The 72,089-nt window shown below is 41.3% G+C and overlaps 2 protein-coding genes across 2 annotated transcripts; both read left to right on the top strand.

Moving 5' to 3' along the window:
* Positions 1-18,134: 18,134 nt before the first annotated feature.
* On the top strand, positions 18,135-28,049 carry LOC308319477 (uncharacterized protein; the record flags this gene model as incomplete). The annotated part of the gene is made up of 3 exons (XM_080769583.1): positions 18,135-18,389; positions 23,021-23,161; positions 26,347-28,049. The coding sequence occupies exons 1-3, from the start codon at positions 18,176-18,178 to the stop codon at positions 28,047-28,049; spliced, it is 2,058 nt and encodes a 685-aa protein (XP_080625709.1). The 5' UTR covers positions 18,135-18,175.
* Positions 28,050-54,320: 26,271 nt separating this feature from the next.
* LOC308320309 (uncharacterized protein) lies at positions 54,321-71,698 on the top strand (the record flags this gene model as incomplete). Its single annotated transcript, XM_080770622.1, has 5 exons — positions 54,321-54,451; positions 62,699-62,833; positions 63,577-63,654; positions 66,933-67,353; positions 71,671-71,698. Exons 1-5 carry the CDS (start codon positions 54,376-54,378, stop codon positions 71,696-71,698), a joined length of 738 nt encoding a protein of 245 aa, XP_080626748.1. The 5' UTR covers positions 54,321-54,375.
* Positions 71,699-72,089: the final 391 nt, after the last annotated feature.

Here is a 72,089-nt window from a genome sequence, read left to right as displayed (position 1 = left end):
CTTCTTTTATAGCAAACATAACTCCCCCACCTATATCATATTATCTGTCATTCCTGATTGTTTTGTAATTGGTGTTCATTGTTTTTAATTTAAAAGTAATGTTATTATTTTTCTTTAAGTGTGTTTCAGTAAAAGCTATTAGATCCAACATTTCGAGTTGGGAATCTGAGTTTATATCTTGTAAATGTGTTAGATAACCTCTGATGTTCAACAATCCAATTTTTAATGAATGTTTTAATGGTAATTGAGTTATCTTCCGTATATTTGGATTTTCTAGAGGTGATTGTCGTAATCGTATCATTTCTCTTTCTACATTCTTATCTACTTTGATCTTTTTAGGACTAAAAGTATATATAGATCTCTTATCCTTTTCACTCGACTGAATGCGACATAGGCTTGTCCCGGGTTAAAACGTGAGCCCTTCATAGGACCAGAGTACATGGTGTGTATATGTATGACTAGCTCTCAGTGATGACGTAAGAGATATGGTCATCTGTGTAGTCTGGTCCCAGCAGACCAGGCACAGATTTACAAATTACAAATCACATTACAACTACATACAGAGTATGTAGTTGTAATTTGATTAGCAGTATACTGTGGTTACTTGGTTCCAAAAAGTGACAGCCAAGTTTTTTTCAACGGTAAGTCTGTGCCTGGTTTGCTGGGCCAAGTAACCACATTACGTCATCGTTGAGAACTGGGACCAGAGTACATGGTGTGTATACATAGTGATGATGTAATGTGGTTGAAAAAAACTTGGCTGTCACTTTGAAGAGACCAAGCGAAATGATTACTTGCGCGCTCTGCTTGCGCAAGTAATAACGGAGTTGTTGCAGAGCTGCAGTTTTCAGGGAGTTTGTTCCAGGTGACCTTTAGAGGTATGAATGGGTGACACGCAAGTCGCATGCTTCATAGACCAGCAGTAGTATTTTGAAAATATATTATTTGACACACATGAAGCCAGTGTTAAGGTTTAAGACCTGATATGCTCAACGTTCTTTGTATTACTAAATACTTGATTAGCAGCGTTCCGAATGAGCTGCAGTCACCTGATATAATTTAGGGACATCTGTAAAACACTGTTACAGTAGTCAAGACTACTATTGGACATTTTTCTAGATTCCGGTTGGATATAAATGATATAATCTGACTTTGACAGTGCTAATGTGGCTGGTTAAAGTTCTGAGGCCATGACTACAACAATGTTTGAAGCTGAGCGCTGACTGTTAATCCATTGTCCTTGACTTCAAAACAAGTACTTCAGTTTTGTCTTTGTTTGTCTGAGGTTCAATCTTGGTATATCCAATTTGGTATATTCAATGCATGTTCTCAGTGTTTCTATTGGACATGGCATAGTAGATCTGTGTGTGTCGAGAAAAAGGAACTTACTTATAGAACAATAGAGCAAAATATCTTATCTGCCCTCCTAAATGGGAATATATTAGTCTTTTGTCAAACGCTCTGGGCCACTTTAATGACATGATTATAAAAAACAATGCCGGTGGTGTTTACAAGTCATCGTACAAAATGTTCTGTGGGTCTTGAAGGATAAGTTAAAAAAAATGCTCAAAAACGATGGCGAGGGCTGCAATTATAGGCCATGTAGGAAACCCTGCAGTATCTCTGAGGACTGACTCTCTAGGAGTCCCTGTTGAAGACCCCGGTTAAAAAAATGAAAAGACAAACCTACACGCTTTCTCTCTAAATGGTAAATGGTGCATTTAAGTAGCGCCTTTATCCAGGCGCTTTACATAGATTGAGTCTTGCTCAAGGACACTTAGGGCTGTATTTTGCGTGTCTTAAGTACCAGGTCTTATTCCCTAACTTGAGTAAACTAAAGACCTGGAGGCGTGGTCAATGCTCTTTGGCCACTCAGAATAGCCAAATGGCATTGACCACGCCTCCAGGTCTTTAGTTTACTCAAGTTAGGGAATAAGACCTTGTACTTAAGACACGCAAAATACAGCCCTTAGACTCAAGCCTCGGAAACCCAGACGTTTTACTTAGACTCCAACCTTGCGGTTGCCAGTAGCCTATCAGTATTCCATTGATTGACTAAAACAAATGAAAACTATTCAAGGGACTATAGCCTATGACTAAATCTAAAATCTGCCAAAAACAACACTGTGTAGGAGTAGGCTATATGCACTCTACATGTCACACTAAAAGGATCACATCACCCAAATTGGTTGGTCGATCCATTCAGCAATAGGGTTGCACACGCTAACCCATTATCACCTGTTACAATGGGACAGACATGCTCCTAAACATTCCACAACATTCATGACCCATGTCTTCTAACAGGTATTAGCATCAGCTGGCCCTGGCCATTGTTGCTCCCAGCACCTGTGCCTGTTCATATTCCACTAGATGTACTAGTAGTTACAGGCTAAGTACAATGGACAGTATGCACACATTAAGACATACTCATGTCATGTTCAATATAGCAAGTTCAAGTAAAATACGTGTAGACTGTACAATTATACTCATGTTCCTTGTAGTAATAGTTTGGTATGAAGGATGTAAAATGAAGCAGTTGCCACTGTATTGTTCACAGTACAAGATGTCCACACTCAAAAGAGGTGAAACACATGTGTTCTGGTGAGCTTTCTGTAATGAACACACAAAGGATCTGTAGCTGTCAAACCTTTATTTGAAAAAGAACAAATTACGGTCAGAGTAAATATTTTCTGTTACAATGGCTATAAAAAAACAGATCTTAACACATACACCAGTCCACATACACTAGTCCAAACAATATGTCAACACACAGAGACAAGTTTCAATTGTGCCAATAGTTCATGAATATGACAAATGTGGGCAAACACTGCTTCTCATATTAGTATCAGTATCAGCATTATACAAGTTGAAAATCGATTTATTTATTTTTTATAGTCCATCATGTTTAATGTATTTAGCTAAACTGCTGATAATTGACATTAAGTGTCAACATAATGCCTATTTGAAGAAAACAATTATTTAACAGCTTTTTCCTCTTCATGACACGTCTTCATATGTGTTTTTAGATTGGAATTCTGACTAAAGCCCTTTTCACAAACTGTACAAGTAAATGGTTTTTCCCCTGTATGAGTCCTCATGTGTATTTTTAATTGGCCATTACGAATACAGCCCTTGCCACAAACGGTACACGTAAAGGGCTTTTCCCCTGTATGAGTCAGCATGTGTCTATTTAGATCAGTCTTTAAATTACAGCCCTTGCCACAAACTGTACACGTAAAGGGCTTTTCCCCTGTATGAATCCTCATGTGTATTTTTAATTGGCCATTACGAATACAGCCCTTGCCACAAACGGTACACGTAAAGGGCTTTTCCCCTGTATGAATCCTCATGTGTATTTTTAATCGGCTATTATGAGTACAGCCCTTGCCACAAACTGTACATGTAATGGGCTTTTCCCCAGTATGAGTCATCATGTGTATTTTTAGATCTGCCTTTCGAATGAAGCCCTTGCCACAAACTGTACACGTAAAGGGCTTTTCCCCTGTATGAGTCATCATGTGTAATTTTAGACTATCCTTTTGATTAAAGCCTCTGTCACACACAGTACAAACAAATGGCTTTTCCCCTGAATGAATCATTGTGTGCTTGTTTAGATGTCCCTTATGATTAAACATTTTGCCACAGTCTGCACAGCTAAAATATTTCTTAATATTTCTCAGGTTTAAACCTGACTGGTCATCCCTGGTCTCATCCCACTCATCACTGTCTTCAGTGATGTCAGATTCAGAACAGCCTGAAGATAGGAGCTGGTCATCACTAGTTGGTTGTGATGTTCCACAGTCCTCTACACCAGCTTGTGTTTCCATGTGTTTAGATGAGGTGCTGGCTACAGGTTCTGCTGGTATGTTTTCATCATCTTCATGTTTCACTGACAGTAATGTCTCTGTTGATCCAACATCCTCCTCTGATCTTTGAAGTAATCCATCATGTTCCTCTTTAATCTGTAGAGACTCTGGTTCCTCTTTGACCAGACTGGAGGTTCTCTCCTCCTGTTCATCTTTAATCTGTGGAGACTCTGGTTCCTCTTTGATCAGACCGGAGGTTCTCTCCTCCTGTTCATCGTTAATCTGTGGAGACTCTGGTTCCTCTTTGACCAGACTGGAGGTTCTCTCCTGCTGCTGTTCATTAAATACCTCCTCTTTACACACAAGGAGGTGTATGGACTCTAGACAGAAGATACAGAATAGAAGAACATTATTACATGAAACTTCTGCTGTTAGTTCCGTGTCTGTTCTTATGTTGTTTTGATTCCAGTGTGAAGTGTCACAAAATTATTGTTTCTTACCTCAATAACACTTTTTTTAAAACAAGCACTGTGTTACACAAATATAATTTATCATTAGCTACAACCTAGCTATTGCTATCAGATATATCCACAGATGATGAACATGAATGGATCGATGCTTGCAAAGTTTCAACCAGTTCTTCTTCTAACTGTGTTCAAACATTAACAGATAGATTAAACATAGTAAAGGTTTTACCAACCGGCTCTGTGTAGTTTGACAATTGGTTGTAAAACCATATCCAGTAGTCTGCGTTGGCAGTCAGTTTCTTGCTTGATGTGGAAAGCTTCATCCTCGTACTCTGTTAGAATTCTTCCAACGACCCCAAATATCTCTTCAGCAGCAGCAGATAGTCTCTGGTTGACCATGGACTTCAATGTTTGTAGTAAAGCCATAACTCAAAACGTGAAACTATTATAGCCTAAGTATAAAGTAGAACCAAAACAAAATGCTTCAGCTAGTGCAGAGAGAAGTTCAGCTCTTAACAACTAGCAGAGATTAATGTGACACCAAGCAGGCCAAGCTCTTGTTAAATACTAACAGTGGGCCAATCAGAGTGAGTGGGGAGGGACACACCAAGAACAAAACTGGCCAATCACTGCTCACAACAACAAGGCAATGCAATGTGTTTTCTAAAAAACATTAAGAAAATTAAACATTATAAAAGTGCAATCAGATTCAGTAAAATATAAAGTTACAGCTGCGTTGTGTAACTTCCCTATTCCACCCTGGATAAATACATTGTCATTGTAGAATAATAATTCTAAATGAAAGGCAGAAGCTGCAGTTTTCAGGGAGTTTGTTCCAGATATAACTGAATACTATGACTATGACTTTGATGGTGATATTGTGACTGTTAAAGTTCTGAGTCCATTAACTGACTCAATGGCCCATCATGTTTGTCCACTTCTGATTTCCCAAACCTTTTCAACTTGACATCAAAAGATACAGCATGGAAATATACTTAGGAAGATGCACAATTTTTAATACACCTATTTAAAAGGTTACAATTGTGACATGCTTTGAGCGTATGGGTGGGCCTTATTGATGAATTATTTTGTATAGGATAAATTCATCTTCGCCCTATTTTAATGTATTGTAGATGATGAAAATAGCCGATCTAGAAGCTGAGAACATATTGTAAATTTTCCACCTGTCATCAAAATGGGAAGAAAGTAGCTGTAGTAGTTTTGACATATTCTGCACATGTAGTTTCAACATGTTCTGTAAACGTAACTGGAAACTAAGCATGTCTTGCGTTTAAAGGGCCATTTCACCCCTTTTGCAACCATATCTTATTTTAATGGTGTTTGGGAAACAATACACACTTTGTGTGTAATACGTGTTTTTAGATATTTTAGTATTTCAAAGTGCCAATGATGTCATGGACACTGGTCCCTTCCTGAACTACATGTCTCAGAAAGAGACAGAAATGTCTAAAAACACAAATTACCACAATTACGCCCTTAAATCATGCATGTGTGAAATGTCTATTTGACCATGAGAGAATGACTTCATACAATGACTATTGCTGTGTGCAGTGGGTGCTGTGAATTTAGGATTAGGAGTGCTTAACCTTGTAAAGTCCAAATGTAGGGGTGACAAATAGCTCAAATTGCTTTTGTCACCTTTCAGATGTTGTCACAGGGATGCTAAGTACTTTCCAGTCTAAATAATTTAAATGCAAATGATTGATTCCCAATCCTATACATGTTCCACTCCATTCACACTATACTACTGTAGTGTAATTTGTAGACCACACACAAAACATACTTGTATTTATCCAATTAATTATGTTCTATGGTCACAATTATTGGTTGCTGTTTAAGACATAAAAGCACAGTATTTGGGGTAAAGGATGAGAGGGTCTCTTAAAGGCTGGTCTATGCTATGGTCAAGTAATGTGAGAACTCAATAACAGAAAGCTAGGATCATAACAGGATAATTCATGCCAGCTGGTTCAGAGTAACTAGTGTGTAGCGCACACACATATGTGCACGCCATACATGGGCAGTTGCGTTGTTCCATATGTGCACGCACGTCAAATGTCAAGAGAGGCCCCTGCAAAAGTGGAACAACAGGGCTGTAATTCTATTGGCTAAAGAGCATAACAAGCCAGATTCATGTGCGATAACAAAGTCGGACATGAGAGGATGAGGGACAATCCTATTGGGTAAAAGCCAAATCTGGGGGTACAACCCATGGAAGATATATACTCCACACAATGGACTTTGGAGGAGTGTGAATTTGGAGAGTAGGCAATGCTGTAGTGGAACCTGAGTGCTCATGTATTCTCCCATGTCCCCATCCCTTGTGCTATAATAAATATACTATGTTAAAACCTTGAACTGCGGTCTTCATCCAATCCGACGGACAGGGTGTCCCATCACATCATTTATCCTACACTACATTAGGAGTATATCCACTAAAAGGATCACATGCAAATTGTTTGGTCGATCCATTCAGCAATAGGGTTACACACCCTAACCCATTATCACCTGTCCGTTAACAATGGGACAGACATGCTCCTAAACATTCCACAACATTCACAACCCATGTCTTTTAACAGGTATTAGCATCAGCCGGCCCTGACCATTGTTGCTCCCAGCACCTGTGCCTGTGTGGGGATGCGCCGCTCACGGACGGACCACCCTGTTCTTATTCTACTAGATGTACTTGTAGTTACAGTCTAAAATCACACCCCTGTGAAGTGAGCAGTGCAATTGCACTGCTCACTTCACAGGGGTGTGATTTTTATTATTATTACAGTATTAGTATTTTTCTTATGAAAGCAGAGAGTCTACTGTTTCATACGGTATATAGTATGTACATGTCGCTATAGGCCTTATTTTGTGAATAATAGTTCTTCAGGCCCATGCCATCTCTAAAGTTCTCTCTGAAAAAGATAATTTTAGAGAAAGCATGGACCTAGAAATCACACCCCAGTGAAGTGAGCAGTGCAATGTTGCACTGCTCACTTCACTTCACTGCTCACTTTACTCGCAGTATTTTCAATACTATAATATATATTCAGTAATGAAGTTTTGGAAAATGTATAGAGAAAGCATGGCAGTTACGTTGGAGAACGATGTTTCCATGAGTAACTGTCTATTTGTGTATATGTATTATTATATATGTACAATTTTGTGAGTGTCTTGTAAGCCTGTGCGGGCTGGGCATCTTATGATGTAGGACACTTTAATAAAAATCTATCTATCTATCTATCTATCTATCTATCTATCTATCTATCTATCTATCTATCTATCTATTCATATTGAACACGACATGTGCACATGCACACTGTGTGTGTGTGTGTGTGTGTGTGTGTGTGTGTGTGTGTGTGTGTGTGTGTGTGTGTGTGTGAGTGAGAGAGACATTTCTAGCAGCGCCATCAAAGCGTTATTCAGTGATATGCTCAGACGAGCGTTCAGGATACCAGTCCTTTCATGGTTCAAACAGAAGCCTTTTTTGAAGCACTCTGGGATTCACAGCAGAAATCATCTGCAGCTTAAATTATACTGATTTAACTGGAATACACTTCTGAATTACACCTATTTAACTGGAATATATACTCTTAGATTACACCTTTTTCAACTGAAATATATACTCTTAAATGACACCTGAAACTGTAATATACTCTTAAATTATAGCTATTTAAGTGTAACATACTCTTCGATCCTGTTTCTGCAGTGGTTTGACTTGAAAGGTTGAGCTGAAAGGTCACCATTCCATTTCCCCCCCCCCCAGAGCAGGCGCCACGCAGGCAGGCTCTAGTGGCTCAGTGGTGTAAATGTCAAAAAAATAGCAGACCTACAAGCTCGTAGCGCGCCACTCGGTGGCGCGCTACGAGCTTGTAGATCTGCTATTTTTCAATAGCTAAAGCATAACATAATGCTATAACACCAAAAGGGGTTCCCGCCCAGAATGGGTTAAAGGCGAATTCCGCCCAAGCCGTTTTCTTACCGTAACGATTATGATAATCCATTGATCACTGGAAAAGTAGCGAAAAAACGAAACAAAAAAAGCCTCCATGCTGAGCGTTACTCAGCGTTTTACCCGCACGGCCGGTCAAACGCTATAGTTCTCTTCCTCAATCGCGCAACAATTATCATTCTTTCTTTCCATCTGTTGTTAAATGGTGCATTTATATAGCGCCTTTATCCAAGGCGCTTTACATAGATTTGTGCATTACATTCACCCATTCATACACCGATGCCACTATTGGTAAACCACACCACAAATTGTATGTATTATAAGGTGTGTATATATATATATATATATATATATATTGTACGTATGTATAATATAATATTATATGCTGCATGTGTGCTGTATATTGTATATAGATATATATTATACCATTATTACTACTGTTAGTGTTGCTACTGTCATTGTTGTTATTTACAGTTATTAGTATATGGATGTGTCTATGTATGTATGTTGTATGTAATATACATATGTATATATGAATGTGTGTAGATGAATGTACATACATAAGGACAGCATGAATGTAATTATGCACTGTGTAAGCAGGCACGGCCTGCTACACGTAAACAAATGGACTCCAGGGGTAGGGCACGACAAGCCTATGGCTTCTCCCTAACCCTTTTTCGGAAAGGACAGGACCTATGGACACTAAAAAAAAAACAAAAAAACAAAACATATATAAAAAATAATAATAATAATGAATATGAAAAATGTTGGAATTTGTGTGCAATGTATGAATGTATGTCCTCCTTCCGAAAATAAACTGAACTGAACTGAACTGAACTGATGCCAGAGTAAACCATGCAAGGCACAGACCAATAGGATGTATAAATACATCATTCTTCCAGCACTGTTGAAGGCCATATCTTGGCCTGTGTGACTTGACTGTGAAGAGAATCTTCTGGTTGATTCTATATTTAAGCTCTTTCAGTCTCTCTGAATGTGAAGAGCCTCTTCTGGTTGATTCTATATTTAAGCTCTTTCAGTCTCTCTTCTGGTTGGTTCTATATTTAAGCTCTTTCAGTCTCTGAATGTGAAAAGACTCTTCTGGTTGGTTCTATATTTAAGCTCTTTCAGTCTCTCGTCACGTTAAGCGTGACTTGGTCTCCTCGTCACCTCGTGTTCCGACAGACTGGCTCCCAATTAAAACACACCTGTGATGAAACGCAGAGCGTTGTTTTATACACTCATCTGAGCGCTGAGCGTCGACTCTACCTCATAATGATGCTCTTGCTTGTAATGATCCTCTTAACCCATTCTGAACGGGAATCCATTTTGGTGTTAGCATCATGTTATGCTTTAGCTATTGAAAAATAGCAGATCTACAAGCTCATAGTGCGCCACCTAGTGAAAAATCGAAGAACGACTGACATTTTTAGAATCTGATCTCAGGTCAGAATGGGTTAATCAGACTAGTGTGTGTCCAGTGGAAACCTCGTATGAATCTGATCTCAGGTCAGAATGGGTTAACACACGCTGTGGAGCTGTAATACACGCGTACGTTCAGCACGCATCACATCTCATAAGCACAGCTCTGCGTTGGAAGCTTGATTTAGTGTGCATTCACTTTCTCTGTACTGATCAATGCTATACTGTTGTACTGCTGTACTGTATAATGTTGGCGGATTTTTGTGATAGAAACAAGCCATGAAAACAAGCACAAAAGAAGCGACTATATATATACTCAATCGTCGCTATACCTCGCGGATTACTTTTACGCTATTTTGTGCTCGGACCAACATAGCTGTCTATAGGAGTGGTTGCACCACTCAAAAGATGGTAGGATGGCTGTTTCTCCTGTCCCTTTCTGTTTTTGTAAAATTCCCCCTTCAGGCGCTTCTCTTTGATCACCTGTTCTTTCCACAGGTTTGGGGTTTGACGCTTATGACGTTTAACAGTGGGACCTTCAAGTGCAGCTCCTGTTTCTTCTCCCCCCTCTTCTGAACCATTAGCCGAGTCTTCATCACTACTACTATCTGTGCGGTCATCTTTCTTGTCTTCATCACTAATACTATCTGTGCAGTCATCTTTCATTTTGAAGTCTGGATCCAGGACAGTGTCATCATCTTCACTTTCTGACCATGAATCAGAAGTTGCTCTGGATGCACTTCCCTTATTCCAAGTTCCTCCAGAACTTGGGAGAGAGAGAGGGGCTCTCTCCCTCTCTTCAGATTCCCTCTCTCTCTCCTCCTCCGTGTCTCTCTCTCACTCGCTCCTAAGTCCCCCTCCTCTCTCTCCTCAGGATCTCTGTTCTTCTCTTCCACTCCCCCCACTCCCTCTTCTTCATGTTGCCCGGTATCCATGTAAAATCCAGACATCCTCAGGTCTATAGTCTTTCTCTAAATAAGTATCAGCAAGTTAATTTCCTGACAATGAAATAGAACATTTAGTTAAATTCAGAGGTGGAAAAAGTACTTGCATCTTACATTACTTAAGTAAATGTACTTAGTTACTTTACACCACTGGTTAAATTCAGAGGGCAGACTCCTGGTTAAATTGCCTTGTGTTACTCTAAAGCTGAAACTAACTTGGTACTACAGATATAAAATATTTGCTGTTATATACTGGGCTAGTTAGGCTAAACAACTACTAGTTAGCTAAATAAGGTTGTTGGCTCTAGAAAGCCAAGAATCTAAGCTTTCAAAGAATACCAAAGGCTTGGTTCTGTGATGAGGCATGTGCTAACAGCATTACAAAACTTAACATTAGCTTACATTAGCTTAGCTAGCTAGCTAGCAATAAGTAATGCAATAAGTAATGTGAGCTAGCAATTTCTGTGCCATTTTCTTTGAAGCTAGGCCTACACTTAATCAAAGCAATATACCGTAAATGTTCTTACCAGAGTAATCAAAGGAAAGAGCTAAAACTGTGCATTGTTGAGCTTGCTGTGTATGGGTCCGCGTCAATATGCCGACGGTCCATTGGTCCGATCGACAACCTACCTCAAACCCTCACCCTAACCCTAACCTCCCCCGGGGCAGACACCTAAACCTAACCACCCACCCTCTCCCGACCCCCAGCGCACCTCGGACCAATGCTCCTTCGGAGCAATGGTCCGTCGGATCATAGGGTGCTTCCCGCTGTGTATGCACTGTTGTTTGCTGTGTATGCAATGTAAAAATGCCCAAGTCACACAAAGTGATTTAGGAGGCAACGTAAAAATGCTCAATTCACACAAGTGACTTAGGCAGATCATCATTTTGAAGAATAGGGAGCTTTGTGATTGGCTGAGGACATAGGCGCTAATCCAGGACGATGCAGCAGCCCCAGGAGAGGACCTGTAGGCAGAAATCTCAATTTCGCCAAAAAATGACGTAGGCATTTGAGGCTAACGATATATAAAAAATTTTTTTCCTGTTTTTATTAACTCTAAAATATATCTCGGCGATAATTCGATATGCATATTGCATAATAAAAGCACTATGTTCATGTTATGTTTACAATAATTTGAAAGTCCGACTCCTGCATGACAGCAGGAGACAGACAAACATACACGAATCACGCACGTACACGATGATTGATCACACAGACACACACACACACACACGCCTCGTCGCCTCCTCCAGTTTTCCTCCCTCCTCTGCACGTATGCACACACGCACAGTCGCACACTACTGGTGTGTAGCTATCAGCGCGCTGCAAGAATCACTCACATTTTATAGTAGCCTACCGTCGGGTCCGTCGCAACTTGTGGACAGTTTGAACATCCTACGTGCATTAAGCCATTAACGTTGGTCCGGTTGGTTTAATTTTGTCCTATGCGATTACGTGAATCAGCATGGCTGCGCCTGCAGTAGGCAATTACCAAAACAAACACATGGTACTTTTGTGTCGCACATGGAAAGCAACTGAAAACGACCATGGATATATTAAAGACAGTTCCCCTGTGCTGCAAAGCACAGCGGAGATAATGTACAACTCCAGGTACGAACCAAAACACTGACTGAAGCTGATCATTAACGACTAACTATCTCCAGACTAGTCCTGCAGTCCCGCAATGAAGGAGAGACAATCTCGCCTCTCACTATAGTCCACTACAATGCCATTCTAGCCTTAAAACCTACATTTATATGTTATTCAACAATTACTTTAGCGCAAAATATAAGCTTGTCTAAACCAAGCCCTGTTTCAAAAATGCTCATGTGACATTATTGTATTTTGTGAATTAACTATAGTCTACAGTTTTTAACCCATTGATTCTCAGCTATTTTAATTTCAAGGACCCCCAAATTAAATTGATAGAAAGTAGCCTAGGCCATTTCATTATGATTTTCATCTCTGGACTGGGACCCCAGTCTCCATCCATCATCAAACGCTTATCCGTAGTCGGGTTGCGGGGGCAACAGCTCCACCAGAGTGTTCCAGACTTCCCTCTCCAGAGCAACATTAGTGACTTCCTCCTGGGGGACCCCAGTCTACATGGCCAAAAGCCAGTGTTAATTTAACTCAAAGTGTAGGCTAGGCCTACAAATGCTCACGTCACATCATGGCTATATACTAAATGCATTAGAAAACAAAAAACATTCAAAAACTAATGTATATCCGCTTTCTGTCATTTATATTTCCATTACAATAAACAGGAAAACATGGCATATTTTGGACATAGTTCGAATAGGAGTAACGAAGCGTGTTTTGGCGGAGTAAATAGTAAGTAAGTAAGTACATTTTATTTATAGAGCACTTTTCAAAACAAAGTTACAAAGTGCTGTACAGTAAAAACAACAATATAAACAATCAAGTTAAAACAGGCACAAAGGAGCAAACACAACACAGAGTAAGAGCAGAAACATAACTTGACAACAGTGATAGTCAAACTAAAAGTAAACGTTCACAAGATAAAATGTAACCTAAATAAATTCGTTTTTAACTTGGACTTGAAACCTTCAACAGACTGCATTTTTAAATGATATGGGTAGGGCGTTCCACAGTACGTGTGGGAGCAACCGCTGCAAAGGACCGGCCCCCCTCGGTTTTTATTCAGGAGGCCTTTATCAGAGGACCTGAGGGGTCTTACATTTGGTTTTGCCACCAATAAGTCTGCAATATAGACTGGGGCTAGGCCATGTAGTGCTTTATAGGTTGTTAAAAGGATTTTAAAATTGATTCTAGATTTGATAGGGAGCAGTGTAGTTCAGCCAGTACCGGTGTTATGTGTGCTCTGCGGTTTGTATTGGTGAGGATTCTAGCGGCTGTATTCTGTACTAATTGTAGTTTATAAATAGAGGAACAGTTGAGGGTAGTGTAGAGTCCATTACAATAGTCGAGACGGGATGAAACAAAAGCATGAATACTTTTTTCCAGATCTTGAGAAGTGAGGATGGGTTTGATTTTTGATATATTCCTGCTTAGGTGATAAAAACATGATTGGGTGACCTTCTTTACGTGGGACTCGAAGTAGTGACTATATTACTATTTCTGCAGAGTAATTCGTCATATTACTCGTTAATGGAAAAAGTAATACTATTACAGTAATATGTAACTAGTAACTCGTTACAGCCCAACACTGCAAATCAAGTGCTGATGGAATTGTTGGTGTTTGTGATATTTTGGCAAACTTGAAAGGTGGTGTTGTAGACATTCAGAGAATGCACTTTTAAAAAGAGACATTAAAATGCACATTGTAAAGAAGAAAATTGTAGCCTACAGTGTCAAAAATATGACAAACTTCTGCCAAATGCTGGCATGTCGTTCAACTTAAATGTCAATAATAAACAACAGGGGCTGGGTGGTATGAACGAAATAAAATATAACAATATTTTATATAAATATTTTGATAATATTGTAGGGGAGAGCCGCCACGGTTGTAACGCTTCACGGTTGTAACATGGACGTTATCTCTTGATTGGTCAAGGCCACCATGATGCCATCGGGTCAGTATGTGTACAGCAACGTACTCTACGTGCCCAGGAAGTTTGAAGTGTTTACCTTTATCCTACGGGGAGTTATTGGCGAAAAACTGACTTTTTTCAAAACGCGTATAATTTTACACCTGGAGTATATGTGTGCTACAATTTTTTTCTTTGGTGTTGGTGAATAAAAATCCACATGGATGTCTTCATGCTTATGTTCTTCATTAGTTAAGTGGGCCATTTGTAACATGTTACAAATGGTCCGCTTTCCATTCAATACCATTATATGTAATATTTACATATTTGACATATTGGCCAATATTATATGTTCTAAATTTGTATTGTATTGTGTAGTGTATTCTAAAATGAGTTTAGGGTTGTATAACATTGTACAACTCAATCAATCAAACGTTCGTTTAATCAATGTATTTCCCCAGATCAGCCAACGCAGGGAAGCTGGAAGTACCCTCACTAAAAACGCCGGGACAACGCTCCACACGTCCCAAGCTCTTCTCCCTTCTGGCTCCAAAACTGTGGAATGCACTTCCCATTGCAGTCAGAACTGCAGCATCACTCCCAATCTTCCGCCGTAGTCTGAAAACCCACCTTTTCAGACTCCATCATGGCCCATAGCACTTACCCCACCCCCTTAGATAGCAATTCTAGTAGTCATAGCACGTCATAGTACATATGTGTAGCATAGTAGTATAGATGTATAGCTTATATGTATAGTTTCATTATAGATATTCCACTGTTACTTTCTTAGCTACGCATGTTTCATGATAAATGTCTTTATGTGATGTATTCCCATGCTTTTGTTCTTGCTTAATGTAAGTCGCTCTGGATTAAGAGCGTCTGCTAAATGCCTAAATTGTAAATTGTAAATTGCATTGAACTGAAAAAAAAGCCCAAACTGGTACACCCGATACTATTTAATATTTCCCATATGTTTGATACATTTTCTTATCACATCCATGGTATGTTTAATGGTGTTTTTTAGCGTTGTTACATTTTATCATGCATGCCGTTACAATTAATCCGATATGCGCAGCAAATGTTACACTGAAACAGCGTCCACGTTCGGTTTAATAACTCCCGACCTGTTTTATCAAAAAAATTACTTGAAGTGGTTAATGGTAGCTGACATGTGTAGGTCCGTTGCCTGAAAATATTACATGTGTAGATAAACGGCTCTCTGAGTAAAAAAATGAAACGTGCAAAATGTTATATCCTTGGCGGCTCTCCCCTACTGTGAAGACAATAAGACAATTTGAGTTTGCCGATAGCAGATCTACAAACTCATGTGTCATTGTGACTCGTTATCTTGTATGCTATATTTGATCAGCTGAACTGGATAATAGAGTGATTAAAACCAGGAAAATACACTCATATCACAATACATTATATCCAAAATCCCAGACATATCTAATCTGATATCACAATATGAACCTTATATTGCCCAGCCATTAAAATATATTGATTTTAAAGAATAAAAAAACGAGCAAACCGAGGAAACTCCCCCTGTCAGGTGAAAAAGAAGCAGCTTGGACTCCTCATGCATAGAAGTAAGCGCCCAGGATTACATTAGATAATTGACACTGGGTGAAAGAAATGGGTTGCAAAATTGTTGGATAAAAAATTGAAGAATTAAGAATTAAAAAACGAGAGAGAAAGAGAGAGAGAGATGGCTGCTGTCCTATGATGTAGTTAAAGTGTATCTCTGTTTTCCTTGTGTCATTGGCCTGTTCCTTCCCGCACTCCATGCAGGCTTGCACTAATCACAGTAGGCTACCATTTGGATGACTTTGGCTCCCTCTTCAGGCCAAATGACGCACTCCCACTCCCAGTAGTACCACTGATGCAGTGGGCTAGTCACATGGTGTCACAACCTATCCTCTGGACTTTGTCAGCACTCCATCATGACGTTGTCGTCATCATCATCCTCATCTGTTAAGTTTTTTTTGCTGTGATTTTGTCCCCCCCTAAAACATGATCATTGTAGGCTACTATGATTATACTAGGAAAACATTTCCATAGTCAAATTCATATTCAATTAATCAAGACATTTAACTTTAAATGTCCGTTGTAAACTTTGTGTGTGCAAAAAAACAATTTGTCTAAACGTGTTGAAGCATCCGTTTCAAGACGCACGAGAAACACAGAGCCCCCCTCCCTGTGCAGGCAAAACAGGACATTAAATGGAGACTATCTGAATAATTGGCTGGTCGCTGGTTGTATTGTTGTAGACGAGAGTCACGAGAGGTTAACCCGTCCCTCATGAACAGTTGACTCGGCCTCATAGATCCATCATGGTCTGGAGCGGTTGCGCAAAGACCCGCCTGCGGCAGCACTGTTTTACGGCCAAGCTACACCAGGCAATTTTGCGCGCGTGCATATGCGTTTACTGCGCGCGTACAGGATAGGACCAATATATGTCAATGATACCAGCTACGTGCGTATGCCCCCATGCGTGTGTATCTATATATCCTCCCGGAAGGTCTCGCACAAATCTGCCGCGCGCCACAGATCTGGTGTAGCCGGGGCATTTCGCACGCATACTTTGTGCACGCAGTGCGCTTACGTCAAACGCACACATGACCGGTGTAGCTTGGCCGTAATGCAATGTACTGTATCTGTGTGTGTTTAATATAAGTTTTTATGTTGTTGAATTACTCATGACAAAGGTGTAAAAGTCAACAGTATGTATATCCATAAAATAAGCAAGCATCACGCTAGCAGACAATTACTCTAGTTCTCTTTCAATCATTTTATTAATAGTATTGTTATTATTCAATTTTCACAATCTGATACACAGATACGCAGGCTACTTTCTGCTTGCTTATGTTATAGATATAGGCCTACATACTGCTGACATTTACAACTTTGTCAACAAATATACTACATGCAATGATGCACAAATAAATTGCATTAAACAGTGCTGCCGGGTGGGTCTTTGCGCAACCGCTCTGGCATTGGACAAATAAAGGAATAGCAGCGCCCTCTTTTCCCTTGAAATTGGACGTGAGTCAACAGTCTGTCTTGAGAGGCTGCCTCAAAAAGTTCAGAGACTGTTGCTTTATTTTATTGTTTGTTATTTATGTATACAATATATAGGACTACTGTCCGTTTTGAGATGCTGCAGCCATGTGTGTGCATTTCAGATTGTTGATGTTGAATCCCAAATGTGGAATATGCAGCATAAAAAGTCTGATGAGAGACTGTTGACTATTTTTGTTTTATATCCTGCAATTATTCAGTTTGGCTGATTGGAGACTTCTTATTCCAATGAATTGTTCAGTTGTAAAAGGAGCTGGCTAAACAGATTGTGTTCTTTTTGTGGGTGGAAGGGGCCCGTTTGAAAAGTAATAGTCCCATTTTCAACAGCCAATTATTCTGTCCATGTTCATCTGTACTGAGGCTAGGCTATGTTCTGAGTGGTCTCCAGCTCTTTAACTTGTAGTTGATTGTGACCTTTTATATATGCAGTCTGGTACAATGAGTTGTGTCTGAAGCTAATTCCTTGAATCCACTATCAGCCACTATCTGGTCACCTCCTAAAAGAGATCATTGGCTCTCAGACTGGGTGTCGGGTTCCCCAGAGGGTCCACAATTTTTTTGAGGGGTCCCCAGATTAGTTCAATGTGCAACATTGTTTTCACACTCAACGTTAAACAAAACAACATAGTATAAGTGTATAGGGCTACAAGGTATCTGTCTGCACAGTTGAACAGTTACAATTGAATTACTTTAAATACCTTTTTAATTCTAAATTGGCCAAATATGCGTAAGAAAGAGGCAATCACAAGCTCACAACGTCTCTGATCTCTTTCAGTGACACTTACACATATCCTCCACCAGGGGGCGAAATGCATTAAAGACACAGTGCCTGGGTCCATTATTGCGCATGCGTTAAACAAACTCATTGATCCGGAAATCCGTGTCTTTCTTTTCCTCAACAAAAAAGGTTAGTTTGTGCATCGTGGTGTGAACAAAGCGTGGTGAAAACGATCTCCTAAAGAGGTCAAAACGAGTCAAATGGAGTCTGTACGGCTGAAGATAAACGAACACATGACGTCGGTGGGAGAGGACATATTGTGTGTTTTAGAAAAACAACAAAGTGTTGATGTTTGTCGAGTGAAGCCTGATGTCAGAGTGTTTGTTTTGGAGCGCCTCAGTATGGTCGCAGAGGTAATCTGCAGCCTCTTTCAGAGAGATATGGAGACTCTACACATCAAACTACACACTGCAGGTACAGTATGTGTTTACACACACACACGCACACAACATCAAACTACACATTGCAGGTATGTGTTACACACACATCAAACTACACGCACACACACACACACACACACACACACACACACACACCCTATCTCTCTCTCTGCAGGGGTCTGTTACACACAACACTAGATGTATTTTAATCAAATTTGACATTTTCATATCTATGAGCATGTTGGTGCTCTTTCCCTGGTCCGTAAAGCTTTTCTGAAATTTGGATGTCACTTTACGTAGGGTCCCTGTGCGTTACTGCGTTTTTGTATTGAAATGATAGAACGCGTACATCAATATCGTCGTTAACGTCGTGTTCTTTTCTTTTGAGTTATTCTGAATGTGTCAACTATAAGTACCTATACATACCGCTGCAAATTCTCTTGTGTCGCGGAAGCCGTTAAGTATTTTTAACCGATTTGTTTGGCCGATTTGGTTGCTTTGATTCTTCTTGTTTATTTACCATTTATTGTACCGCCTCCCGATGTGCGGTTGGCTTGTGCATGGCTACGTTCCTGCCTCTGATCTGCTCTGTCATAGCTATAGCCACTAGCTAGCCAGATAGGCGGTACAATGAGGTGTCAATAAACAAGGAAGGAAGAGAAGAATCAAAGTGACCAAATCGGTCAAACAAAGTGAAAAAAATACTTAACGGCTTCCGCGCCACAGGAGATATTCGCAGCGGTATTTATAGGTACTTAGTTCACAAATTCAGAAGCCCTCAAACGAACAAAAGCTGTCAAAGAGTGCAGAAGGACGTATCCGAAGGTATTTACGTTTATTTATGTGTGCGTACCCGGTGGCAGGGTGGAGGTGGAATAGGACCCCATGGTCTGGGTCTCAAACATGTCAGAAACTTCAGTACCATTGGGTTCTGCTTGTAGGGCTACCCTGAAACATGACTGCCATGATGATTATCATGACAGTCTAGCCCCACAAGTCAGAACCCAATGGTAGTGAAGTTTCTGACATTTTTTTGACTCCATACCATGGGGTCCTATTCCATCGCTAACCTGCTACCTGGGGCCTGTTTCATGAAACTTGGATTAACTAATCCAGGATTTAGGCCAAAGCCAGGCTTTTTAAATCCTGATCTTTACAGCCTGGTTTATTCCGTTCCACTAAAGCCAAGCGAGGCTCAGAATTGGCGGATTTGGCGAGCCGGGATCAGCAAGCCTGGCTTAATAGACAGTCTGGCTTTTTGTCTCTAGACCCATTATGTGGATCACAGATTTACTGATCCTTCTTCTTCATGGGGTATTAAGGCAGTTTGCATCCTTAATAGTTGCATTACAGCCCCCTTCTGTATATCTCATTATCTTTACTAATCTATTCAAGACTTACTGATACGAGGACTTAAGCTTCTAAAATAAATACTGCTGCTGTAATTAAAGAGAGAACATACTCTCAATAGTGGATAGACTGAATGATTAACTACCCCAAAAATATAGCTTAAAACAGAATTCTTAATATTGTAAGCATAATGATATTGTCGCATTGTGATATTTGGCCATAACTCCCTCCTCTGAGAGAGCTACCTTTTTGGAAGGGGGTTGTTGTCCAGACAGGGGCCAGACTGGTGAGGGTCATGGGTTCATGTAGCATGCCAAAGTTTGTGCTATTGCCATTGAGAATGCATTGGGCGTTTAAGTTAAATAACTCAGAAACTACAAAACATTTCAAAGTAAAAAGTTCCAGCATATGTCTCCACAGTAAGCTGAATTTTGTGAAAGTGTGAATGGAGTTTCTAGATGAAAGTGATTTTTTTGCCACTATCTGCTTATAAATGTCTCAAATTTGAAAGCACTATATTTCTAAAACTATGAAACATTTCAAAGATTCCTCTTCAGGCACACATGTCCACCGTAGGATGAACCTAAATAGGTTTGAATGTTGTTTCTAGGTGTAAGTATGTAGGACTAGTAGTGGGTGAAACGTTACAATGGTAATATGTTGTAAAACAATGAGTAATGGTAATATTTAGTGGTTTTCACTTTTACATGAAACCGGTTAATCACTGATCCAGGATATATTAAGCCAGGATATGTGTTAGTACACAAACATAAATAAACATAAATATCGTCGTAAACGTCATCTCTGCTGCGTTTGAGTGATTGCGATCACGTTTCAAACGACTCATATAAGAGCTATAGGATACAACGCAAACCGCTGCGAATTGTCGTGTGCCGCGGAAGCCGTTAAGTATTTTTAATCTGTGTTTGACCGATTTGGAAGCTTTGATTCTAGGCCTGTCAAAAAAAATCGATTCGAGTTAGAATCGCGATTCTAATGCCGTCCGATTTTTTTTTTTTTTTTTTTTTTTACAAATGTACCTGTGCATGCAATGCATTATGGCCTGGGTTTCTGCATAGTGCATTTACTACCAGCTAAGCTAAGCCTGCCAATTGTATTTATTTTACACCTGTTTTAATACTAATGTATTGTTCTGGTATTGAGTGAGAAGAGATTTTGTAACTTTTGTACTGGTTCAAATTTGTGCAAGCTAAATCAATGAGACATGTTCTTACTCTTGGATTTAACCTTTGTGTGTTTAAATCATTCAGTTGATAAAACCTTTACAATTATACAAGCTTTTTACTAAATGTACTCTGCTTTCATGCCAGAAGACTCCAGTCTTCTGGCATGAAAGCAGAGTACATTTAGTAAAAAAAATTACTTTAGTAAAATTAGTAAAATTCTATTTAATTGTTTTTAATAAATAAAAAAAACTGCTTTAGAATCGAAAAAAATCTTTTTTGAATCGAGAATCGGAAAAATCGAAAAGATCGTTTTTGAATCGAATCGTCACCCCAAGAATCGGAATCGAATCGAATCGTGGGACACTTAAAGATTCGCAGCCCTATTTGATTCCTTTCTTCCTTGCTTGTTTATTGACATCCCATTGTAGGCGGTACAAAATTCGCAGCGGTTTGCGTTGTATCCTATAGCTCTTATATGCGTCGTTTGAAACGTGATCGCAATCACTCAAACGCCGCAGATAAACACAGAGCTTTATATATTTGAAATCGGAATGTTTATATATATACGTTTTTATTGTAAATGTAGCGATCGCGTAAAACAGGCTGCAGTTGCGCCATGACTCTCGTATGAAATACGAGAGTCATGAACCATGGCTAGTACAAATGCAAAATATAAGATGCTCACCCTGTTGCCCCAAATGTTATAGTGGCCTACGGGGTGCATGTGCAATGTATTCACCCTAGCCGCAATTTGCATCTCTAGATTTTTTTAATAATGGGATAATTCTAGAGTTGCAATACCCTCCATTGACTCCCCACTCACCCAATTTGGTTTGCGATCTGCTTGTCTTAAACAACGTTAAACTCACCAACAACCGTAGACATGTTAAGAGCTACTTTCTGTCAATAAATTCTGTGCAGGTGATTATTTTTCTTAGTGCTGGAGTTTGGAAGCAATGCAGGGTATTGCAACTCGAGATTCATCCCATTATTTAAAAAAACTAGCGTTGCAAATTGCAACCCGTGTAGGAATTAGTATGTTGCGCTCTAGCGGCAGGTGCTTTGACTAGGCCCGGGACTTTAACGTGTTAATTGAGATTAATTAACTACAGAAAACGCATTTAATCGCACCTTTTTTTTCACCGTGGAACGTTTCTCACTGAGCTCGTTTCTAGTACTGAATTGGCTGCGACACGCCTACTCTACAATCTGCTCCATAGAGCGAGGCTAGCAGCAGTACACTACAGGCTACAGCTCCGTCTGAAAATCCAAACCCAAATTAATCGAATGAAGTAGCCGCTTATATCGCTTTTGCTCCATGGATGGGACATTTAGATGTAAAAGCTATCGGATGGACGCGTGTATAGCGGCATGGCTGTGTGCAATGTCCGAGGGGAAGGATCCATATATGACCAACGTTAGCTTCCATGCTAGCTGCTTCAGTTTAACATGTCTCACACTGAGACACTGGAGCTACAGAAGGAGCGTAGTGCTCAGAACCTCATGTCATGTGAAATGTTTCCCCCCTAATAAAGTAGTTTTTATTTGTTTTCTCATGCCCCGCCATGTAAAGCACATTTGAGTATTCATATACACACTGAAGATACTTTATATAGGCACTTGTTTATCTGTTGGGATAAAAAAAAATGTATTGCTTAAAGGGGAATACCACTCATTTTCAACATTTTTCTATGGAGTTGTGTGCACTAGAAATATTTCTGTGTTGCCTAGAACTGGAGGTCTGAAAAAAACTAACATTATGAAGTACATTTTTGTGATGTCACTAGATTCATAATGTTACTGGTTTTTGTCAGACCTCCAGTTCTAGGCAACACAGAATGGGGGGGGCTTTCTTATTATATCCACACAACAACTCTAAGGTACTGTATATTAATGACAGTAAAATGTTGAAAATGAGTGGTATCCTGTAGTCACTATTACACTGGGATACCAAAAAACTTTTGAAAAAAAAGGTTTCTCACTGTTATTTGGTTGAATATTGATATGCGATTAAAATGCAATTAATCAAGATTAATTAATTACAAATCCTCTGATTAATTAGATTGTTTTTTTTTTTAAAGGTTGCTGAATGATAGCCAAAATGTCTTTCTACTGGTGATTTCCACAGAGCACCACCGGGAGATGTCTACAGTATCTAGAGAGATGGCCTCCACAACATCAACGTTGTCCGAGGAACAGCGAGAGACGGACCAGGGACGTGGACTGCTTTATGCAGCGATGCAACCTGTAGTGAAGCTGTACAAGATAGGTATGTACTGTTTTATTTAAATACAAGAATTCTCGTCCCAGAAGATGCTCACCCCGGGTCAAATCATGCAAACTTGGAATGGTCGCCACCAGGTATTCAGACCTACCAACCTGCACACATTTTGTGTACCAACCACGCAATTCTAGGTGTCTATATGCAGGTACGAACTGCGCAATAACAACTATGCAATGTTAGGGGATGCAGTGAAATTAGCCCCAGCGGCTTCCGCCAGAAATATGGCATTTGGCTCGTAGTCAACTCCGGCAGCCTGATTGAATGCAGAGCTCTGCATGAGCTCATCAGCTCAGCTCAGGTGTAAAATCTGTCGTGAAGGGAATATGCACAGCTTAACTGCAAGCCCACACCGCATTGCATCAGCGAAGCTTGTAGGCTTGCATTCGGCTATCTCAGCTATCTCGCTCTTGCTTGCCTGTGTCTGTGCTTCTGTCTCTGTGCTTCTGTGTCAGTGAATACAGAAGCAGTCAGCTCAGAGCCAGAGGAGCTAGGCTAAGCACTGTAGGCAGTTGGCTCCATTCTGCTTCAGTGCTTCTACGGACGGACAACATAAATATTACATATACACCTTCGCTGTTGTCATAATCAAGTGACATTTGGGGGGGAAAGTTTGAAGGGAGAGATTGACTGACTGAGTGACTCCAGCCTTCCTCCGTACTAAATCAATGGTGAGAGAGAGAGAGAGAGCGGTGTCGGTGACATGTGCGCGGCCAAACGTGCACAACAAGACACAGACAACAGCCCCCCCCCTCCAGCTTTCTGTGTGAGTGTGTGTGTGTGTTCACTGTGAGAGGGCATGCCATGCGCTCAAACTGTAATATGTGAAATTAATACATCATGCATGAACTGTATGGTCTAACTCTATATCATCAACAATGAGTAGACTAAATTAATTAATCCACATGCATGGTCTATCAATAGCCTCTCGTATTTCATACGAGAGTCAAGGCACAACTGCAGCCTGTTTTACGTGGTCGCTACATTTACAACCAAAACGTATACATACTGTAAACATTCCGATTTCAAATATAAAGTACTCACAATTTGTCCCACGGGTGTTAGTTAGTTGCTGCACCAGCGATTAGCATTGCTGCATCCCGCGTTGTTTAATAAAAAGCATTTTTATCCGAGCTGTTATTTTGCCATTGGCTTTCAACTACGTGCCCCTATCGGTCGGAAGGAAGGTGGGGCTAATATAGTCCTTATGGCGCCTCAATTCAGAGAAAAGGTCGACGGGGAATCATTTCATTGACGGAACAAGGTGAGCGACGGGGATGCTGCTAGGACGGTGGATAATCTAATTTGGATTTGGATAATATAATTTTGGAATCAATAAATATTTAAAATGTCATCATTGTGCCATTAAAAAAGCAAACATCAAAAGACGTTCTTGGCAGTGAGTGAGCTAGCTGAAATGTTGGTATTGATAAATCAACAGAGTGATGTTATGTAATGGCCATGTTTTCACTCACTGCTACTAATGAAGTAGCTTTTATTTGTTTTCTCATGCCCCCCAAGTAAAGTATATTTGAATATTCATAGACGACCTGCACTTATCTGTTGGTCTTGGTTAAGTATAAAAAATAATGCACTGTTTTATATATCGGAAGTGCATCAAAATAGAAGCTCCGGGGTGCCGGATTTGTCTGAGTGCTTTTACTCTGAAAGCCATGAACCGGAAACACTTTCTTAAAAAAGTTGACTTGACAAAGTGACCTCACAATCTCCGATCATCTTAATATATTTATATACGCTCCAAAAAGCGTTCATATTTTGCGGGAGATACGGATGAGGAGCAGAAATGAAGCGCCAGCATATCGATCCATTTATCACCACGGAGAGCGCCCTGGATGAGGAGATACGAGTCATTCTTTCCGCCGCGCTAACATGGGAGTCAATGACAAGCTAATAGTTGCACAGAGCGTTAGCATACGGAAAGCGAAAAGCGAAATGCCAAAAGAAAAAATAGGAATAATTCTGAATATTCTTATCTCGCCCCGTGTCGTTTGGACGTCACTAGGACGTCCACAGACGTCGAAGGCACCTCTCGGTTCCAATCCTTATGACGTTTCCAGACGATTTATGTACTAAATGTGTTAAGCTTATGTAGTCAATATTCATTGATTCACTGATATAGAGAAATCCATTTGAAAAAAATGTTTCTCATTGTCCCCAGGTCGAATATTGTTATGTGTTGAATGCCCTGCCCCCTTCCCTCAAAACAAACAAATCACTGGCTTCCTTTAAAACCGGTCTGAAAAATCACCTATCAATATCAGCTGGTCAAATGGAGAGAAGATGACTGCCCAACCTCCCTATACCCCCCCTCCGAACGATTTATTTGGTATTTAGATTTATTTAGATTTGTTGGTACACCTGTAAATAACTTTCATGTGTTGTGAGGTATCCTCGATTACTATCATCACTGTATTATGAATGAATGCATTGGGACCCGAATGGAAACAAGACCGCAAGGACTTTTTTCGGTGCCATCCTTTTGGATAAAATTTTCTTTTTTGACTGTACCATGTACTGTTTTTGCATAATGTATTGTCTAATAAAATAATCAATCAATCAATGTGATTAAAATGCGATTAATTGAGATGAATTAATTACAAAGCCTCTAATTAGATTTTTTTCATTGAGTCCTAGCTTTATATATATATATATATATATATATATATATATATATATATATATATATATATATATATATATAGTTTTGCAAATAATAAATCAATACACATCGGTAGGCCCAGTAGCTATTGGCCTACATCATGTCAAAATACCTAGAATAGGAGCCTAAAATAGGTGACATTTTGGTGTGGTAGGCCTGTACACGTTGACTTTGACGTGTACAAAGGTGAGTTGCCATCCACCAACGGATGGCAAGTTCAACATTTAAATAATACCTTCTCCCAAGCTTCTGTGGATGCATTTATTTTGTGCTGAACATGTGCTCATATTTAATTTGCAGGTTAATGAGCTCCCTGATGCAAGTAGCAGTCCCTGTGCATATCCAAAGTTTCAATTCATAATTATGTGTTGGATAATGGTCGACTATATGTGATGCAAAACCCAAAGCAAAGAGAGAGGGGGGGCGACCGTGTCATTCCCCAATCTCTCTCCCCCATTTCCTGTCATCTCTCATTGTACCTTTTTCCCCCTAGACTTCCTGCACCTGCCTGTGTGTAAAGAGGTTTCCTCTGAACGTGAGGAGAAGAGTCCCAGTCTTGTCCAGGAGGAAACTCAACCTCTACACATTAAAGATGAACAAGAGGAGCTACTTCAAAGACCAGAAGAGGTGATGACGTTTCTAGCAGTAAAAAGTGAAGATGATGATGAAAACAGAGAGACAGAGGCTGAAGCCAGCACCTCAACTGGACAGATGAAAACACAAGTTGATGTAGAGGACTGTGGAACAAAACAACCAACCAGAGAAGAGCAGCTCCTCTCTCCACACTGTTCTGAATCTGACGACACTGAAGCCAATGATGGCTGGGAGGAGACCAGGGAAGGTCAGTTGGAAGTAAACACGGTGGATTCACACGAGACTCGAAATGTGGAAGAACAAACATTGTCTTCAAACCACAAGCTGTCCCATGACCTGACATCATCAGCACAAACTCATCATCAACACAAAACGGAGAGCCACACAGACAAGAAAGGTATTAGTTGTACAGAGTATGGCAAAATGTTTAGTCGCAAGGCAGGTCTGAAGATGCACACAGTTGTTCATACAGAGGAGAAGTCCTTTGCTTGCAAAGTGTGTAGTAAAGTCTTTAGTCAAATGATTAATCTGAAATCACACATGAGGACTCATACAGGGGAGAAGCCCTTTAGTTGCAAAGTTTGTGGTAAAGGCTTTAGGCACAGTTGTGTTCTTAAAAGACACATGATGGTTCATACAGGGGAAAAACCATTTAGTTGCAAAGTTTGTGGTAAAGGTTTTTGTCGAAAGCTTACGTTGAAATTGCACATGATGACTCATACAGGGGAGAAGCCCTTTAGTTGCAAAGTTTGTGGTAAAGGTTTTAGCAGTGCTATTACAATACACATGAGGACTCATACTGGGGAAAAGCCCTTTAGTTGCTACATTTGTGCTAAAGGCTTTAGTCGAATGACTCATCTGAAAACACACATGAGGACTCATACAGGGGAGAAGCCATTTTCTTGCAAAGATTGTGGTAAAGGCTTTAGTCACAGTAGTGTTCTTAAAAAACATGTTATGATTCATACAGGGGAAAGGCCCTTTAGTTGCGAAGTTTGTGGTAAAGGCTTTATTCACAGTGGTGATCAAAAAAAACACATGAGGACCCATACAGGGGAAAAGCCCATTAATTGCAAAGGGGAAAAGCAATTTAAATGCAAAGTTTGTAGTAAAGGCTTTAATTACAATGTCGGTCTAAAAAGACACCTGATGATTCATACAGGGGAAAAGCCATTTAATTGCAAAGTTTGTGGTAAAGGCTTTATTGAAGGTGGTGGTCTAAAAAAACACATGAGGACCCATACAGGGGAAAAGCCCTTTAATTGCAAAGTTTGTAGTAAAGACTTTACGGACAATGGCAGTCTAAAAAGACACCTGATGACTCATACAGGGGAAAAGCCTTTTAATTGCAAAGTTTGTGGTAAAGGCTTTATTGAAGGCTGTGGTCTAAGAAATCACATGATGACTCATACGGGGGAAAAGCCATTTAGTTGCAAAGTTTGTGGTAAAGGCTTTATTCAAGGTGGTAATTTAAACGTACACAAGAGGACTCATACAGGGGAAAAGCCCTTAACTTTGCAACTTAGTTGCAAAGTTTGTGGTAAAGTCTTTAGTCAGAGTGGTGGCTTAAAAAAACACATGAGGACTCATGCAGGGGATTAGTCTTTTATTTGTACAGTTTGTGGTAAAGGATGTAGTCTTATGCAAGATGTAAAAAAATAGAACAAATAACATGGTGTCATACAGGGGAAAACACTAACCTTGTACTGTTTATGGTAAAGGCCATAGGTGATTTTAGGGGGGCCATGTCTTTTATTTTGTCAATTATAACTTAATACACATTTATATTTTAATTTAATCCATGCTTTGTAATGAACAACTTTGCAACATTACATGAACTTCTTAAATGCAAGTCCAAGCTAGCCAAGCGCTTCGACAGTGATCTCCAAACCCAACTGGGCATCCTAAAAACCCAACAAAACAAGCTAAGAAACATTGTAACTACCATGACCAAATCTGCAAAAAGAAGGCATCCTAAAAACCCAACAAAACAAGCTAAGAAACATTGTAACTACCATGACCAAATCTGCAATAAGAAACTTGATCAATGATAAAGCAGAGGAAAACAAAAACAATCCTCGGGAGCTCTGGAAGCTACTAAACAACCAACTAGGCTGCGGTCAGAAACTTAAAACCAGGTTTACAAAACATCAAATCAACACGGTCAGAAACTTAAAACCAGGTTTACAAAACATCAAATCAAATGACACCCTCATCACTGACAAGCTTGACGTAGCCAACTACTTAAACATATTCTACAAACATTGCAACAACGCACTCCCCTCCCACTCCACTCCGGGTGCTTTGGTGTAGAGCAGGGGTGCCCATTACGTCGATCGCGGTCGACCAGTCGATCGCAAGCGCTGCGCAGGTAGACCGCTTGGCCCAGACATGAAAAAAAAAAAAAAAAAACAATCCTCGCCTCGGGCAGGCGGCGGCGGCTTGAAAACCCCCCACAATGCAGTGCCTTGTTTTCAAGTGTGGGGAACGCTCTATGGGGGAACGTCGGGTCTGTTCTGTTGTTAAACAAACACATTAAAAGGATATCTATCCATCATTGTTCATATAGCAAGACGCGTGCGGCAAAGAAGCCTAAAACATATCACTTCCATGCAGAGTGGGAAGAAGATTATTTTTTCACGATGTCACATTCCAAGTCCAACTGCGTTTGCCTTACTCGAGCCCATCGCTACATTCATGTGCTTCCCATTCAGAAGCTAATGTTGATTCCATTGCCTCGAAAATAGCAACACTTTTTAACATGAACTCTTCTGCGTTGAATGAGATCATGGCACTGCAGGCTGACATACAGTTAAAGTTGTGTGCCCACGATGGAGAGTTTTGGAGCTTACTCGTGGAGGAAAAGTATCCAAACATCAGGACTTGTGCAGCCTCGCTCACAGCGTTATTTGGCTCCACATATTTATGTGAATCAGCGTTTTCCCACATGAAGATAATTAAGTCCAAATATCGTTCCACATTGACGGACGATCATTTGGAGGCCTGTTTAAGACTAGCTGTCAGCAGTGACTGTCCGGATTACGCAGCGCTGACGGACTCCATTCAGTGCAAGGCTGCAAGCAGTCATCTGATTAAAGGGATAGTTCAGATTTTTTTTAACTTAAATTGTATAGTGGTTGCAACTGTATTACTTGATTGCCAGAGTCCTGTGGTGGGAGTTCTGCTCTGGTTGAGTTGAGTGGTGCATTATTCCTTCATGTGATTGTGTATGCTTTTTATGTGTGATACTTTTAATATTTGTAACATTTTATGAGCAATATGTTATTACAAATTGAAATTGATTGACGTTATTACAAAGAGTAACTTTAACAAAACTCTTCTTTGCAAGGTGGGGTAACTGAAAAGGTAAATAAATAGAATTGATTTTGAAACAGTCCTAATGCCTTAATGTTATTTATTTTTAGTATTTTAAGCAATGGGATAATATTTTTTTGGTTGGTAGATCACCTTGAGCTGGCAATTTTAAAAGTAGACCTCAAGTCAAAAAAGTGTGGGCACCCCTGGTGTAGAGCAAATCAAAGCCTTCTACAAATACTTAGGTGGTTGTAAAGATCATGTTAAACTAGCAATGGTAACAACGGATGAGGTACTTCAACCGCACAAGTCCACTGGCCATGACAATATTCCCTTTGACATATCTATAGCTCCAATCATCACCCACATAATAAACCTCTCCATCAAACAGGGACAGATCCCCCCAAGATTTCAAACTGGCCAAAGTAACCCCCCTGCACAAGAAAGGGAGCCAATTGGACCCCGGCAACTACCGCCCTATTTCTATTCTTAGCTCCATCTCTAAAGTGATGGAAAAAAATGTCTATGAACGGGTTTAAAGTATCTTGCCACAAAAAAAGTGTACCAATTTCAACCCGGTTTCAGAACATCCCACTCCACTGACCCATGCCGCCTCTATTTGAGTGACCACATCAAACACGAGGTGGATGCTGGCAAATACTGTGACATGGTCATGCTGGACCTCTAAAAGGCTTTTGCGTTAGGTTTCTGGTTTAAATTAAGGACTTCAGGTTTAAATTAAGGACTTCAGTGTTCTGTACTATACAATTGTATACAAGTACAGAACAAACTTTGTTGAAGTTTCTGAGCAATTATGTTATAAATATGCTATTATAGTTTATTTTATGCCAGTGTTAATTTAGACTAGATAGTTTAAGTAGCCTAGGCAGGCCTAGTTAAAGGGATTGTTAAAAAGCTTACATCAGAATTTGCTACTAAAAGTAAGACTAAGTTGCTAAAATACTTTTAGTCTTACTAGAATTACTAAAATTACTAGTTTAGGTTTCTGGTTTAGGTTTATTCAAAGTGGGGAACAAAGAACCTTTTTTGCATGGTGGGGAAAATAGAACCTGGGGAACATGGGTACGCTCCCGGGTGGGGTACTACGAACTGTCTAGCAAGACAGACATGTAATGTATTTTTCATTTAGCACCAGAAACGTTTTAAAGAGGAAATAAATACCCCTTAAAACCAAGTATGTTTAAAAAGTAGCCTAAGTACTAAGTAGTCATAAAAAAGAATAAGACTAATCTGCGCCCCCCTCCCCTATGGTGAAAGCTTTGGATTAAAACAAAAAAGGGGGTATTATAAAACACAAGGTATCATGCGGGGGAAAGCCCTTTGCTTGTACGTCGTTAAAAAAAACGATATGTCTAAATAATATTTAAAAAACGCATGCAGGCAGACAAAGCCTTTAGCTGCAGTTTGTGCATGTGAAGATAATGAGGTTTCATACTGGGGAGAAGCTGTTACATTAACAAGAAATATATGTGTTTCAAAAGCATTCTTCGTTGACACATGATATCACACACAGACGCATGTAAGATTATTCACTGTAATCCAGGATGACAATGACAAGTCGGATACTAAAGCAGAGGAATCACATAATCTGAAAATCAACATGACTGAATAAAATAAACGTTTCTCTTTAGAGGATTATATTAAAATAAGTCATATTTCCTTCAAGTTCATATTCGGTTGATATCATCACTTAATTTTAAAAGTTTAAGTTCTCACCTTTTTGTATAGATGTTTTTGCAACAGATCTTTTATTTGTGTTATATTACAGAAATGTTATCGCCTCTAAATTCACGGATCAAAAGGCATCAAGGCTGTGGCAGTTCACCCTGCCCCTGAGAATGAATTTAACAAACGGGGTTGAACTCTGCATAATTCTTTGTTTATGTTGCAGAGAATGACATTTCTTTGACTTTATATATTGTATGGTGCTTGATTGATAATTGATTGTTGACTCCATTGTAGGGAGCAAATACCAGCTGTGGGTGTGTGGGGAACAGGGCAGCATTGGTCGTGTGTAAAGTCGGAAAACGGAGTAGGCCTACTCTGATTTAAGTTTATTATTATAATGTGTGGAAAATGAAGTAAAGAGTAATATGTGACACTTTAAAATGTATATTAAGAATTGTGATGTTTCTGGACATTGATATTGAACTGGTTAAAGTGTGGAATCAATTTAGATTTGGTATGGTCCAGTGGGAGGGGCTTAGCCTATATAAGTAGGGAGACCTGCCACTGCCATGGAGTAAAGGTCGGACTGTGGAGGTGTGAAGACCAAGGCCAATCTGTCCAGTTAAGATTGTAAATGCTAATCCTGGTCACTAAACTGCCTCCCCCTGGCCAGCCGGGGCGCCTGATGGAGGGGAAAGGAACTGGTTGGAATAACGTGTTCCTTCCACGCGCTACGTCCAACCAGGGAAACTCCCCCCTGTCAGGTGTAAAGGAGCAACTTGGACACTCCGGCATGAAGGAAGCATGAGTTCAAATCCGTTGCTCTCCCCTTGTCCCCCATATATGGGGACTAGGTTGGTGGAGGGTGTGTAGAGCCCAAGATCACATCAGATGATTGACACAGGGGTGAAAAATGGGTTACAAAATCGTGGGATAAAACATATATATAAAAAATTATTGTAAATACCTTTTTCCCCTTAATTTTGATCACTGATTGCCTGTGTAAAAAAGGTCAATAAAGAAACTATTTCTCTGCATTATTTATTTTTTTAAATCTTCCAGTTTTTGGCTATTTTGCAACCTGTGCTTTTTGGCAATCACTATCCGCACTAGGTCAGAGTGTGACAACAGAGCAATTTTCGTCTAAAAATAAAAGTTTTTTTTAGTAGTCTAGGCTTAGATTAGACGTTGAAACGACATTTCATTAGATTAGACGTTTCAACATCTAATCTAAGCCTAGACTGCAAAAAACTTTAATTTTTAGACTATTTTTACCCCAGTTTTTAGACCAATTTGTTAGCCATTTTGACTACAAAAATGCTCAGTTGGTAACGAGAGGAATAGCCTTTTTTAATTAAAATGCAGCCTCCAACATAGGCCATACAGCATTTGTAATACGCAAATAAGAGTGCTCTAGATGGATTTAATCATAAATATAAGAATACCAATGTGTTTCTAATTCTCAAAAAGCACAAAATAGACACCAAGTTAAAAACAAAAAAAAATACAATGTAGGTAGCAGTAAAACAAATTGTCAGATAGTCACCATCTTTGAAATATGTGAAATAGAGGTTCAGACAGAGGTAAAGATAAGCATTCCAAAATGTTTCTAATTGTCAAAAAACATGATTTGGACAACGTTTGCATTCATAGCCAGGGCTGCACATAAGCGGTGCGCCAGCGTGCATGCGTCGTCAACATTCAAAATGCGCTGTCAATCAAGCGCCAGGAAGCGCTTCTGTGTACCAACAGCCGGGGCCGCCTAGAATGATTATTTATTATGGCCAGAATACTAGTAAATTCTTTGGCGAGAGCATTTTCCACCGACTGCCACTCAAAGTGGCTACTGGCCAATCACAGCACGTCTTGCACAAGTGCACTGGCCATTGTGGCCAATCACAGCGCGTCTTTACTCAAAAGGGGGAGGATTCCATGCTGCTTTCTGCTGGGAGGAGGTGAGAAAACCTGACACAAATAGTTTCGTCTTCTCCGTTTCAGATAGCAAACTACTGTAGTCCCCGGTGTAAAAGGGCATGCTTTGGATGCTTTGCACTCTTCCCATTTGCCGCTGTGCTTTGTTTGTTTTCCGGGTGCTGGCTCCTCAACGCTGCTGGTGTCCCCCCCCTGATCCCCTGACCCCCCCCCCCCCCCCCTTTTACCCTCCACCCCCACTCAGAGTGGTACGAAATGGACTGGTCACTTGAACACTTGAACACTTGATCTCTCTGCACTTTATTTTTATTCACTATGTTTCAAGGTTCAAGGTTCAAGGTGTTTTATTGTCACATAGATGTACAGGTACAGCATTGTGAAAAACTTTCATTGGGTGATGCTCCACAATACACATAAGTAAAAATTTAAATAACATGCTAAGTATAAAAGTTTTAAAAGTTTTAAAAGGTTTTAAAGGACTCAGGTCAGTATACAAGGCCGTACCCACGGAATGTTCAATGTTCATTTTGGCTTATTGAGCAGTCTCACAGCCTGAGGGATGAAGCTGTTCTTCAGTCTGTTTGTGTTGGCCTTTTTTGTTTGTGTGGGGTCCTTAATGATCCTCAGGGACTTCCTGAGGCATCTCTGGGTAAACAGTTCCTCCATGCTGGGCAGCCGACACCCAGTGATACGCTCGGCTGAGCGCACCACCCTTCTGAGGGCCTTGTGGTCCCCGTCTGTGCAGCTCCCATACCAGCTGGTGAAGCTGCTTGTCAGAAGACTCTCAATCGTCCCTCGGTAGAAGTCCCTTATGATATGGGGGCTCAGGCCGAACTTCTTCAGGCGTCTGAGACCATATAAGCGTTGTTGCGCTTTTGCAACAACCACATTTGTGTGTACCTCCCATTTCAGCTTTTGATGGATGTTCACCCCCAGGTACTTGAATGTTTCCACCCTCTCCACCACAGCGCCGTTGATCGTGACAGGAGGATGTGGGTCCCTCCCCCGCCTGTAGTCCACGATGACCTCCTTGGTCTTGGAGACATTCATCAGGAGATGATTCTCCTCACACCACCGCTCCAAGTTGGTCACTTCCTCCCTGTATGCTGCCTCGTCATCTCCGGTGATCAGCCGCACCACCACCGTGTCATCAGCAAACTTCACGATGGTGTTTGTGGGGTGTGAGGCCACACAGTCATGTGTGTAGAGGGAGTACAGGAGTGGACTGAGGACACAGCCCTGTGGTGCTCCTGTACTGAGAGTCAATGGGGAGGAGGTGCGGTCGCCCACTCTCACCACCTGGGGGCGGCCCGTCAGGAAGTCCAGGATCCAGTCGCACAGAGCTGCCGGGAGACCCAGATCCTGGAGCTTAATGACGAGCCTAGATGGGATTATGGTGTTGAACGCCGAGCTGTAGTCCACGAAGAGCAGTCTTGCATAGGTGTTCTTCCCCTCCAGGTGGGAGAGGGCAGTGTGGAGGACATGCGAAATGGCGTCCTCCGTACTCCTGTTGGCACGGTAGGCGAACTGCAAGGGGTCCAGGGTGGGGGGGAGCATAGGGCATATTTTTGCCTTAACCAGTTGCTCAAGGCATTTACTGGCTATGGGTGTGAGGGCTATGGGGCGCCAGTCATTAAGACTGGTCACTTTCTGCTGTTTGGGGATGGGAATGATGGTGCTGGACTTGAAGCAGGTGGGAACGGTTCTGAGGGAGAGAGACTCATTAAATATCCCTGCAAACACCCCTGCCAGCTGGTGGGCACAGGCTCTCAGGACACGTCCCGGGATGCCGTCTGGACCGGCTGCCTTGCGTGGATTAATCCGACTGAAGGAGCGGCGGACGTCGGCCTCACTGATGGTAAAGGGACAGTCAGAGGGGGGTTGCGGGGGGGTCTGTTCTCCCACAGAGGTGGAGGTGAGGGAGGGAGCAGTCGTGCTGACAGAGGGTTCAAACCTGGCATAGAATGTGTTAAGTTCATCTGGGAGGGTAGGTGTTATTAGTGGGGTTTGGTTTGTTTTCCCCCTGTAATCACTAATAGCCTGGAGTCCACACCATAGGTGCCTCGGGTTGTTAGTGTCGAGCTTGGATTCCATTTTTTTGCTATATTCCCTCTTTGCCAGTTTGATTGTTGCCCTAAGAGAATAATTTGCCCTTTTGTACTCCTCTTGAGAACCAGACCGATGTGCTGTAAGCCGAATATGGAGAGCTGTCCGTACTTCGGCATTCAGCCATGGTTTCTGATTTGGCATGATTTTTATTTTTCTCAAAGGGACAACATCCTCTGTGCACTTTTTTATGTAGCTGGTGACAGTGTCAGTGTAATCGCTCAGATTTCCTGCAGCCTTGAACGCACCCCAGTCTGTGTTGTCAAAACAGTCCTGAAGGATGCCTTCTGATTGGTCTGACCAGCGGTGTACCGTCCTATAGACTGGGGCTTCCCGTTTCAGTCTCTGCCTATAGGCGGGGAGGAGCAGGATGGAGCAGTGGTCGGATTTGCCAAATGCCGGACGGGGGAGGGCTCTGTAACCATTGCGGAAGGGAGAGTAGCAGTGGTCCAGCGTGTTTGCCCCTCGGGTTCCGAAGTGGATGTGCTGCTGGAGTTTGGGCATAATCTTTTTAAGATTTGCCTGGTTGAAATCACCAGCCACGACAAGTGCTGTATCTGGCTGATTTGTCTCCTGCCTGCTGATCGCGTCATGGAGTTCCTCAAGCGCTGTGTTTGTGTTGGCGTGTGGCGGAATGTACACAGCGGCGATGGTGACCGAGGTAAATTCCCTTGGGAGCCAAACAGGACGACACTGCAGCATGATGTACTCGAGGTCGCGGGTACAGGCTTTTCCGATCATTACGATGTTCCCCTGGTCACACCAGGCCCGGTTGACCAAGAGACAGACACCTCCTACATATTATGTTGTTTTTGCACTGCCTTGTCCTGTTTGCACTTGAATGTTGAATGTTGAAACTGCACTCTGCTGCCCACCAAAGCAAATTCCTAACATGTTTACATGTAATGGCAAATAAAGTCTTCTGATTCTGGAGCAGCATGGTTGCTCGTGTGCGATGCCGTCTCTGACAGGCACCGGCCACCGACGGGTACTAAGGTTTTAGTTCCGACATAGTGGAGTGGGAAGAGTTTAAAGCATTGCGGACTGGCACTGCTGCTGCCCAACATGAACACAGTGTCTCGACATACTGTCCCTTATTATCGTAAAGTCGGGTAGTGTAGGCCTACACTGTTTATTTTTGCACCGAGGAGACGTGTGTCTGACTGTCTGACTACGTCGCCTCAGCTAAAAACAAGCCGTGTCGCATGTTAAAAAAAAATGCTGATCTGCAAGCTCACAACGTGTGTGAGCGACACGTTGTGAGCTAGTAGATCGGTTATTTATATACAAAATTATAAAAAAAATCTAAATATTGCTTTGATGCTCATATTATCCTTAGGAAGTATTAAGTTGTTTTTATTAGAATATGCATTCCATAGGGCTGGACCACACATGGACCTAGATTTTAGCAAATTTATATTTTTTAAATAATGGGATGAATCTACAACAAGAGCTATGGCTAAATCTAGAGTTGCAATACCCTCCATTGACTCCCCACTCATCCAATCAATATCGTTTTGCTATAAGTTATTCATCCCTCTTTTATCCATCCGGCGAGACGGGTCACCGCATTTTAGGAGCACCAAGGAACTCCTCCAGGTGCTCCTCTGAGTACTAGACCAAAAAAGTTGTGTGCAGCCCTGTTCATAGCTCATCTGGTTCAAAAGTTCTAGACAAAACCTTTTTCAGGTGGCGGACTGGCAGCCATATTGGATTTGGCCAATATGACCACCGGTAGGGTTGCTGGCTCGGGCACAGATTCAATACACATGAGTATTCTGAACATTTTGAGCACCTCAGAAAATCTGTAGCTCCAACGGTTTAGATTAGAAGATAGAGCCATGTTTGAACTTTTTAAAAGGGTGTGATAATTTTTGTTTTTAATAAAAGTTTAGTCCACTAGTAATCCCTTCGTGTGTGTGTGTGTGTGTGTGTGTCTTGCATCCATACAGTAGCAATCCAGATATTAAAATGATCAGAGCGCCCCGATCAACTCGGGAGGATTCAGACTTCATATGGGATCTTTGAACACACTACACAATTATTAATCGGACGGGTCGGGTAGTAGTAAATTGGGACCTTATATGTATCCACCAGGGGGCGAAATGCATTAAAGCCACAGTGCTTGGGTCCATTATTGCGTCAAACAAACACGCTGATGATCCGGATCCCAAGCCGAAACCAAGAAAGCTCTGAGAAGGAAGGGAAGTGGTCACATGACTGGGCTGCGCCATGACACTTTAATGGGAGCCAAACTGAATACATGGAAGTGCAATGAATACATGGCAGTGAATGGAGCCGGCTGGACCAGCTCGTGAACAAACATTATTTATGAACGATTGCGACCTGTGTCATATAATTGGTTCAGGAATATGAAAGAAGACATAAGTGACATCACACGTTTTTTTCCAGTGGTTGTTTGTTGGAATTATGAGAGAAAAAGAAAAAAGAAAATGGAATTATGAGAGAAAATGAAGAAAAAATAAAAATATCAGCGCATTGTACATGATATTAAGGTGCAAAGAGTAACAACAACGCATTGTCAGGTTCAAACAAGTTGAAATACCAAAACAATGGTTTTTTTAAAGGTTCAAAATATATATCAGTGTGTTGTACATGATATTAAGGTGCAAAGAGTAACAATGCATTTTCAGGGCCAAAACAAAAGGAAAAATGCAGGCTGCTCTGCACTACGGTTGGTCAATAAACTGAATATATCAATCAAAATAATCTTGCTTAACCATTTAAGCCCTGTATTACGAAGATAGCACATCTACAAGCACACAATGCATTGATAAAAAGGAAGGGGGAAAAAAAGAAAAAAAACATTATTTAGCAGATGTCGGTCTAAGGGCAGACTTGCTGTCATATTGCTGGATTTCAGCAGTCTGGCTCATTTTGTGCTTTGCGAGCATATGCAGCTTTAAAGTGGCCAGTCTCTTAATATTCTTTCTGGTGGTGGTGGTGTCCATCCACCTCATGACGACATGAGGTGGTGGAGCCTCAAATGCAGGTGATGCACATCTGAGGATGGGTGCAACAGTTTCCCCTTGCTCTTCACTGTAGTGAGTACTGCCTCTGACTCCACGGGGTGAAGGCTGTGATAGCCGTGCTCGCTAAGAGCACTGCTTGAGAGGCAGTACTCACTACAGGCTTCACATCCAGTCTTCCGTAGTTCTGTGAACACGGCCCATATCCTGACATGTAATAAAGAACCTGTATCAAGGGTAGGGGTTGTTGCTCATCTGAGGCCTGAGCTGGCAAGTCTGGGATGTTAATTTTTTTATTCTTTTCAGAATTTTATTATCTGTAAAAGGTTGAGAACCACTGGAATAGAAAACAAATTGCACAATAGAACACTAGCAGTAGTCGGTGGCCCAGGGAGCAGAGATTTAGAGCAAGTACCTGAGACCACCGTAACGTCTGCTCTGAGACCCACCATGAGGTCAAAAATCCTTCAAATGGATACGTGCGGTTCCGTGACCAAATGTACAAATCGAACAGTTTTGATAAAGGCGTTTCCCCTTCTCTCATTTCAATTATTTTTTTCCCCTTGAACTGGAGTTCCAAGGAGTCGACCATGTCCTTGATCTGCCTGAACTGTCGACGGTTTTCCTCTGTTGATGCCGACATGACAGCCATTTGTGTGTTCTGATCCAATTTCTCCAACAGGGCCGCGAGTTCGCGAGCCTCTGTGAACTGGACCCGCTGGTACTCTTTCAAGGCATTGCTGTCATATTGCTGGATTTCAGCAGTCTGGCTCGTTTTGTGCTTTGCGAGCATATGCAGCTTTAAAGTGGCCAGTCTCTTAATATTCTTTCTGGTGGTGGTGGTGTCCATCCACCTCATGACGACATGAGGTGGTGGAGCCTCAAATGCAGGTGATGCACATCTGAGGATGGGTGCAACAGTTTCCCCTTGCTCTTCACTGTAGTGAGTACTGCCTGACTCCACGGGGTGAAGGCTGTGATAGCCGTGCTCGCTAAGAGCACTGCTTGAGAGGCAGTACTCACTACAGGCTTCACATCCAGTCTTCCGTAGTTCTGTGAACACGGCCCATCCTGACATGTAATAAAGAACCTGTATCAAGGGCAGGGGTTGTTGCTCATCTGAGGCCTGAGCTGGCAAGTCTGGGATGTTTATTTTTTTATTTTTTTCAGAATTTTATTATCTGTAAAAGGTTGAGAACCACTGGAATAGAACACAAATTGCACAATAGAACACTAGCAGTAGTCGGTGGCCCAGGGAGCAGAGATTTAGAGCAAGTACCTGAGACCACCGTAGCGTCTGCTCTGAGACCCACCATGAGGTCAAAAATCCTTCAAATGGATACGTGCGGTTCCGTGACCAAATGTACAAATTGAACAGTTTTGGCAAAGGCGTTTCCCCTTCTCTCATTTCAATTATTTTTTTCCCCTTGAACTGGAGTTCCAAGGAGTCGACCATGTCCTTGATCTGCCTGAACTGTTGACGGTTTTCCTCCGTTGATGCCGACATGACAGCCATTTGTGTGTTCTGATCCAATTTCTCCAACAGGGCCGCGAGTTCGCGAGCCTCTGTGAACTGGACCCGCTGGTACTCTTTCAAGGCATTGCTGTCATATTGCTGGATTTCAGCAGTCTGGCTCGTTTTGTGCTTTGCGAGCATATGCAGCTTTAAAGTGGCCAGTCTCTTAATATTTTTTCTGGTGGTGGTGGTGGTGGTGGTTTTGTCCATCCTCAAATGCAGCCTCAAATGCAGGTGATGCACATCTGAGGATGGGTGCAACAGTTTCCCCTTGCTCTTCACTGTAGTGAGTACTGCCTGACTCCACGGGGTGAAGGCTGTGATAGCCGTGCTCGCTAAGAGCACTGCTTGAGAGGCAGTACTCACTACAGGCTTCACATCCAGTCTTCCGTAGTTCTGTGAACACGGCCCATCATGACATGTAATAAAGAACCTGTATCAAGGGCAGGGGTTGTTGCTCATCTGAGGCCTGAGCTGGCAAGTCTGGGATGTTTATTTTTTATTTTTCTCAGAATTTTATTATCTGTAAAAGGTTGAGAACCACTGGAATAGAACACAAATTGCACAATAGAACACTAGCAGTAGTCGGTGGCCCAGGGAGCAGAGATTTAGAGCAAGTACCTGAGACCACCGTAGCGTCTGCTCTGAGACCCACCATGAGGTCAAAAATCCTTCAAATGGATACGTGCGGTTCCGTGACCAAATGTACAAATCGAACAGTTTTGACAAAGGCGTTTCCCCTTCTCTCATTTCAATTATTTTTTTTCCCCTTGAACTGGAGTTCCAAGGAGTCGACCATGTCCTTGATCTGCCTGAACTGTTGACGGTTTTCCTCTGTTGATGCCGACATGACAGCCATTTGTGTGTTCTGATCCAATTTCTCCAACTGGGCCAAGTGTTCGCGAGCCTCTGTGTACTGTACCTCCAACAGGGCCGCGAGTTCGCGAGCCTCTGTGACCTGGACCCGCTGGTACTCTTTCAAGGCATTGTGCTCCCTCTGCAGCTTCAACTCCTTCATCTTGAGTAGGATTTGGCCTGCAAGTCTGGGATGTTGACTGGCTGCTCAGTTTTGGCCAAGGTGTCCATGTACTCAACCATTGTATTAGTCAGTTATGGGGCCCTAAGGCCTTAATGCCTTCATATTGTAAAACAGATACATGTAGTATTGCAAGTTCCATAACGGCTGCCATTAATTCTGCTTTTGGTTGTTTGTTTCAGGCACTTACGTTGCGTCCCATTTTTTTTGGAGCGAAACACGATGGCATTGAATGTTCCCATGAACTCCTGGAGCCTCTCCAACTTCCACTTTGCCCCGGCAGTGGCGTTAGGGTTAGGTGGATAAAGTGCTGCATGAATCAAAATATGTCATTAGTGTCAAACAGAAGCAGCAAGCACTGCCTGGGCTCAGTGGATTTCTCAAACAGGTGTACTGACCATAAAGGGGACCTCTTGATGTCATCATTTCGAACCAGTCATTCACCATGTCGATAAACCAGGCTGTGCTTATAAGGCCTCATTTGGTAGTTATTGCTGACAGTGCACCAGCATCCGGATAGCACTTGCAGTGCTGTGTGTGTGAATACACCTTAAATGCAGGTAGCACCTGAAGAGAACATCAATGTTAGTATAGAAATGACTGCACATACCCTGATCTACCTGGTCATTGTATGTCAGAGAAAGAGAAGGCACTTGTAGTATGTTATACACTCAAGGCCAGATTTACTGAGTATTTTGTACCTCATTTTAGATACTGTCTGCACTTAAACATTAATCATTACATTTAAGGCCTTTGTTCATGAATATGAAGTATACCAAACCGTAAATGTGTGTTGTTTGTGCAACATACTTTTCTCAAAGCTGTTGCTTGTTGATATGGCTCTTGCAGTCAGACCAGGCACCAGTTTCTCTGAAGTGTCGTCCTGCACAGAGATAACCTTCTCAACCGCATATATGGACACCTGGAAAACATTTCAAGCAGAAGTAGGTAGATTTTGTAATACTTTTCAGTAAGTATATCTTATTTTGGGTGAACATTTATGAATGATGTTGCATTCATTTGCTTTGTGGTATTTGGTAATTGATCTGAGTAGCATCCAATCAGTAAATGTACTCACTGTATCACCAGGCAAACTATTGTTCATGACTGTCAGCTGGCAAGTCATGTTTACAGAGTGCTGTTTTCATGGCTTTTAGCAGGTGGGGGTTGTCAGGACAAAAGAACAGGTAGGCCTATTCTCCCTCAAAATACGGATGGGATATATATGTCCTGTCCATCGATTGACCAATCCGAATTCCAGCCTCCCGCCACATCGCCTGGTTGGATGAGTCCATGTAGAAGGTAAGAACATTCATTGACAAACTCAATAAGCAAGTGTAAGTTCAACAGTGTGCAGTCATGAGTCTGTATGTCTGTTCTGTAAATGTCTTTTGGGAAATACTATACTGTATATTCTATACTGTATGCATTTGTTGTTAATCATTCTGATTTTATTGCACTAATGAAACTATACAAACAAACTTTCATTTTAAGGCACCTTAAGGACAGCAAGGAGCACTGGGAGGAAGATCCTTCAGTTTCAGTGCCATTCAATTCAGAATTTCATGTTGGATTCCTGGTGAGAATGTTATGGCCTCCAGGCGTGCGCTGAGTGTCCGGTAGCATGGCATGGGCAAATTCATCTCTAGAGTGTGTAAAGATATATTAGCGAAGTTTGTACTTTGCAGTCTCTTACTCTCTTCGTTGTTAGAAAGTTGAAAATATGTTATAACAAGTCTATGGCTCATACCTTTCCTTAAATATTCATACCCACTGATCCCGGTGGAAACTCTGACTTTTAAGCATTTCACTATGGTTGCAGATGACAATTTGTTTACCCTGTCTGCAGACTCTGCTGGTTGAAATCTACAGTATAACAGAAAAGGGAATTGAGAGAGACATGAACAGGCAAGCACTGGCAGCGACTATCACCCTTATATCACACCCTGCCAATAACTGCAGCAGTGGCATGGTCCTGTGTGTGTTGTAAGTCTGTTTGTTGACTGTATTGGTATGGTTGTATGGTTTAGAAATTGTAATCCCATCTCCCAATCTTCCCCTATGTTCAGACTAGGGCTGCACGATATGGACAAAAATCCATATCACGATATATATGGCAGATATCTCGATATCGATACGATACGATATAATTCATATCACGATATATATGGCAGATATCTCGATATCGATACGATACGATATGCTTCGATATGCTACGATATCGATACGATACGATATATATGGCAGATATCTCGATATCGATACGATATGACTAAAATAAACAGTGAAAACTATAAGCATTCTTCAAAAAAAACTGCATAATGATACCAAATGGACGTGGAAAAGTGCAGTTTTATTGATCAGAACAGACCAATCACTGTCAAATGATTGATCATATAAAATCAACAATCAACATATAAAAGATATTTTAGCTCTTCTTTTGACAATAGTGTAACTAACACTAACAACAGTGCAAGTGCTTGCATAAATGTATACAAAATGTAAACAAATTATTTTTCAGATTCAGAACATTCGTGCAACAGTCCAACATAACATACAACAGAGAATCAGTAGTACCTCTTTCTCTTATTGTATTGGACAGTATAAGTAAACATTGGACAGTGTAAGTAAACAATATTTCCCTTTTCACATTCAGAATAGAGGTAGGTGGCGCGTCTTGGTACTGTATGTGTGCATAAAAATAAATTAAACAAAAATAAAAAGGAGGCAGGCACAGGCAGTGATCCCCAATGTGCATAGTCAGTCTGTGCACCATCTTGTACGATTCATTATCAGTCTCAAGTCCCATCCCCCTGTTTCACCATCTCTGGCCACCCTGTGCATTCATATTTATGTGCACGACTTCTAGAGATTCTTTGCAAGGAACACCAGCTTATTAACCATTTCTGGCTTCAGACAGGATCTCTCACAACTAACAATATTACCCCCTGTGCTGAAGACTCTCTCTGAGGGAGAGCTGGTGGCTGGCACACACAAATATTTTCTTGCCATGTTGCTGAGCCGGGGAAAGTTCACCTTGTATTTACTCCACCACAAAAGCGGGTCCTCTTCAGTGTCAATTGGCGTGATCAGTAGGTAGCTGTTCAGCTCAGCTTCTATGGCAGCAGTGGGATCAACTGGTGCTGTGGCAGTGGCACTGGCAGTGGAGGTTTTGAAGAAGCTTGCCAACGTCTTCTTCTTTTTGGTGGGTGGGAGTGGATTTGGAACTTCTTCTACTCTGACTCTGATGGCCCCAGGACTCTAAAATAAAATAGACAAAAAGAAGAAAGCAATTTCATTAGTTCATGTTGAAATATTATAAAATAACACCATATAATGATAATCATTACTGTATGAAGACCACCATGTTCAGCTCAGTGTACAATTATAAATATGTACTTAAATATAAGATAATACAATAGAATTAACAGTTTTCTATTTCATACATTTCATTCTAATAATTATATTTACCTTGAGTTCCAGCGTCTTGATCTCTTCCACCAGTCTGGCTTTGATGATGGGAATGCTGTCTTCAGTGATGTACTGGGTCTTGTATCTTGGGTCTAAGAAGGATGCCACATCCAATAGCTCTTGTGTGACTTTATCGTCATACTTGCTATTCAAGTACTCTAAAATTTTATTTTTCAAGGACATTGTCAAGTTGGAGTCCCCCTCCTTTGGTGCTAAGAGAGTTGTGTTGAAAAGGCTCAGTACTGGCTTGAGGAGTGAGACACTTACATACTCTTCCCCTGACAGTGCATCAGTAAACTCAAGCAGTGGTCCCAGTGCCTTGCTGACCGACTCCAGTACATCTAGATCCTGATGCCCTAGAACTAGGTGTCGTGTTTTGGGGTCCTCTGAGAGGACATATGCCAGTGCTGTCCTCTGCTCCAGGATCCTGTCAATCATGAGCAGCCTGGAGCCCCATCGAGTTTGGCACTCAGTGATGAGTTCATGATCTGGAAGGTCGAAGCGCTTCTGGGCCTTCTCAAGTGCCACCTTCTTTTTCCAGCTGTGTGAAAAGTGGCACACCAACTTTTTGCAGACGGCTGTTGTGCGGTCGATCCGCTTCTCACTTTTCACTGCATTTTCTAGAGAAGATATGTACAAACAAAATATATAAATTAACCACACATTAACAGTACACATAATTGTTCCATCTCTCTCCCCCTCTCTCTCTCCTCCTCTCCCCCCTCTCTCTCTCTCTCTCTCTCTCTCTCTTCTCCCCCCTCTCTCTCACACACACTCCCCTGTCTCTCCCTCCCTCAGGTTAGCCCAGCTATTCTGTTCCATAAATTACCAAAAAAAACACCCACATAATCAATCATGCAAGTAGTCTATTAAAACACTAACTCTGCAAGTTCACACAACACATTGCAACAATACAATCAATCAACTTTGCCAGTGTACTGTATAATAAAATGTAAGATAACAAATGATGAAAAAATAAATGATTTTCTCTATTTCAAAATGTGTTCTAAACAAAGTAATTAAAAATAAACAGCAAAACGTACCTATTGCCAGGTGTAGCCTATGCCCGAAGCACTGTAGTCGGGTCCACTTATTTTCTTCCAGTGCTTTGATCATGTTTGATGCGTTGTCAGTGGTCACACACACCTGCTGCTCCTCCAGCATGCTCCAGTCTGCTAACGCAGTTTTCATCTCAAGCGCTATATTAACTCCAGTGTGCTCCACGGGGAAGAAGGAAGTCTGCAAACATCGTGTTTTCAGCTCGAAGTTCTTTGTGATGAAATGGGCAGTTAAACTCATGTAGGGTTCAGTCGTTCTGCTCGACCACAAGTCGGTCGTTGTGGCAAAATAATCAACGTCATGTAGCTCAGCCTCAACACGCATCTTGGTCTGATTGTAAAGTTGGGGAATGGCTGTATCACTAAAATAGTTTCGAGACGGTACTTTGTAACGTTTGTCAAGTGTCCGAAGCATTTTGCGGAAGCCCGCTTTCTCGACTGAATACACGGGCATCATATCTTTTGCAATATAGTACGTTATGGCGTCTGTAATCTCTTTGTGTCTGTAGGACGTCTTCTCGTATGGCGTTATACTACCGAATGCATCGTCAATCAGACCTTGCTTGGGCTTGACACGGGAGGATGGCCCTGGCCCCTGCGTCTCTTTTATTGCTTGGCTCTCCTCATACAGTGTTCTGTGGTGTTTTTGTAAGTGATGAAACAGGTTGGTTGTGTTGCCTAGCTTTGTCGCGACAATACGGAGGCACGTCCTGCACAACACCTCGCTCTGTTTAACATCCTCCTTTCTGAAACCGAAATATCTCCAAACAATAGAGCTTGATTTATTTTTCACGACCAAGTTTACAGAATCTGTACCCGATTCTGCACCGGTGCTGATATCTTCCCATAGAGTATCTTCCTCATTCATCTCTCTCCCCCTTTTTCTCCGCCTCCGCGCTGTTGTGTGTGACTGTGTGTGTGACTGAGAGACATGTGGACTGGAACACCGTGTTTCCTGCTTCGCTCAAGGGGATGTTTGTGATTGGTTGACTTCAGCTGTCGATCTAAGGAAAGCATGAAATGAGCGTTGTGGTTGGCTGGCCAGCGGTAGCTGGGCTTTAGCTGGTAATTTAGGATAATCTGAGCTGTATGCATGCGGAAATGTTATATCGTCAACATCGTTGCCTTTTGCGATACGGACATCGCGCACGTTCATATCTAGATATCAATACGATGACGATATATCGTGCAGCCCTAGTTCAGACCCCTGCTATCTCAACCTGATCCATCCATTTCAGCTGTAAGTATTTGAACTTCAATGTAAGTCACACAGTACACCACATGTGTTGCCTATAGCCCAGACAGGTCGAAATAGAATGCACTACTGGCCACAACCTGATCATGATGTAAAAGTGATATTACATCATGTTTAGTGTGTGACCAGAAGTTCAACATTTCTGAACTTTACAAGTGAACTTCATTGATGTTACTCATACTTTCCTTCTTTGGTCTTCAGCCTTGTTGACATACACTGCCCAGAAATTAGTTAGGTAAAACTGCTTCTGCTACCACCTTGCCTTGTAGTACTGTAAAGTGTAGTTATTATCTCACCTGCTTTCAAGGCTCTGAATTTGGTCAGTGTTGAAGACCAGGCCAAGCATCTTATTCTGAAAGAGGAATAGTGAATGTTATGGCAAAATAAAGGAGAAAGCATTTTGCATTAATGAAGCTTCTGAAACATTTGGAGATAAAGTATACATACCTTCCTCTCTAGCTGAGTTTCAAGTTCAGCGATCCATGTGTCTTTGCCTTGAACACTCTCCTCTACAGGTTCTTCAACTCGTTCTACAATCAGCCCTGCAGGAAAGTGGACAGTGTCAGTGATAACCCAACCTCAGCATGGCTGTGATGGAAGGTGTCTGATGCATCTACGTTTCAAAGACTATGATGGTGCTATTGCATATGTCACGCTTTGACAGTGAATAATAATGTACATTAATGGTAACATCTTCACAATTCATACTGTAGTTTATATGTTTATGGTTTACATTTCAAAAGTAAGGACATTTGTCAAGTACTCCCACATTTAATTAACAGCTGCATGTTTTGGGAAATTATTGTCAGTAACGAATGTGTAACTAGTGTACAGCAGGCTAAACATGCAACGCTACTGGCATGGTCCTAATATACATGTATGATATGTATTTAAACTCAAATTAGTTTGATACTCATGGAAGGGCCCTCAGCGGTGAAGATGCTGCTCTCAGTGGTACCGGGGAGGTTCAGTTGAACACTGACTGCTGTAGGGAGAAGACAGGCTTTTAAAACTGAGTGTCTGAAAAGTGATCTCTATGCTTTTATCTTGATTATGTTAATCATGATTACTCTTGATTAAATGTTATCATGTCTTTTTTATTTATTTATTTTTTACCAGTTGAGTGCTTGCTGTAAGTGTGGTCCATGTGTGTATTGGTGTTACAGGGGTCCTCACTCATGACATCAGGGACCGCATTGGGCAAAATACGCCCATTATGTTTAAACTGGGCGCTTGAAAAGGGTCTCTAGTTTAGAATAAAGAAAAAATGAGTAGTGAACTCCTGTGAAATGTTTGACACTGAAATATCCTTGTGTGTTTGATGTACTATACCTTACAGAGCCTTGATCCAGGTGGCTTTCCAAAGTGTGAAGCAATCTAGCTCAGCTCTTTTGGCTTTTACACATTTTTGGCTTCTCTAGGTCATCAGGAAATCTATAGAAAGAAGTTGTGCCTGTCCTGGACTTGCAATTTTGGTGCTGCACAGCCAACCATTGTGACTGTTGCGAAAAGACGCATTAGATGTGCCCAGTAAAGCTCATAACATTGCATCTGAAGACTGTATCATACTGATACTTGATCATACTTCATAATTGTCATGTATCTTTCCTCTGTCCATTCCTAACCCAAATTACCAAAGTTCAGTGGCAAGTGCATTACTCAATGCTGTACATGAATTCATTTCTGAGGTAGGCCTACCTCTACTTGAGTAAGTTGTCAATGCTTTATAAAAAATATTGTACTTTGTACAATATTAAATAGTAGTAACTTTTAATTTAATTATTACAAAACAGCCAATCGATCCCTATTTCTGCTTCATGTTCAAAATAGCTGATCTACAAGCCCATGTGGTGTGGGATTGTAGATATGCACCTTTGAAATAATTTAGACAAATGTTGAAAGCTTGAAAAGGTGAGTACTTTAAGTATGCCAATACTTTGTATTTTCGTTTTTTTTAAATGCAACTTTGTTGTAACACAGTAAGATAGGCCTATATTTCTACAGGCCTGTGGCATTGATACAAGTTAAACTACTAAGCCTACTACAATTGAGTAGCCTACTTAAATTATTCCACCACTGCTGACCTATGTAGGCTGTGTGAGTGTGTACTGTGCAATAGTTTTAATAGCCTACCACCAGTGCCACAGGGCAGGGCAGATCATAAATTAATGTCATGATATTTATACATTTCTATTTATTTATATATTTACATATATTTGTATATATTTACAAATATTTAAATAACATGATTTACCATGGACTACTTACTTTGTTTCACGTTCAGTGTCACAAATAGGCTAAATATCACTGAAATAATTATATACTAATAGCCACCAATCAGCTATCAGGAGACATATGGTGACAGGCTCTCACTGATTGGTAGCTGCCTGTTAATCAGTGGATGTCTGTCACTCTGTCAACACCTGTTGGCAAACAGATCATATAGTTCTCGCGAATCCATACTGCCCAGTACCTGCAGTGAGACATCTCTCTGCTCTTTGAATGACATTAAGTAGTATGCACATCAAAAAACAAGACAGCCTAAAATGTATATAATATGTTATTTTCCAGAAGCGATCACTTTACAAAAGGTCTCAGTCATTCATAAATAATGTTTGTTCATGAGCTGGTCACTGAGCTCTCATTGTATTATGAAGTATGGTACTTACAAGTTTCTATCTATAGGCTATAAGAAATACAGTTTTATCGATTTAGAATTATTCTGGATCCCTTTTTAGTTTCTCAAAGAAAAATAAATCATCGATATCCGATGAAAAAAAAAGTAGAAATAAAATATGTTATCACGTAGGCCTATGCAGTATAAATATTTAATTATTTATTTTAAATTGTCAATTGCTTTAAATTGACTTAATCAGGCGGCACGGTGGCACAGTTGGTAGTGCTGTCGCCTCACAGCTAGAAGGTCCTGGGTTCGATTCCCGCTCGGGACGCTGTGGGTGCTGGTGGCGTGTTTCCTCCTCCACGTCATCAGTGCCCATACCCGAAGGCGGGGTTGGCGAAAGGGCCTTTCTGTGTGGAGTTGATTAGTGATATACTGTGGTTACTTTGCGCCACTTTTGATGAGTATGCACCGTCCCAGCACTTTTGATGCGTATGCACCGTCCCAGCATATGACGTCAGGGTAACTGGTATAACTAGCTCTCAATGATGACGTAATAAATATTTGGATTAAAGGACCCAATGCCAGAGTAAGGATGTGACGGTTTGAAAATGACAAAACCGGGTCGATATTCAATAAAAAATCGACCGAAACGGTTATACCGACTTTGGCCCCTGGAGGGCGCACTTGAGTCATTTTCGTTTTTTTTTCCATAGCAGTGCCTGTGGCGCATGTTACATGGATAGCGTGTAAGAAAGAACCATACTTTGGACAACAGAGTGACACATTTCACACATGTGTTTATTTTTCAATGCTCACAGTAGCCTACAGATGGAAAGTTGGAAACAAGCCAAAAACTATGGCTTCTTGCCTTCTTGGGCTCAATTATTTAAGCATTGTAGTATTTGTTTTAAACTGTACTTACAAACTGTATTCAATTACAAAAGAAAATCGTTCTCAAACTTATCTGAGTGCAAATGGACTTGTCTTGAACAAACTGTAAACATCCTAAAGTACTAATACAATAAAATATAAACCTGTACTCTGTCTCTCAACAATACCTGTTGCATAAATCAGCAGCTATAGGCCTAGCCTAGTAAGCCTACACTGTACTCAGTGAGTGCAAATTAACAAGAGAACAACAAACTGTAAACGTCCTCAAACAATGGGCTACAAGCCTACAATAAAAAATAAAATAAATCTCAATGCAATATGCATAAATCGGTAGGCCTAGCCTACAGTCACTGTTGACTGTACTCAGTGTGCAAATGAATAAAACAACACATTGTTAATGTATTATGTATAATATAAAAGAGGTAGCCTAGTATCAAGTAGTATGGCATAACATTGCCTGAGTGATTTGCCTCAATAAAGATAATATAGAAAATAGATAATTAGATGTATAGAAAATAGATAGAAAATATCTTTAGTTCTGTAGTCAGTGCAAAACACTAATCAACATCAAGAACAAAATGTCTCAAATAATGTCACAAATATGAAATCAGTAGGCCTATACAAGGCTATAAGCCTACAAGTGCAAATTGTGAACTTTCACTTAAATTCACTATAAACATTGAATAGAAAAACAAATTATGAATAAATTGTAGAAAACACAGTCTGCTTAGTGCTTTAATAGCAGACTAAAATGTGCAGTTTGCGCACACAAATAAATGTGAATGAAATTAATTATCTAGACTTTCTGCCTGCCCGGCCTATAACATTCCTGCTGGGGACATTCACAGGTTCTTGGCCAGAAATACTAGCATATCGACCTTGGCAGGTTTCAACAAAGACCTTTGAGGTGTGACAATATTCCCCGCTGTGCTAAACACCCTCTCCGATGCAGTGCTTGTAGCACAAATGCAAAGATACTTGCGTGCTACGTTTGCCAACATTGGAAAGCGTGACTCATTTTGTTGCCACCATTCTAGCGGGTCGGATTCTGGGTGAACCAAATCCTCCTGCTTGTAAATTGCCAGTTCACAAGCAACCTTCTCCTCTGTGGTTTTGGGGCGCGCAGCGGCCGCTGACGCCAACCTGCTCCCAAGCAGACTTCCCAAACTTCTTTTCTTTTTGGGTGCCGGAGATGATTCTGCTGCGTTTCCCCCCCGCCCCTCCCCGACCCCCTCCTCGTCTCCTCGCTGCTGCTTCTCTTTAGCCAGAGTGGCTGCCTCATTCTCCACTTTACTCAGAATATGATCCAATCTTCGTCGAAATGACTCCCACGGTGCCGTGGGTCAATGAAGGTAGCCGTGCGCATCAACTCTTTGACCAAGGCCAGATCATATTTTGCCTCTAGTCGCGTTATGATGCCCTCTTTCAGCTCCCTGGTGAGAGTGACGTCATCTTGTTCTGCACACAAAATCTCACTCCTCAGGAGTTTGAGCACTGGGATGAGCGATGATGCGGTGACATAGTTTTCTCCTGACATTATGTCAGTGAAATCACTGACTGGCTTGAGGGCTCCGTTCATCACGGTCAGCACATCCTTATCAGACCAATTAAGCTTGACAATACATTTTTGTACATTGTACATTGTGTGCAAGGCTCAGAGGCCACTGTTACATGCAGCAATGCCTAGCAGCAGTCAAGCTTGAGAGCGGGGCGCTGCGACCGCATCCGTCGGCAAACATAAAAAACGGTTCAGTCGGTTTAAATAAATTAACCCGGTTTACGGATGAAACCGGATCGTTCCGGTTGAACCGGAAACCGTCACATCCTTATGCCAGAGTGTAATTGGTTTTCGATGATGACGTAATGACGATGTTTTAGTGTCGGGAGGATTAAAGGCAGTGGCGGAAGGTTCCTATAACGACAGTGGGTGCCCACCTTAGAGTAGCCCACCCGCCCCTCAACTTATTATTATTGGCTTATTATTTTGCCAGTGGGTGCTTCTGCTCCTGAGCACCCACGGAGTTGACGCCACTGAAGGTAATGCTCCTGTATACATGTATGTAATCTGGCACCACTGCCGTATCAGGCACAATTAGTCATTACGTCATTTACTGGGACGGTTCATACGAATACTGGACTACTCGCCCCGGTGCTTGCCCGTTTTTCCTCCCGGAATTTTCCACAGTGAGGGGGATAACTTTGTAATATGCTATTGGCTGTTTGTATTCTTTTTGGAAAAATATAAAAAGATACTCCTGTGGAAAGGCTATATTATTTGACTTATATTGAACCTATAAAGAATTTAGTATTATTTAGTATATGTAAGGTTTTGCCCCCTCAAATGGTACCTCGTCAGATAATCCCCACGTATCCTACAACAACTTCTGTGAACAGACTTCACTGTAGTAGCTTTTCATAAATTATATTTGTACTTCGGCTGTTCTGCTGTCATGAAAGTTTATAGTTAGAGAAATTCAAAGTCCAGCCGTCTGCTGTCTGCGGTGCATACGCATCAAATATCGTCCTGGGCAAAACTATAGTACTTGCGCGCTAATAATGTAATGTAATCATTATTTAATTAAAGGTATTGTAGACAAGTTTCCAGTGTTTGTACACAGAATTGATCGAGTGTTTCCAAACAAATTAAAATCTAGCTCCACCCCCCTCCCCCCGTCATTCTATTGGCTGAGCCAGGTCACTTCAGGCTATGGGGTTGTTGTTGCTGCTGGGAGGGACGCTATGGATATTGCACTCGTATGGCTAAATATGACATTAAAAAATTATGAATTTCTATCGATATCATAGTTACAACAATGACATTGAGTTGACATGTTTTTTTAAGGGTAACTGTAGCGTAATCACAATATCACAAGACTGACACGACGAGTCCCGCAAATGAGGAAGTAGGAAGTAGTGGAGCAGACTCACTGGCTCTCAATTCAATTATCTTTCATTTGTAATCGTGCATATAAAACATATTGCCCCTCAAATGCCCCAGCCACTACAGCATCGTTCATGTGAACTACTTTGTCCACGGTTATTCATTGCAATGAAGAAAAATCGATATGATGATCAGCGACGGCTTGTCACCGTTGGCGAGCACGGGTTGAATGCAAGCTTCAAGCCGGCCGGACCACCCAACCATGCGCTATACATAGCGATTCTCATAATTTCAACAGGCTTACATAATTACATCATAAACATACTATTTCACATGAACAATGGTGAAACTAAGATATGGGGATAATATTATACTTGCAATGAAATCGCATTGCGTTTTCATTATAATACTGCTGGGTCGAACACAGTCACACCCTCGCGCTGTGATTGGCTAAGACTCCGCGTCACCCCCCACACAGACCCTCCTCCCAACACACTTCCTGACGTCCCGACACATAAACAACAGTGGATATAAACAGATACAAACACATAGAGGGAGACAAAGGGAGAGTGTATGTCTACAGGGCAGCAGCTCAGCATCAAAATATAGGGGAAGATAGAGGGAATAAGGCCACAAATATAGATGGATAAATATTTTGATTTTTGGCTGAAAACCTGCCTATATCACCTTTAATGACACTTTTATTCTGAAAGCAACCGGATGTCTTAGATTTGCTAGCTCTCAGACAGGAAGCTCTAGATTTGCTAAAAAGACGGAGCCCCACTGCCATGTATTCATCGAACTGGTGCGAGTTTTGCCACCTGGGGGGGATGCGGGGGTTCATGGCCCAGCCCCGGCGTCCAGTCACGTGAACACTTCCCTTCCTTCTCAAAGCTTCCTTGACCGGAACCCGGAACTTCCATGTCTTTTTTTGCCACAACAAAGAAACGTTAGTTTGTTCGTTCGTGGTGGTGTGAACACAGCGTGGTGAAAACTGTCTCATAAAGATAGTCAAACAAGTCAAATGGAGTCTGTACAGCTGAAGATAAATGAACACATGACTTCAGTGGGAGAGGAGATATTGTGTGTTTTAGAAAAACAACAAAGTGTTGATGTTTGTCGTGTGGAATTTGATGTCAGAGTGTTTGTGTTGGAGCGCCTCAGTATGGTTGCAAAGGTCATCTGCAGCCTCTTTCAGAGAGAGATGGAGACTCTACACAACACCAAACTACACACTGCAGGTAAGTGTTGCACACACATCAAACTACACACTGCAGCAGTGTTGTTTTTGGCAGGCATTTTTTAGATTGAGTCAGAATTAGTCATTTGGACAAAATGCTTAGTCATTTCTATCCTTGATAGTTTTTGTCGACGGAAACTCTTAAGGGTTTTAGTCAGTTTTATTAATTTTAGTCGACGGAAACGTAAAAGGTTTTAGTCCAGTTTTAGTTTTAGAAAAAAGAACAGGAAAAAAAATAGTAATTCATTAAAATAAAATTGTTGCTAAAAAGCAACGCTGGGTCTTAGAGGGTCAAATAAAATGTCTATAGCATACAGGTATTAATGCATTGGCATTGGAATCAAGTATGGTACAGGCACACACACCTGCATTATGGTACAGGCACACACACCTACAGTATGGTACAGGCACAGTGGCACACACACCTGCAGTATGGTACAGGCACACACACACCTGCAGTATGGTACAGGTACATACACACACACACACACACACACACCTACAAAACACTGCACTTAAGGTAAAACAATCCGAGTGGCTCATTGTGGTGCAAACATTAAACTTAGACAGCCCAAGTCAGCTGCAAAGTGCAAATTAAGTGCACTGTAAACACCGAAGCCCGATAAAGCCAGACAAAGAAAAAAGACAACGCCACTTTAATGCGTGGCCAGCGCAGCGGCACGAGCCGTCAGTGGTTCAGTGTGTGTCTGTGTGAGAGTGAGAACGGAGTTCAATGGACATCGCCGAAATAAAGGATTTATGTAGCTCTCGTTTTTAACACTACTACGTCGGAGAGGTCATTCTGACCGGTTTTGAGATTTAAAAGTTTATTTTCTTAGCCCATGGAGTCCAGAGAAAGTTCCCCTTGCATGACTTTGTCTAAATATTCGATTGAAATCATCTGTTTTTTTCCCCCCATTTGAAACGTTTTGTAAATATGATTTTAGGCATATATCTCCTACTCTTTCTGGCTATTATCGGCACAATGGACCGCCGTCCCCCTTTCTCCCCCATAGGCCTACTCGCCTTTTTGCTGCTTGATAATGGTGTCTTTTATAACCCGATTCCCCGACATTTCCTTTTCACTTGATATCGTTTCGTAGAGAGGGCCTACACAACCGATCTATATACCAAATGAAAGACCGAATTCCGTAGTTTACATGGTATTTTGAATTTTTTTAAATGAGCAAAAAATGAGCGAGTTATGATTTAAAGAAAAGAGGGGTGGAGGAAAAAAAAGAACACGCAACACACATACAGCTAGCTAACTAGGCGATTATTTGGATCAATCAAATATATTAATTACATTGATTATATCGATAACACGCGTAGCCTATAATGTTTCCCCCTCTATATAAAAATGACAATATATAACTCTAATGTCGTATTTCGTCATGTATGTGAACTAGGCTGCTTGCAAGGGTGTCGCTTTCGTGAGCAATGGTGTGCATGGCCGGTTTGACCTGAAGCGATTCTTTCTTTGGCACAATCAATGAAATATAATAGTAGGCTACTAAGCCCGTTTTCAGCTAAATTCGGAAATGTCCAGGCTAAATAACGTATCGACGGGAGTCGTGTTAATATTTATTTACTCGTCATTGTCATGTTCACTCCAAATAAACAAGTATTATGCACTTATGATGCGGAGAGCCATCAAAAGTACCTTTCCTAAAACATAATTCCAGTTTTTCATAGTCCTCCAACCAGAAAAAGTCTGCACAGATGGTTGTCATTTTACAAAATAATGTGTTAATGTGTTAATGCTTCATATAATGGGCAGTAAAACAAAAGATGATAGATTGAACAGGCAACTAATGTAGTGATTGATTAATTTAATCCTAGTTACGTTGCAGCGCAATATGGGAAGAAGGAAATTGCGGGAGTTGACAGACTCCACTTCATGTTTCAGCTGTGTTTTTAAACTCAGTAGTGTGCCCTGCACACAGCGCACACTCGCAATTGCAGCTGGAGGGCGACGCGACACACACACACACACACACACACACACACACACACAGAGCGATGTGTGGATAAATCACTGAGATTTGGGAAATGCGCACGCAAGCACAGAATGCACAGCGTTACAGGATTCTATAGGTCACCAGTTTTGGTGTGACACACACGGCTTCCACATTTAGCTTCATACTGGGTGAAAGTGTCCTTCCAAAAATTATTTATTCGCTCGAAATTCTTATTCACAATGACATTGAGTTGAGGTGTTTGTGTTTTTAGGGTAATTGTTGCATAAGCGCTATTTCGCACTGGAGTCCCGTGAGCCGGGCCATCTCCCTCCCCTCCCCTGTGTCTGAAGCAGCTAGCATGGAAGCTATATGGAACCTTTCCCTCCGAGTGCACACAACCATGCCGTTATCCACGCGTCCATCCGATAGCTCTTAATGTAAATGTCCCATCCACTGAGCAAAAGCGATATAAGCGCCTTATTCATTCATTGGATTCATTTGGGTGTGGGGCTGTGCAGTGCTGTGGGCTTTGTGACGGAGCTGCTGCTGCTGTTCGACTTCGAGTCGCTGTCTATGGAGCAGTATAGAGTAGGCGTGGCGCAGCATTAGAAGGGCGCAGCAAATACGACATTGAGGGGTAGAAACCATCCAGGTCGCGTGGTTCATGTAACGTGTGTGTCACTGTGAAAGACTGGCCCCATGAAGTGAACGTAGTTGGCGTAGTAGACGCCAACATGACGATTTTGACGTAGGCTGTTGAAGTTGAGCAACAATAGCGTGTTTGCCAAAAGTAATATTTAAACAGTAAATAAGACACTTGAACGGCAAAAAAATTGCCTATGTAAATTCTGGGAGCGTGCCGAATTTATTTTGCATATAGAGATGTGTGGTATAAGATTTTGGATAAACGGCCATGTGCTTATGTACCCCCTGTCTATTAGGGTAGCAGGATATAACGCGACTCACTTGTATAAGTAATTTACCGCGGACATGCCGCATTTACTGCAATACATTGGCTTTAGTAATGCGGTTAGCTTATAATATTAGCAAATGTAAGCTAACGGCTGGAGGAATGGGGGTCTGTTACTACGGACAATCCGGTCAATAACATCATTACACGTAAACATTAATACAATTATGTCATGTTTCATGCCTAGTCAAGCAGTCTGTACATGGCGTGGGTGGGGTCACATAATATTAATTACATCGATAACACACGAGAAAAGACGAGTTATCTTTGCAGGGTGGAAGAAGGAAAAAAAGAAGCAGCAACGCGATACTCTTCCATGCAGGCATTGCATGTTGCAATATAGCACTAACCGGGCAAAATATGTATTAGTTTTATACATTTTAGGAGTGAAAACATGTGTTTAGAAATGACAACATCTCAGCAGTTCAGACAATGTCCCATTGTTAACAACACTTAACACACGACACAGACAGCTAGCTAACTAGGCTAGGCTAGCTAGCTTCTCGCTCCATTGAAACCGAGCATTCAATAATAACATCCCTCTGCCCTCATCATGGATAATAATCATTGTATTCATATTATCTTATCAAAATAGTAAACAAATTCCAAGTTAATTAACCAGCCAAACATATATGATTTAATTCGTTGGAAATGGGATGCAGCCGGCTTGAACGTCTCCAGCTGGACGTCTCCAGGGAGTGGGGGAGAGAGTGGCCAATCAAATCGCACCAAAAACACGGTCCCTCTGACCGTTCAGCGACTGAGTAGTAGTGATTTTTTTTCAGACTGGCTAGTGTTAATGTACCATTTCCATTAGCCCTGGTCCAGGGCTTACAGCGAGTCTCTCTCTGACGCCCTGTGGAAGGAAGTACCTTCCGCAGCCCTCTGGTCATATTTTCACTCCTGTGCGCGGTTTTTCTAATACCAGCAAATAAACAAAACTACGTAACTACTCACCGAAACAAAGCCTGCTAGACCTTGGTAAAAGTCTATTCTCGTAGCTGGGAAGCGTCTCAGGTCCCCAGTGTCTCTCTAAAATGCACTTTGTGCCATTTTAATAACGCAATGTACCCTGAATTTACCGGGCAGAGTAATTTCTTCTACTATGGCATTTCCGGGCTTTGCCTGCGCCGATCTGGTTGGATTCATTTTATTTAATGATTAAAATAGTGCATTTTAGAGAGAAACTGGGGACCTGAGACGCTATCCGCTTTGGATGAAATCAGATAAACCTGAAATTGCGCCATCCGTCGCCGTAGAAACGAGCAGATGTTCTAACGGCGACAGAATGCGTAGCTGTCCTCGCAAATGCGATTTATTTTCTGTCACGATGCTAAACATACCCAATCCGTTATCCGATCCGATTCTTGGGCAGACGGACACTCACATTGTTGCGTTGTGGAAGTGGACCCGTAGCCTATGTTGTGTTAAACAGGAAGAGAACCCCGTCTCCTTCTTCCTGTGACTGTATCTACAACAACAATACATAGCCTATGCTTTAGAAATGTAACTATCGCCATTGGAGTATAGATCGTCGCAGTCCCACCCCCTTTCAGAACGACGAGTGGCCCAGGAAATTAATCCCAATGCATTTTTCCCATAGGCTTTTCTTAAAGTATTTATTTAAAGACGGTTACGCCGCGGACAAAGCCAACTCGGATCGTGACAAATCATGACAATGAACACAATATTTTGGGCCAATCAAATCATTACGAAGAAAATAAAGGCAGGAGACAACACTATTTGTTTTGTTTTTCTTCTTATAAATTATTTGATCGGCCCAAGACATTGTGTTCATTGTCACGATCCGAGTTGGCTTTGTCCGCGGCGTAACCGTCTTTAAATAAATGCTTTAAGAAAAGCCTATGGGGAAAATGCACTGGGATTCATTTCCTGGGCCACTCGTCGTTCTGAAAGGGGGAGGGACTGCGATAGATAGACCCCATTTCAATCCAACTCTCCCATAACCTTGGAAAAATACTGTTCAAGTTCAACAAAAGTGCCATTTGTATAAAATATAACAAATAAAATAAAAAAGTGCCTGTGATTAAGCGCAATCCTTCGTATCTAAGCTTACTTCTGCTGCTTCTTCTCCTTCAGCCAGTTGCTGAGAAAAACTAGCCTGTTCACATTTTCAGAGCTCAAGGCTGCCCTCTTCTTTTGAACTGCCAGTGAGAAAAGTCTCTCACAAGGGACAGAAGTGGCAGGGCTACCCAGATACCTGCGGGCCAGGGCAGAAAGCTGTGGATGGCCCCCTGCATGGGTGGACCACCACTGCAGTGGACAGTCTGTCTTCCCGATAGTGGGCTCTGCTCTGTAGTGGCTCAGAGCCTTGTTGGACTCCTCTTCATCCTCTGATTCAGAGTCTGAATTAAACAGCAGGAGGCTCCGCTTCTTTGCCGTGGCACTGGTGGGTGTTCCTTGCAGCAGTGCAGCTGCTGCCGCAACACTGTTCCACACCCCTTCTCGCTCTCCTCTTGGTAGACACTTGAGTTCCTTAAAGCGTGGGTCGAGTGCTGTAGCCACCCTGAGCCATCCATCATTGAGTGTAGCTTGGCGTTCAGACAGGTCCTTTGAGAAGGCAGTCTTGAACTTCACCACGTAGGCTGGGTCGTCTTCCGAGATCTCCATGGTGTGCACCAGGTGGCGGAGAGCAGGTAACGCCACAGAGCATGAGACATAAGTCTCACCCCCAAGGAGCTCAGTCACATATCTGCAGTGGATAGTTTAGGAAAGTGATTAAAATTATTGCACCATAAATAGTTGATTCAAAAAAAGAAATTAAATTGCAAATAAAACAGTAGCAAGCAACTATATACTGTAGCCATAGTGATATCGATATGCAGTACATTCAATTTAGGAAAAGCAGTTTAATTTATATTGCACAAATTCACAGTCAATTCCCAAAGATTTACTTTTATTGAATACCATTAATAAAAGCGGGTGTTTAATTACCTGCATGGTTCAAGGAGGGTCTTCAGCCTCTTCAGTTTGTCCCACTCTGATGTAGTCAACAAGATGAGCTTGTGCGTCTGTTTGGCTAGAGTAGCCTCCACAGCCTCATGGTTCTTTAGCAGACGAGAGATCATAAACGGTGTTGAATTCCACCTTGTGGAAACGTCCTGTAGCAGTGGCTCTGGCTGTTGTCCAAGTTATTTTTGCTCCATGGACAGTTCCTCTGCATTAAAAGGGCTGTGTTTGAAGTGCCCTACGATCTTGCGAGACTTCTCTGAAATTCTCTCTCCTCTCTCTTCCTTGACTTCCCATTGTACCGCCTCCCGAGCGGTGACTGGCTAGCTGCGTGTCCCTACGTTACTGCCTCGCACCGACCACCCTACCATGGTGTGGGAGGCGGTACAAGGGGAAGTCAATAAGGAAGTCAAGGAGAGAGAATTTCAGAGAAGCCAAAACTTGTAAAAAAAAGATAAAAAATACTTAACGGCATCGGCGGTTAATGCAGTTTCGCCCACGTTTCCGTTGTCTCCTATAGCTGTGTTATGCATATTTGAAACATCTCACCAACACTCAAGCGGCGCCGCGGCTCTCCGTGAACAGAGAGTATGTACATCTGCATCCTATGGAGGGCGGAATAAGCTGTCAGGAACCCTAGGGTGCCGTGTCCAAGCAGCCTACGGGGTGCTTGTGCAATATTCATCCGTAGTTTTCAATAGAGACGTATTTTAATCCTGTCACGCTTGATTAATTCCTGTTGGCATTGAGCGTAATTCCAGCTTTCCCTGGATACGCCCCCTCGTTACTGCCATTGGGAACTTCCAACCAAAAACACTCAAATGGCTAAAATAGCTAGATTTACAAGCTCACAACATGTCAAGATGCAACACATTTTTGAGCTTGTAGATCGGCTATTTTTTGTTACTTTTCACAATTTCTATTTTCATTTATTTAGGGCTTGACACTAAGGTCTCAGAAGACCCGTCGGGCAAGTACAGCTTAGATTATACTTGCCAAAAGACCATGCCCACTTGCCCGAAAAGTTTTTTTTTGCATTATTTGTTGTTGTGCGATAAAACATGTCATACCTCAATTGTTATACTAAATACCTACATAGCTATGATGAATATGATTATGGGTTCACACTTATTTTATATTTGTAATTGTAGCCACAGTGAAAACAGCATATAAACAGTGCTCTTATGTGACATTCCACAGACCAGAAAACTGAGTGCTCTAGCGACGTTCAGGTGTTTAAACAGGTATCTTGTGTTGTTCTTGTAGACTGCTGCGTCCCCTCCAAAACAAGCACTTGCCCGGTCGGGCAACCTGAAAGCAGACTCCACATGCCCAAGAGATTTATTTACCTGCCATGTGCAGGTGGGCAACCCTTAGGCCCTTGCCACACGAGGACGGCTCGGGCTGTTAGCCACGCAAGTTTATACACTACATAAAACTTTCCTGCGTCTACATTGCGGTTATGTTAATTATGCATGCCATATACACGAGACCAGTAAACTGCTCCTGATTCCAGAAAAAGCTGTAGTACACATGCCCGGCCTGTAGATGGCCATGTGAATGCATAAATGTAGGAGATTATATTTGGGCGCAACACTGCTGCATGTCAGATAATTGCTCGTTAATACATTGAGTCCACCTGCTGCCTGCACAGCGCTAAAAAAATTGCTTAATCTGCAGCTAGTTAACAAGATAAATTGCATATCGGCTATAGGCCTACAGCTACAGGCCGTTAATCGAGGAATATGGACAGTACAATAATGCTGATTATCCGTTTTCTTCTTGTCTTCCCAGATTGGTAATCACCATAATTTATATCTGTTCTCCAAAAATAGCTCATCTAATAGCTCATGCGGGCTGCAGATTGGCTATTTTTGGAGAAGAGGTTTATAGACATTATGTACTATAAAATAGCTGTGATATATTAACAGTAAACACTGGTTAGTTTGGAGGGGGCGAGGGGACTATGACATCACCGTTTCAGCAAATTAGGCGGCGTTTGCTATACACAGAGAGGACAAAGTCGCGTCTCCAAACTTTCCCACTCTGGAAGGTGGTTTCAAAATTAGCCCCCAAAGTCCCCCAAAACGCCATCTCCATGTGGCAAAAAGGGCAGATCGGCTAAATTCTTGCCCAGATAACTCAGAATACGTCCTCGTCTGGACACCACATTAGTGTCAACACCTAATGTTTCACCTGATGTTTATATCAGGATGGGGGACAATGATATTTGCACCTTTCAACTGAACAGAGCATGGTAGACATCTTTGATTTGATTACATGATGGTATAATGTAAGGTTGCTGAATGATATCCAAAAGTTTTATTTCTACTGGTGATTTCCACAGAGCACCACAGGGAGAGGTCTACAGCATCTAGAGAGATGGCCTCAAAAACGTTGTCCGAGGAACAGCGAGAGACGGACCAGGGACGTGGACTGCTTTATGCAGCGATGCAACCTGTAGTGAAGCTGTACAAGATGGGTATGTACTGTTATATTTAAATACAATAATTCTCGCCCCAGAATACGCTCACCCCGGGTAAAATCATGCAAACTTGGAATGGTTGCCACTAGGTATTCCTAAACGTAACCTCAGTATATCCATCTATGCCTAAACATAAACTTGTTAAAATTATGCCTAAACCTCAGTGATATTGCTTGGTTGCCAATGGGGTGCCTGTGGCTCAGGAGGTAGAGCAGGTCGTCCAATGATCCATGGATCATTGGCGGTTCGAATCCCGGGTCCTTCTGTACACATGTCACACTTCGACACTCAACCCCACCATTGGTGCGTGAATGTGGGAACTGGCGTCGATTGTTCGCCTTTTCACCTCATACATTGGGTATGATTTTTGCAAAACATTTTTGGAACCAAATGCCTCAAATCATCCAATTGTCACGGTGTAAGAATAAATGGCACCCTTTCACATTGGCCTATTATAGCGCCACCAGGAGGCCACAACCTGACCTGCCCTAGTGGAGACCTGTGGGGCACTTTATCTAGTTATTATAATGTAGACTAGAAAGTCCCGGAACTCACTGGTGTAAGACTGAAAAGTTCCCGAAGAAAGTTTGTTGTTGTACTGAGTTTGCAGTTTCTGTACACGTTGAATGAACACAAATAGTAGATTTTTCTTTTTTTAAATAGACACCTAGTTCTTAATATAGAACCAAGTGTATACACATCTTAGCAATTAAAGTCCTTATTCTATTCCTGCATTGCAGACCAGAGTGCAGAGTCCAGCCTGAAGGTGAAGAGGTTTTGGAGTGTTAAACAGGAACCTGAAAACCACCTGGACATCAGTAGGTTTTATGCTCTCTCTCTCTCTCTCTCTCTCTCTCTCCCCCTTTTATTGAAAGGCTAATAGGCATGTCCAAACTGGAATATGCTCCAATTATGAGTTGTTAAATTTGAATGTTTGCAGTTGGCACGGGCTGGCCTAGAGGTCCGGGCACCTGCTAAGCCTGACAGTGTGTCGTGGGTTTGACTCCCAATCCCGGCGTCCTTTGCTGCGTGTCACTCCCCTATTTACTGTCAGCTTACTGTATGTACTCTTTCTTATAAAAGTCTAAATATATACATATATCAAAATAAATAATAATGTTTGCTGTAAATGGCATTTTTTCTGAATGAGAATATACTTATGGTTTCGAAATAGAGAATGTATTTACAGCTGAAGTTCATCCAACTACCAAAGTTAAACACTGCGTGAAATAATGTTCAAAGTAGGGCTGTGCGATATGACGATATATATCTTATCGACGACAGAAAATGTCTGTCGTTTAAAATGAGCTCTATCGATTATGTTGTGTCGTAAAACGAGCGCTACGGCAGTATTTTACATCACAGCGCCCAGACAGGCTGCTTATGAATGCTGCTATTTCATAACAAACATGAAGGGAGATGATAGGGGACACGGTTCAGAGCGGGGTAACTCTAAAGTAACTGGCCCTTCACTGTTATAAATGCATGTTTCATGTTGGGTCAAATTGATATACTGCGTGGGTCACACCGTTTTACACAGTGATGTTGAACAAAGAGCTTGTCCGTCCGAACACTTCTACCTCTTTCCTCCTACCTGCAGTCCTGCTGCGTGTCTTCTTGTTTTATTGTTCCAAATAAATGACTCCATCTGAAAAGTCTTCATTCAGAAAAAACACAAGACGCTAACTGAAGATGTGATCATGTGTAAAGAAAACAGCCACTCGACCCAGCTGTGCAAGCAGAGTTGATGAGTGATGATGCGTTATCTATCACTCTATCCAACACCTGTAGTCTATTAAGTATCATTAAGCATCCCGTACGGAAGTTTAACAAACTACACTGAGCAACATAAAGTGTAACATATTGAATCCGCAGTCCCGCCCCCTACCATGGCCCAGGAAATTATTCTCCGTTAATTTTCCTCATAGACATTACAGAAAGTATTTATTAAAGACGTTTACGCTGCGGACAAAGCCAACTCTTGTCGTGACAAATCATGACAACAAACACAATTTATCGGGCCAAACAGAAATAGAAAGTAGAAAAGACCGGCAGGTTACAACACTTTTTTTTTTGTTTTTCTTCTATGTAATTATTTGTTTTGTCCAAAATATTGTGTGTGTTGTCATGATTTGTCACGACTCGAGTTGGCTTCGTACGACGCTTAAAAGGTCTTAAATGTCTATTGGAAAAATGCATTGTGATTCATTTCCTGGGCCTGGCGTCGTCATGAAAGGGAATGCAACGCTCTATACCGAAACAACTGTGTAGCAGTGACATGAGGTATTATTTTCCCTTAGAGAATGAAATGCAGGCATAGTACTTGTATTGTATAGTACACCTGTACTTCTGTGTCTTAATGGGAAAATCGTATTTCTTTATTTTTGCTTTTTAATAGTTATTAAAACAAAAATACATTATATGCACCTTGGACGTATCCTCAGTGGTGTATCCCAAGGTCATCAGGCTTCCGGGTCTCCCAACAGCATACCCCTCACTCAGGTGACCCAGCCGGGGTGATCAAGTCCCGACTTACGTCCCAGTAGCGACCCTCGATCAGTCCCATTAGGGAAAGAACCAGGGCCACACAATCCGTTCCTCCTAAATGACTCTGCCGGGACTGGGAGGTACCATTCTGCGCGTGGAAGGACTAGGCTCTGTGGGTTGACTCCTGTCCGGGCCCATCCTATGTCTCACCAGGTCCACTCCTGCTCTCACCAGGTCAGGCCCTGTGCGTTGCACCAGACTCCCAGCACCAGGCACTTTATTCAGGAATGGTGGATTCTCGAGCCGCATATCATTAGACTGGATATCATCTGTTATTTTGGATATTGTACTATAATAAAAAGTGATATTTTCCTGTCCCCCCCCCCCCCCCCCCCCTGTATTGGTAAGTAAGTACACAACATAAAGATTACTAAGTAATAATAGTATTTACTTGGCCTGAAAAAAGAAGAAAAAATCTATTTCTTGGATAGAAAATCGGTATCGGAAAAAATGCTAAATTGTTATTGTGATATAAAATGAGTTCAGTCAGACAACTCATGAATAGATTTAACCAATATTTATTATAGAATGAGAATATAAGGGTGCATACGATATTAGACTTGGCGTTCGGCTCTGCTGCATTTTCTCCCTGCTCGGCGCGATTAAACACCATCGTAAAACATTAAGAGTAGGGAGATAGATATACAATAAACCCCCATGGGGAACATAAATAACAGAGCCCACCGGTGGTGGTGGGAGCAAACATCACGTGACAACCAGGAACCATATGCAGAGGAAGGCAGGTAGAGCATGCAGTCCGGTGAGCTTAAGTAGCCCGCCTAATTGGTCAGCTGACTGCCACATCAGCGAATGACGTGTGGGACTTGTACACACTTATACACCCACATAGTAATGCAGCATGTTAACACATTTTGTACATAATACGTCCTGAAACGTCATAAGGATTGGAACCGAGAGGTGCCTTAGACGTCTGTGGACGTCCTAGCGACGTCCAAACGACGCGGGGCGAGATGATAATATTCAGAATTATTCCTTTTTTTTTTTTTGGCATTTCGCTTTTCGCTTGCCGTATGCTAACGCTCTGTGCAAATATTAGCTTGTCATTGACTCCCATGTTAGCGCGGCGGAAAGAATGACTCGTATCTCCTGATCCAGGGCGCTCTCCGTGGTGATGAATGGATCGATATGCTGGCGCTGCGTTTCTGCTCCTCATCCGTCTCTCCCGTAAAATATGAACTCTTTTTGAAGCGTATATAAATATAATAAGATGATCGGAGATTTTGAGGTCACTTTGTCAGTCAACTTTTTTAAGAACGTATTTCCGGTTCATGACTTTCAAAATAGAAGCGATCACTACTCTGGCGATTACTCTGGCGCAAGCAGCGCCTTTATTTTGATGCAGTTCCGGTACTAAATGTGTTAACCTCTTGAGTATAGTATGTGCCTTGAGCATGGCATGAACCCCCTCGAGTATGTCTGCATGAACTAATGCTGCAGGCTACGCTCCATTTATATTGTGATATGAGATTTTGGCATATCACCCGCCCAGTACTCAAGCTTTAATCACATTGTACCTTTGCCCCCCTAGACTTACTGCACCTGCCTGTGTGTAAAGAGGAAGTTTCTCCTGAACATGAGGAGAGGGGTCCCAGTCTGGTCCAGGAGGAACCGCAACCTCCACATATTAAAGATGAACAAGAGGAGCTACTTCAAAGACCAGAAGTGGCCATGACGTTACTAGCAGTGAAAAGTGAAGATGATGATAAACACAGAGAGACAGAGGCTGAAGCCAGCACCTCAACTGAACACATGATAACACAAGATGATGTAGAGGACTGTGGAACATCACAACCAACCGGAGATGAGCAGCTCCTCTCTCCACACTGTTCTGACGTCCCTGTTGGCAGGGAGGAGACTAGGGAAGGTCAGTCGGCTGTAAACACGCTGGATTCACACAAGACACAACATGTGGAAGAACAAACATTGTCTTCAAGCCACAAGCTGTCTCAGTACCGGACATCGTCAACACAAACTCACTCCATGAAGAGCCACACTTGTGCAGATTGTGGCAAAATGTTTAGTCGCAAGGCAAGTCTGAAGAAGCACACAATTGTTCATACAGGCGATAAGTCCTTTGCTTGCAATGTTTGTGCTAAAGGCTTTAGCCGTTTGTTTAATCTGAAAACACACATGAGGACTCATACAGGGGGAAAGCCCTTTACATGTAAAGTTTGTGGTAAATGCTTTCGTGAGAGAGGCAATCTAAAAAGACACCTGCAGACTCATACAGGGGAAAAGCCTTTTTATTGCAAAGTCTGTGCTAAAGGCTTTAGTCAAATGATTAATCTGAAAAAACACATGAGGACTCATACAGGGGAAAAGCCCTTTAGTTGCAACGTTTGTGCTAAATGCTTTAGTCAAATGTTTAATCTGAAAACACACATGAGGACTCATACAGGGGAAAGGCCCTTTAGTTGCAAAGTTTGTGATAAAGGCTTTAGTGGTAGTGGTGATCTGAAAACACACATGAGGACTCATACAGGGGAAAAGCCCTTTAAATGCAAAGTTTGTGGTAAAGGCTTTAGTCAAAGTGGTCCTTTGAAATCACACATGATGACTCATACGGGGGAAAAGCCCTTTAGTTGCTATGTTTGTGGTAAAGGCTTTAGTCAAATGAATAATCTGAAATCACACATGAGGACTCATACAGGGGAAAAGCCCTTTACATGCAAAGTTTGCAGTAAAGGCTTTTGTCAAAGTCGTACTTTGAAATCACACATGAGGACTCATACAGGGGATTAGGCCTTTAATTGTACAGTTTGTGGTAAAGGATGTAGTCAAATGCAAGATGTCAAAACAAAAAAACATTGTGATGGTGTCATACAAGGGAAAAGACCTTTACATGCAAAGTTTGTGGTAAAGGCTTCAGTAAAGTGGTCCTTTGAAATCACACATGGGTACTCATACAGAGGAAAAGCCCTTTAGTTGCTATGTTTGTGCTAAAGGCTTTAGTCAAATGAATAATCTGAAAACACACATGACGACTCATACAGGGGGAAAGCCCTTTGTTATTATTTAATTAATATAATATTGTCTATGTCTCAAAGTTATTTCTAATGGTTTGAGCCTCAATCACCACTCTGATATAACCAGTCCATGTCATTTATTTCTGGACTTTTAAAGCAGTTTTATCTGCAGTACCACAATGTCCTGAGGTGGTGTTCTGATATGCAGATTATTTAATGTTTGAGTATTATAATACTGATGCTTGATAAAACCAGGCTTGTTTCCATTCCAGCTTGAAAAATCAACAATGGTGGACATTGTAAACAAATTGGAAATGCAAATTTGGAACTGAAGACTGAAGAAGAGGAGGAATTATACATAATTATACATTCTAATTATATATTTATAATGGTTACCCCTGGGCAAATTAAGTAAAGTCTTTATTCTTTAAGAATAATTCATAATTTATTTATTTAAATAGACTATGCTGTAATATTCATGAAATACAGAACTATATGTTCCTTGGGTATAAGGAGAGTTGGGCCGTTGAATTATGGTACAAACCAAAACTAAGAACATATCGTCTTATTAAAAATAATTATGGCCCTGATCCTTATGTAACACAAAATATATCCAAAAGTCAGATCTTTTTGTGCACAGCTGCATTCTGGGACCTTACCATTAGCTTTAGAAACGGGTAGATTCATTGGTACTCCTGAGGAGGACAGAGTCTGTCTAGTGTGTGATTTAAAATAAATTGAAAATGAAATTCATTTTTTGTTTTACTGCCCATTATATGAAGAATTAAGACATGTATTATTTTGTAAAATGACAACCATCTGTGACCAGGGACAGTAGTTTGATATACAAGGGGGCCATAGTCATTTTTCAGTTCTTTGCATATTATGAAACTGCACACTGTAACCTTTCATATGATGTATTGCTCATTGAAATTGGGGGGGAAATGAAGAAGATATGACCATTTGAAACCTAGTGAATCAGAAATGTCAAAATAGAGCATTCCACCTTCAAAGATTTCAGCAGTGATCTGTGACTTTAGGGGGCGCTGTTTTACCTTCATTCCTCCATTAGTCAACAAGCAGCGTTGCCATGTCCGCTTATTATAATTAGTTGACCTTGTTTCTAAAGAAAAATAATGCATAGGTCTACTGTACCAATAAGTCTACACAATTAGATAATGTTGTTATCTTGATAGTTTTCCTGTTATCTCTCCTTTTTTAAATAGGCTACTGTATTTATTTGGCATTTTGTAGTATTAAAAAAACGATTATTTTGGGCTTGTTTTCATATACCGGGTTGCTTATTTCTCAGAACCTGGCAACCCCGCGACGATAGCTTTTAGCAACATTTAGCATTATATTGTTATCAATCTTGTAGCTAAAACAAGTACATATCGCGCTATATTACATATCGATGTGATCTGCGTTATTATGACTTTAATTTTCATGGCAGGTACATTCCAAAGCAACTAATAATAGCCACGTTATGGTGACAATGTTGCAATGTTTACATTAAATTTATCCAAGTCTTCTTCTTCTGCTATTGGAAACAGGAAGCCTTTTCAGCATGTTCCTTTGTTATGATTCACCAGTGCCCCGTATGGAACATTAGCTTTAGGCGGACCGAAAATAAACACACTTTTTACAAAATACGATGGTTAATACTTCTTTCTCTGCTATTTCTGTTAGCCAGTTAGTAAAAGACTAGTATTATCTTCAAAAACGATTGTGTACAAAAGGCGGATTTTAGCGGAATTTGCATACTTTAGCAGGAAAGCTGTATTTTCTGGTTAGCATTGGTTAGCATTGGTTAACCCAATGGTTATAACATTAGACATAGTGACATGTTTAAGCAATTACAACGACTTAATGACACTAAAACGACTTTCTGATGGAATAAAAACATTCTTTAACATTCCAACTGTGTTAATGTGGCTAAAAACGAAAACCACCAAAAATATAAATAAATTGTATTTTGGTCATTTGTACAGTTTCAATACTGCCGACTTGTGGTTGAAAATACTGGCACTGGTCACCCATCTGTGCTGACTTTTTCTGGTTGGAAGACTATGAAAAACTGGAATTTTGTTTTAGGAAAGGTATTTTTGCTTTGGCAGACTTTTTATGCAGGGCGTGGGAAATAAGGCAGAATGTTTTGTTTGTGTAAAAGAAAAGAAAAAAAATCTGTTTATTGTACACATTGTAATATTGAAGCAAAGCAATGATATGGTGTGTCCTGTAAGTCCATGTGGGCTGGGCGCCTTTGGTGCATGACACAAAAATAAAGAAATCTATCTATCTATCTATCTATACAAAGTAGGGCGACATTGATGACATCACGATGAGGACAAAATTCCATTAAAGCACCTATATGATATGAAAGCCTAATTGTTCAAAATTGGTTATTTGTGGGGATAAACACATTATGGGTGCCCCAAAAACACAAAAGAAATGGAAAAAGTTGTATTTTATGTTATAGGTTTAAGCTAACTCCACATTGCACATATTCGTTCACGATTTTACGTCGGGATGGAATTCTGCCGTCTCTTGCCTGTCGGCAGGATGTCGATAGCTATAGTCTTGAGAAACCCGACATGTTTGGTCGTTCACAGATGGATTTACCAAGTCGATAGAGAAGAGGGGTGGGGTAAAGGCTCTGTAGAGCACCCTCATTGGTTGTTTAGCTTGTCAAAGTTATTGTCTGTAGTAGGCTACTCTGTTGCATTCGCATCATCATCATACTATAATTCAGCCAATGTCTGTCTGTGTGTGTCTGTGTGTGTGTCTGTCTGAATGTCAGAAACGGCGCGTTATCTCATCATTGCCTGCACCAATCACTCCCACTTTTCACACAGGCATTGACCATATGAATATGGAGGTCTTAACGGAGCTTTTTTCGATTCCACACATTAATAATTAATAATGAATTTATTAGTGAATTAAAACGCACCCGGGCACAGTACCCCCGTGGCCACAAGGGGGGGGGGGGGGGGGGGGGCAAACATCTCACAACGGGTAAGGGCTAGTATATCTAAATGACGGAGTGGTTGCACAAAGACCCGCCCGGGCGGCACTCTTTAATGCAATTTATTTGTGCAAGTTACAAGTATTTTTTGTTGAATTACTCATGACAAAGTTATAAATGTCAACAGTATGTATATCCATAAAATAAGCAAGCGCAGCACCTGCAGACAATACACTAAATTATTTCTTTCAATCATTTCATTATTATTTTTCTTTCAATCATTATTATTTTATTTGTAAACAGGCTATCTAATGTGTCACGTTGCGAAATTGTAGATCGGCTGTCGACGCGGGGAAGCGGTAAGTCAGCTGTAAGTCAAGCCCATTTCTACAGGATTCTTTCTTTATGTCTTTCTTTTTACACCATACAATAAGACATCACAGTAAACAATAAAAGTAAAGATACAAAATATCTTAAAAATACATTTTAAGACATTTATACACAATAGGTGTGTTCGAAAAGGAGCAGGTAGAAGCGGATGCTTATAAATTCCTACCCCTTCATTTATGTTGACACAAAAGTCACTCATTCTCTTCACTTTTTTCCAAATCAGATTTATTTTTTATTTTTAAGAAACATTAAACTCAAAGGACAACTTTAGTTTTTTTCAACCAAGGTTCATGTTTTAGGTTATTAGAGAAACTATAAGATGATAGTAAGGGAAACCTATGAAAATCTGGGAACTAAATCGTTA

This window comes from Protomyctophum bolini (genome assembly GCF_963924005.1).
Source record: "Protomyctophum bolini genome assembly, chromosome: 8".
Lineage (NCBI taxonomy): Eukaryota > Metazoa > Chordata > Actinopteri > Myctophiformes > Myctophidae > Protomyctophum > Protomyctophum bolini.
Note: the sequence above shows the minus strand (reverse complement) of the source record. Positions and strands in the feature narration are given on the sequence as shown.